Here is a 72,089-nt window from a genome sequence, read left to right as displayed (position 1 = left end):
TGTCACATGAATGACATGTCGTTAAAATTGCCTCAGAATGGCTTTCCTTGACCACTACATTTCAAATTGCTAACCATACCGCCATCAATTAAATTAGTCACTGTACTTATTAAGATAATACTTGCTTATATCATAGATAAACCCCAGAATCTCTGTGATTTAGAACAGTCCTAAACCTCAGAACCATCTAGAGGGCTTGTTAAAACCCAGATAGCTGGGCCCAGCCTACCAGGTTTTAATTTAATGTGTATTGGATGGACCCAAGAATTTGTAACAAATTCTAATGAGATCCCAAGTAACACTGATGATGCTCACTGAAGGACCCCAATTTGAGAACCACCAATCTAACAAAATTAAACTTTATTTTTCACTCAGGTAACCATGAAATGTAGGCATTCCTAGCAGTGTGGCTTTCCTCCATGCTGTGATTCAGGGGACCCATCCCATGGTTCCACTACTTTTAACAAAGGATGCTCAAGGTTGCCCCAGGATGTATCTCCTTCCAAAACAGCCAAAAGAGAAAAGAGCACAGAAGACCACCAGTGGGAAGTTTTTATGGGCCAGGCTTTGAAGTGGAACACATCACTTCTTCCCATATTTCAATAGCCAGAACTCAGTCACATGGTCACAGCTGAACTGCAAGGGAGGCTGGGAAATATAGTCTATCTCCGTGTTCATGGGAAGAATAAATGGGATTGGCGGCCCACCATACCCAGTGGCATCTTATGCAACTATATTTGTCTTTACAGGTTATCTCCACTTGTTATTATATTACATATTTATTTGCTTACCTTTTCATTGTCTACTCACATTGGAGAGTAACCTTCACAAGGATAGGGCCTCTGTCTTGTCAACTGCTGTATCTTTAGCACCCAGTACAATGCTTGGTATATAGAAGGCACCAATAACTATTTCTTGAATTACTAAATGCAGTTTTCATGGGGCACTCTATCTGGTAATTTTCTATTTACCTCTTCTGTCAGATGTTCTAAAAACCATGCTCCTTTTCTTGCTTATATCGCTGGGCCTCTCCCATTATACCAGGCCTATGTTTGTGCCAACAGATAGGATCAGCTTAGCACCAGAGAAGTTGTGTTACCCTCTCAACTGCTATCCTGGGCATGACAGGCATGCCATCTACCACCCCCAACATCCCTTTCTAGTTTACACCAGTGGTTTTCTTTATAAGGAAGAATAGTCCCTAAGGATGTTCATTTCCATCCAGGCTGAGAAGCCATGAGCTGACCTAGCACAAAACACACTCTAAATGGGGTGATGGTAAATAAAACAAACCTGTGGGGTTTGTACTACAGGAATTCGAAAAGTCATCAGAAAGAAATAAAAGAGTAAATATATGGAGAGAAGCTGGCACACCATAACATGAATGGTAAGAGTCAAGAGGGAGAGAAAATTGACTTGGATCCTCACAGCTTTCTGTTTTATTTGCAGGATATTCTTAAAATAAACCCATTTTAAGAGGATCTAAATGAATCACTGTTTCTCATTTGGTTATAAACCTGACTAACCCAAGCCAGCACCTGTTGGCAAAATGGCCACCAGCTCAGTAGGGAGCTCATTGAGTAGCTGTCACATTCATATGCCACTTAAATAACTTGACAAAGTGAACTACCCCACCCAGACATGGCATATCTGGGAATAGAGCTCTACACTAAGCAAGTGCAGACCTCATCACCTCCTACTAAGAATACTGCAGCAGTTCCTCCACTCCCTTTCTCATCTCCTTTGCACCATGCCACCAGATTCGTCTTTCATAAAGCACAACTTTCTTTCGTTCTACCCTCCAAATCCTCCATTGATCCTCAAGGACTGTAAAATTGACCTTTAACTTGCATCCATGTAATAGGAATTCTCTAGGGGTTGCATGTACATTATCTCAATCCTCAGAAAAAGCACACAGTTAGGATGTACCCTCTTTATTTTTCAGTGATGGTGTTGGGTCCTGAAAAGATTAAATTGATAAACTTCCCACAAACCTGAAGCTAGAAACTAGCAGAGTCAAAGTAGAACCCCAGATGTACCTGTTTCTCAAGCCCCTCCTATTTACACTATGCATCTATCCATCCATTCATTCACTCATTTGTTCATTCAAATGGATATCTGTTGAGTGCCCACCATGTGCCAGGAATTGTGCTAGGTACCAGGATACAATGGACAATTTACTAAGAAAACTTTAAGAGTACCATGATACAATGAAGACTGTTCAGTACTGGATAGGGAATGTGAATGCTAAGGAAGTGGACTGTGGGACCTCCAAGCCTAGCCTCACTGGTCAGGAAAGCCCTGTTCAAGTCAGTGTCTGAGGTGAGAGCTGAAGTGTGAATAGAAGGTGACAACCTGTTTTTCTAGTGGGAAAGTTATCCTGGTGGCAAAGGGGCTGCCCAGTGCCTCGTCCTCACTCTGACTTTCCTAGACTGATGGGCTTCTGGGGAACAGGGGAGAGGTAGGGTAGAAGGGATGAAGGGAGAAACCCAAAAACCCAACTTTTAATTGTCAAAGGATATTACCAAACTGTATTCTGTATTTTAATAGCTCCTATTCTTGGGGTTTACAACAGTTCCTATGTAATTTGAAACTAAAACCCATCTCTTACCCAGTAGCATCTCTTTCTTCTTCCACGTACACAGAGATGTCATCTCATTGCTGGTCTGCGGGCAGTGCTGATATGTTCTCCATCACACATTCCTGAATGCACAGAATTAAAGAAGGCAAGGATGGAAGTGACAGAACAAAAATAGTATATGACTTATATGACAGACTGATGAGTTTAGTGGGAAACAGGGTAAAAACATATTATGTATGGAGATTGGCACAAAGGGCACAGTAGAGTTACATGTTTATAAGATAAATAAAACCAAACTGAATAATTTTTGGAGTTTCCTCTACTATAAATGTAATCTGAATACACTTTCTTACTATTTTTCAACCTTTCACAGGCTTCTGATTTACGTTCTAATTTAAGATTTCACTAAATTAATAGGAAATATTTTTATAGACTACTTCAATTCTGCATTTATAATTTGAAGGTTGATTCACAATCATCACTATCTCAGTAGGCCAAAAGCAGAAGGTATAAACACTTTTACTCTATAAGAGTTTTACCAAGTAGGGACAAAAAATGAAAAATAAATTCTGGACAAGGAGCAGATATAGAAAATCTAGGCAAATAAGCCAGACTGTAAACCCAAACTGAATTATCTAAATTTTATAAATGATGAAATGATTGTGAGAATGGGATATTCCCAAATCAGAAAGCCTGACCTGTGGTTTTGGTGACACCTGCCTTAAAAGTGACAGTCTTTTATAACTACAGTTTTATGCATGCACACTGTCGCTGAGTATTCACCAAAGCCCATTTCCTTTTTTTCTGTGGGCCACCTTCCCTCCCTATATTCCAACCTCCCAGGGATCAAGTGTGGCCTTGAGACTGAATTCTGGCCAATGAAATCTGAATGAAATCCTAGGGAAACCTGGGGCCAGGAATAACTGCTTGGAGTACAATCATCTTCTTCCTTCCCACACATTTGTCCTGACCTGATATACACTAAATTGGGGGAAGAAAATGTGTAAAGTGACTGAGCTTTCAGTGTTGTTTGCACAACAGCTGATCAAACCTAAGTAATCCATACTAAAGGCAGAAATAAAACAGGGTCCTCCAGAGCAGACGACCAAGTTGCAGGCCGTGAATAGGGTGCTGCAGATGTCCTAAATGGGGACTCTGACACTGATAGTTAAGAAACTTCATATTTACATACTGTAAATATTTGGATGACTTTACAAAGGCTAGGGCATGTAAGTGGAGCCAGGTTATAAAACAGGAAGAGGACAGAGATGAATAAGGTTAGCCCAACTAGTACTAAGATACTCTTTCCAAGCTTGTGAGCTCCTGAGGGTTGTGATCACATCTCTCTTTTGCTGAAATGCCTCATTTATGTACTAGTGCCTATGGACTCAAGTCCAAAATACCTAAGGTGGGCACTTCACTCTCTATGATCTCATTCCTGTCTACCTATTTAATGTCATCTTCAGCCACTATTGGTCCTCTGCTTGACCCATCTTTCATTAATTACCCGTGAATCCTGAACAAGCCCCACATCTATGCCTTCATGAGTAATTGTCCCTTCCCCCACTTTATCTGTCTTCAAAACTCATAATCATCCTTCCTGGTTAAGATTAAAAACACCTTGTTTATCCATTGTGTTTGCTAATCCCTGTTCTCCCTAGGAAACATGCTTCTTTTGCTGTGTTCCCATAACCCTTTGTATGTGAATAACCATTAACCATATGTCATTGCACTTACCATGAAAGTCATAATCATTGCTCTTCATTCTTGTCATTGGCTGGACTCTTAGGTCCTTTATGACAAGAAGCATGTGTGACTCTGCTCTTTATTCCCTTTGGCCAATTGAATACCTGGTGCATGCGTGCACACACACAAAGCTATCAAACAATAGGTGTATGATTGAGTTGAAAAGTAGGAGCTTCCCGTGGTGCCCAGTACACATGTAACTGGAGAAAATGGAACATTATAAAAGATTTTTCAGAAAACCCAAGAAATAGGCCATCAAAGAAGTCCACTGCAACCCTTAAATAAAACTTGCTTCGTAGATTTTCAGCCATTCGGTCAGTCTTAAAGCTGAATTTATCTATAAGTACAGATGTAAAGGAAAAGCAGGATTGAGAAACAGAAGCTTTAGAAAATGTATACAAATAAAAAGTAAAAATGGCAGTCATAAAAAGGAAAATAAATATGTATTAGAGGACTTTTTGATCCTCAGAATGCCACTCCTTCCTCTCTTTACACCTTAAAAACATCATTTTGCTCCTTGAAACAAAACAGGCCTTTATTCCAGTTAAAATGTAAATATTAGAAATATCCTACATGTCCGACAGTAGGGGGATGGAAAAGTACATCAGGGACTATGCAAGGGAAAAAACTTATAACAACAGCATGGGGAAATGTTCTGCCTTTTGATCCAGCAATGCCACTTCTGGGAATATATCCAAAGGAACCTAAATACTAATTTGAAAGAACATAAGCACCCTTATGGTCATTGCAGCATTATTTACAATCACCAAGATATGGAAGCAGCCCAAGTGTCCGTCAAGTAGATGAGTGGATGAAACAATTATGGGGCATTTACACAATGGAATGCTACTCAGCCATAAAAAAAGAATAAAATTTTACCCTTTGCAACTGTGTGGATGGATCTGGACAACACTATGCTAAGTGAAAGTGAAATAAGCCAGTCAGAGAAATACCTTATGAATTTGCTCATATGTGGAATCTAATGAACTAACAAGGAAAGTGGGGACAGATTCACAGATGGAGAGCAGGATGACAGCTAGTAGCAGGGAGGTGAGGGAGTGGAGGGATTGAACAAAAAGGGATAAGGACCCCTGGAGATGGACACAGTGTGGTGATTGCTGGGGGGAAGCATGCATATGGGGACTAAATAATAATGGAAAAAATACACTAAAGATTAAATTTAAAATGTTTACTGTAATAGAGTAAGTTACTATACCTAAAGTATTGTCTCAACTATATATATATATGTATATATGAAATATATATTTGTTTAAAGTGTATTTATTTATATTTAGATAAACAATGGAATGAAATGCAAAAAAATGTTGTAATTGTGGTTTCATCAGAGTAGGAGAGAGAGTGGATGGTTTTAGTTTTTCTGTATATGTTTTATTATTTTTCAGATGTTTTACAATGAACACAGAATATTTTTATAATTAGAAAATAATCTTAGAATGCTCTCAAGTCAGACTTCCTGGGTTTGAATCCTATCCCCACCTCTTTGTGATTGTGTGACCTTCAGATAAATCCTATTTCTCTGTTGTTTCATCTCACTCATCTGTCAATGGATGTATTTGTTTCTTTTTAGGGTATTTATAACATCATGCATAGAAAGCACTAGAATAGCAGCTAGCATATTGTAAACGTTGATAAAAGTTACTCCATATTGGTGCATATGGGGAAGCCCAGATATGATCTGGAACCTGAGCAACGAGGTAAGATGGGGATAGGCTCAAATAATACACTTTGCCTCTGTACAGTTTTACAGAAGACTGCCCAGGGATTTGAACCTCTTAAGTTACTGGTTTCCTGTAATGTGAAGCTCCATCTCTCCTTTGCTCAGCACAACTGCCAAGAGAGGAATGGCATGGGAAAGAAGGAAGGAAACATTTTCAGCTTTATCCACCATTTTCTTTGTCCATTTTCTCACTGCCGCCTCCCTCTCTTTTGTATTTTGTCTTAATTGCCAATTTTAGGCTTAACTGGTAGAACACAGAGAAGCTGAAGTAAACCAAAGCTCACTAGAATATAAAGAGAAAAAAAAACAAAAGAAAAGGAAGGCATGAATGGCAGCCTTGACTTGAACTATAATCAGAGAATCAGGTTGGTGTGGCAACATAACGTACAGACCTCCTAGTGAAGTAGACTAATGCTTCATTTACTGCTCCAATTTTTTCATGGCAGAGATAATTTACCTGTGTGATGATTACATACTGCCTCCAGGCTCTCAGCAACTCTTGCCCATCATTGTATCTTGAATTTGGGAAATCTGTCTGCATCCAGACAAAGTGCTGCAGATAACTTAGGATGCAAGAAAATCTCATTTCCCTCTAACACAGTTGCAGACTTGGATTCAATCCATTAAAGTCAATTGGTAGGTGTGCTCAAGTAGTCTAATTGAGAGATATTCAGATAGCAGGCAAAGGTTCTGTTTGCTTTAGGTTTGAAAAAAGCAATGTCCACACACAGGGAAAAAACTGAACAGTGATTTTGAAGCCACAGATTTCAGCAGTGCATACACATAAAACCAGTAGAGGGGCTATAGGTGAATGCAAAAATGCCTTTGATGAGGCATTTTTATTAGAGCGGATGGGCAGAACTTGCACCTCCAGGTCACTAGCTCAAAATGCAGCCTAGCCCTGCCCGTATAATGTTTATAACCCACAGACAGTCCATGTGAAAAGAGCTGGCTTTAAGAGTGCATTCTCACCAGAAATCACCATCCTTTTGGCTGAGAGGCCAAAGAACAGTAGGATCCCCCAAATGAACTCACCTACTCAGCTCCTAGAGGTGTATTCCAGCTGGCATAATTGCATAAAGTTCATTTTAAACAGCCTTGACCCAGCTCTGTGGCCAAGAGCCGTGGAAAGGTGAGGCTTCCAGAGGGGAATCCAGTCCAAAGCACTTGCCTTACCTTCTGACTTCAGTCAGAGTCAAAAATAAGGAACAGGAAGCATAAAGGTAAGTTAACATCTTCCTCCAGGCTCCTGGGGCTCAAGCTCCCCTGCAGAACTGAGTCTAGCAATTAAAAACTAGATCTAAAGATGAAAGATTATCTAATAATGTTTAGGCTTTCTTTAAATAGGAAACTAACATTTATGAAACCGTAGCCATGTGACAAGCACTCTGTCACTCTGTGACAAGCTTTCCTAGACTTCATTCATTCCATAACCATTTAATTCAGAGCCGCTAAGCAAAACAACAAAAATAAAAAGTTGGGGTACGTGGATGAAGGGAAGTACTCGGTGATGCAAAGGAATCCGGAGGCATATTTACTCCTTAAGCTGAAGTGAGGCAATTTTTACCTCTCATTCCAAAAAGTATTCTAGGCAACCAAGAGTTAGGTGGTATCACCACCACCACCACCACCAGCACCGTTGCTAGCACCATCAACCTCATCTCCATTTTGTAGAATTGAGAACCGACACCAAAATAATGGATGTAAAATGCCCAAGATCACAGGAGTAGAAAGTGGCAGAGCCCGTTACTCAACAGTCTATCAAGTTGGTGCTTTCTTCTTTACAGCATGTCACCTCCTATCGTAGCTCAGAAATACTTTCTCCCCAAGTTTACCAAAGAGCTAGGTTAGATCAAAATGCAGACAATAGCCTCTTTCTGCTGTTTTGAACACTAGAGGAAAAAAAAGAGCCCTCTCTCCTTCATCATGACAACCTGTAACCGGTCAGTGTCACCTCTGGGAATTCCAAGTCCTCTTGCCCTAAGAGTTAGTTTTCATGTTGGATTAAAACTAGTTAGCAGCATTTCACAATATACAAAGCATTATCAGAACACTGCAGTCTTTACCATGGAAGTGACCAAAGAAGACATGTCCTTTCCTTTTGAGAAAATCCAAGGAAGAGAAGCTGTATGGCAGGTGGAGAGCACATGATGTCTGTATCAAGCAGATCTCAGTCTGAATACTGAATCCCCCCTCCATGGTTATACGACTCAGGGCATGTTGATAGGTATCCACATCCAGGGAAGGGTGATAAATCCCACTCGGCAAGATTGTTGATCACGTGCATGGAAAGCACAGAGAGGCATCCCAAGTTATGGGATGGGGGGTTACTCAACATCTAGACTCTATTATTTTTGTTACTGGCCCTAAGCCTCTGGCAATTGACAGGCAGTGGAAGAGCAGTTTTACAACATGTTCTGTAGACTTCCCCATTCGAACTGCCTGAAAACAGCATACTGCTCACCTCTTCAGGCACACACCGCCCTCTTGCCTCTGAGCAGTCACTTACTGTGCATTTCTAGGGCCATCTATAAAAGCTGCAAATCCTCAGAAGTCACAGAGAAGTTGTTTTTAATAGAGTGCGATTCCCTGACCCAAATCAGTCTTTGCCTTTGAATCAGTTTATGTTACCACTTATTTAGCAGATTGATTGCTGCTATGGCAACTGCACATCCCTCCGCACAGACAGGCATAAGTCCTTGATGCAATCCTAGCTTAGTCTCCCTGGCTGCATCCAGTCCATGCCAAAAATTACGGAATATTGGGAAAATTAATTGCCTTCTGCACTTATAAGCCCTGGGGCTGCATTGTGGTGTAAAGAACAAACCAAGTCTGGTGTGTAAAGTGAGTACTGTGCTATCGCCCAGCGCCCTGGGAGGAGAGGGAACTGAAGAGCCCCCAGCTGAGCTCTGGCCACACTGCTCGCCTTTGGTTTCCAGGGTTTCTGCCAAATATCAATGCAGGATGTACCCGGAGATTGCAAATGCCATTTGGCAGTGACTTGTGGTCTTTCAGGAAAGCTTACACTAGGGTAGAAAAAGAACAAGCTTTTCCTTGTAGAGTTGGATACAGATTTGGAGTATATATACCACTTCCTAGTTGAATGATCTTGGGCAAATACCTTAAACTTTAAAACCTCAGTTTTCCATCTCCAACAGGGAATTAAGAATAGTATCTGCTCCTCCTAGTTGTGAAGATGGTGCGAAACCACAGCCCTGGCACGTAGACGAAGTCTGGTAACTCTCAGTTCCATTCTTCCTTCTTCTCATCCTTCTTAAGTTTTCTTTATTTTTTTTTTTATCCTCTCTACCTCATTAGCAAGAGAGGCGGTTGGGCTCCTCAGAAGCTGCTTCTATGCTGTCTTCCAAATATTTCTGATTTAGGAGCTTGAGACTCAAATTCTGCAAATTGTGTCAAATTTGCTGTATATTACACATCAGTGCTTTTGGCTGATTTCAACTCAAAAGGGTAGGCTGGATCCCACAACTGTGTTTTACTCTGTCCTGTTTTGTCACCTCAGGGTTCTCTTCTTATCCCCTAATCAATCTTCCTGAAAATGAAATTTCATGAATAAGACTGGAAAACTAGAGTATGAATATAAAAATGGCGCCTATCGCGAAAGAGCCCCTCACCTTGCATATGCTGAGCGTGGCTGAGTCTGTGATCTCTCATTGCTGAGGAACCTATGTCATACAATTTCTACACCCGCAGATGCCTGGAGCAATTACGGAACTTCTAAACCATATGCTGTTTTTATGTTTTAACACTCTGTATGTATATATAATTTGTGTAAATACAAAAATAAATAGCTGTCCTATATTTCTCTGAAGATTCTAATTCCAAAGTAAGAGGTAGAACTCTTCCCATATATCACCCTTAATGGCAAATCACTTGGTATACAGCGAAGAGTCAGCAACAGTACAAACTCAAACTGACTCAGGGGTTTAAATAGTTAATAATTTTTGATGCAAATATTCTCATTTTATGTACATTCTACCATCAAGGGTGAGAAATAATGGTGCAATCAGATCTAAGACCAGAGGCACTACCACACCACAAACCAATACCACGCCACAAACCAATACCACACTACAAGCCAACACCACACCACAAACCAATACCACTTTTATCAGCTCACTCTGAAGATCCCAGGGTTCAGGGTCAGTGTGTGACAAAACAATTCATATACAGTAATGCTTTGCTCACCAGGTATGACCAGAGCCAACAGGTGACCTGGGAGAACAACATAGCTCTCAAGTCAGAGAGACCTGGTTTCTGGATTTTGAGCCTTTCCAAGCCTCAGTTTCAGCTTCCTTAACATTGATAGTATTTGTACTTCTTTCACATGTAGGGCTGTAGAATGTGACGGCTGGAGTGCAAACTCTCCTGACCTGATCACTTGCAGCTGAGTGAATGTGAGCAGGTGACTTTGTTTCTCTAAGCCCCAGTTTCCTCGTCTGAGAACCAGAGGTAATCATGGTCCTACCTCATGGGTTGTCATGAAGATGAATTCAGATGATCTATGCAGAGTGCTTAAATGAGGCCTGACACATGTAAGAGCCTGACCCTTAATAGGTTTTTTTTTAAAAAAAGGAAAGTTGAAACAACTGAAAAGTATGTTGTCAAGAAAATTCCGGACACAATTACAAACCTCTTTAGAATCGAAAAGCTGGATGGGCATCTGTTTCGATAAGAGAGGAATCATCTAATAAACGTATCCTGTCATTGAAATTATTTCAGCGCTAGCAGAGCAATGAGGGGATAGTAAGGCCTGCCTTGTGTGCAGTCTCCCTGGTTCTGAAATGATGCCCACTGGAACACACGGGCCAGAAGCTCTCTGGGCTCCATAGCCCTGGGCGGGGGGGTGATTACTAGCTACTGCTAAGGATAATGGGAGAGAAAACACAAAAGTGAAATTTTAAATGAATGGGTATAACAGGGCAATTCCCTCCCCACGCTCCCTGCCCATATACACAATTCAAATAACAGGCTGGCCAACTACCCTCTGAGAGCAATGGGACAATTTACTTTGAACAAAAGAGCCATCTCCGAGGTCAGTAAGGCAGTTCCACAAGAGTTAAAGCAATAAACAAAATAATGATTTTTTACAGACGTCTAACATAGATCAGATTGCTGGTCATAATTTTTGTTTGTTTGTTTTGCTCCTTCAAAGACACACACCTTTGGCAGTGTCATCCTCAGAGGACAAGATGTTACTTCTAAGCTGTAAGACCTCAGGCACTTTCTGTCCTCACCCACACCCAACTGTCTGCCATCTTCAGCACCAAACATGTCCCTGAAGACAAAAATGGCCCTTCCGTTCTTCAGTTGTTCAAACTGAAAAAACTAGTTAAAGTGCCATTCTCAAAATAAAACAGAAACATGGTCACTGGCATGAAATATTTACAGCTGTGAGACAAAAAAAAAAAAAAAAAAAGCCTTACTTGACCTAGCAGGCAGGGGAATGAGGCAGTTACACAAACAATGAAGAAAAATGAAGAAATCCTTGATCCTAAAAATGTTCTCTTTTCTGAGATCACTATATGTACCTGTCAGTCAATTTAAAGACCCAGGAGTGGTCTTCAGCTGCTTCCTTCCCTCACCCCTCTACCTAATCACTGACAGAGTTCCCCCTGTTCCATGACTCATGTGTTTTTGCTCTCCCTGACTGGGAGCTACCCCTCCAACAGTTCAGGTCTTCATACCTCTCACTGACCAACACAGCCACATTGCTGCCTGGTTTGTTTTCCTCCACCCATATCTCTCCTCTTCCAATTACTCCTCACACTACAACAGGGTGGCTTGGAAGGTCCTTCAAAAGCAAGCCCTTTCCTACATTTCCAGTTTTATCCTTTGTCCAGCCCCCGAACCCCCTCCCAGTGGACCATTCCCTATACCTCCTGAAACATGGCATGCATGTGTGCACTTTCACACTGCGGCACATGACTTTCCCCCTGCATGCAGTTCTGTCAGCCCTGACAATCCCTCCCACTCTTCTTGGAACACTTGGCTCAAATATTCTCTCTCCTTTTCTTTATCATCCCAGATCCCCCACCCCCACCCCGGCACAGTTAGACATAGTTGCTGCTTACACTGTGTTCTCTGTCCTTTAATGTACTTTCATCACAGCACATTTCATACTATATGACGATCATCTGTATGTTTGTCTTTCTGTCCACTCATGTTTTATGTCCTTTTGTGTGATGGTCAGCCAGGTGAAGCTGCAAGAAGAAACACAAAAGAGTTTCATGGAAAGAAAGTTTCTTATACTTACAGATTCTAGAAACAGGAAGCACTGCATACCACACAGGGGCAGGAGGGAAGTGCCAGGGTTTGCTCTGGAGGCAGAAGACAGGAGCAGGGGACAGTCTAGGTCAGAGGTGGTATTCTTTCCTGGGGTTTCCTCAGGAAAGACAAGACAGGGCAGGGTAAACATTTTAGGACTGACTGTAAAAATGGTCCTAGCTTCATGGGACTCTAGAGTGATTTTCACAGAGGAATATTGCCTTCTGGGGTATACGGGTCACACGGAAGATGTATGTTTCTGGATCGGCCAGTTTGCTTATCAAAGGTGTGCTTCTGGCTGAGCGCTTTGCTATCCGTAAGAATTGACCAGTCTCCAAAGGGCCAGTCTCTCCACAGTCAGAAAGGTTTTTAAGATGCCACAACATTATAAGAAACAGAAAATGAGAAATACAAATGATACAACTCCCAACCCCCAAACTAAAACCCAGGCTCTTCTGCACCGTATTCAAATCCCCTGGTACGCTGGTATGTACCAGTTTACTGGTTTTCTATAGCCCGTTCTTTCTGATTAGTCAATTCCCTTCCCATACTGATTAGTAAATATTTTGAATATCATCCCAGATGACAACTGCTTTATATTTATTATCACAGCTTTGTGAGGCATGTTTTATTATCCACATTTTAGAGATCTAGAAACTAGGCTCAGAGAAGATAAATAACCTTCCCAAATCATACAGTCAGTAAATAGCAGAACTAAAATGAGAACCTACATTTGCCTACGCCTGAGCCCATGCTCTGTCCTTATCACCACTTTGCTTTTTGCTCTGTTTTTTCTAGACTCGGGCGTACACAACAGCGCACAGCATCCAGGAGGCATTCATTCAATGACTGCATAATGAGTTAAGTCGTTAATAGCAGTGAAATAAACTGACTTTAATCTTTTCCCACAGCTGATCTGCTCTGTGGAACAAAAAGATCAGAGGTCCATGACCATGTTTTTTACCAAAAGACATCTCATAAGAAGAAGTGCTTACATCATCAAAATTCAGTATGTTCTTACCTATAGGTGCTATTCCATTATAATTGCTACTTACTGAGTGCCTTGTATGAAACAGCAGTGTGCTAAGAGGCTAGTGTTCACCACTTATTTAATTCTCTCACCAACCCTGCAAGTTAAAAACAATTGCTTTAGCCCCATTTTTGATGAGGAACCAGAGGTTCAGAAAGGATACGAAATACGTTTAATAGTCCAGAGATGGTAAACACTAGAACAGGGATCAAAACTTGTACTAGACTCTCCAAAATGCCCCTGCTTTTCATTATGCCACTCAATCACTCTTCTATGTCCATGCATCATTTGCAGGATGAGGGTGTATAGGTCAGGAAATGGGACTTCAGACTACCTGGGGGACTCTGAGAACAAAGTGCTACATCACCATTAAGTAGCCTTGCTGGTAATGGATTATTGTGGCCTCTGTCTTCCGGGCCCAATGGGAAGCTTGGTCATGGGCTCAGGACCCAGCTCCTGCTGGAGTCGTATTAGTGCTTCTTCTGCACAAATAAGAACTGGTGTGTTGTGTTAAATTGACTGACACAAACAACCATGCTTTATCCAGAAATAGAAAATGCAATTTTCTTTAGGAAAATAGAACACAGGAAGTGGTGGGGGTTGAAATGTCATGCACAGAACAAAGGTTTGGCAGAGAAAGGTTAAAATCAATCACCCTACAGGGGAAAAAAGGTCTGCAGTATTCTACAGTAATTATCTACCCAAAGCCACACTGCAGAATTGGGAGCTACTGCTACTCTAAAACTCTCTATAAAAGGAAAAAAAAAAACCCCTCCCTACCTCATAATGCTAATGTTTTACTTTCCATGAATACTTTGGAAAGATCACAGATACACTACTGAAAATAAATAAGAGAATGCCTTTTACATATTTTCCCTCTAGTGGTAGAAATGACCTTTGAATATAAGAATGAAGTAGGGAAAAACTGTTCTCTCAATATAAACTATCATTAATATATTACTGCTCTGACTTCTATGTTAGAGGAAATTGCAATTTAAGTCAAAAATGAAGAATTATCTACCATTAATATCTCCTGGTCAATACCTCTTCAACTGGAATGTCCACTTACATTACTACAGTTTTACAATTGTCAAAGCACTGTGTGAATTTTATGGAATTCTTATTTTTATGGGGTTTTTTTTATCCATGGCAAAGTTTTCCTATAACTTTCTATCTACGATCACAAACAATGTTCTCATCCCCATTCTCAGTGGTTTCAGTCCTATGACATCCTCCATTCAGACCAAGGGGAAGTTGTTAGGTGGAACCATAAAACAAAGACAACAAAATATTATCTTTTTGGGTCAAATGCTAAGATACAATAGAAAAAAATAGAAAGATTTGAGCTGTACAATTCATCAAGGAACAGTAAAGGAAAGTAAAAACAAACTAAAGCTCTGGCTCTGAGAAGTAAACCTGCTCTCTGTCCGGGACAAGTTCAGGGGAAGACTAAATGATTCATGGAGACCCTGTTTCTTGTTCAACTGAAGACAAAAGAAAAAGGGATTTATTTCATAACAAAAGAGATGGGGATTACAGATCAGCCTTTAATCTGTTTGTTTCTGTAATACGAGATGGCAAATAGATGTATTAAGTCGGAAGAGTGAAATCACTTAGGAGCAAAAATATGTATGGCATTGTTTAGACTTGATTTGACCTGAAAGCAGGAGGAAATAAACTGGCTTAGGATTCCAAAAACTCAAACTGATCATCACTTTTAATAACTGACATACAGTGTGATTAATAACAGTGATTTCCAACATTAAAGCCACATTCTTGCAGGGTATACTCGGCAAAGTCACCCTTCTATTAAATATAGATTTAGTTTCCAAGTCATTTACAGCTTTTGCTCTCAATTCTTTTTTATCTTGAACGAGCCCTATCATACCTTCTGAGTATTAACTGTCCCCAAGAACCCAATGTCCCTTGCTTAATAACAGTGATGTGAAAAGAGAGATAAGGACTATAAGGTGTCCTGACTTCTTAGAAAAATTAGTCTCTAAATATTTTAAGGGTTTTAGTAAGTATAAAAGAATTTTACCATTTAAGTGGAATGAACCTTAGGGAATTTGAGCTTGTTTTTGGAGGAAGTTGCTGCTAACACGAGGCTGATGACCAAAGAACAACTACATTGCCTTGAGCAAGTAGTGTATTCTCTTGGGCCTCGGCTTGCTCGTGGGTACAATGAAGGGTTTCGGCTATGAGTATCCCTAAGTCTCTTTCTGGTTATAACATTAGTGAATAAAATGAGAGCTAAAATTAGAACTCAGAGTTCAAGATTTTTAGTTGTCTGCTTAGGACATTTTAAAAAGTCTTTTTTCTGTTTAGATTGCGCTGTGTGTGCCCGAAAGACAAATTCAGTATTCAGGAGAGAAAACACTGTCTCCTTACCCCCACAACCACATTCCCCCACTCAGACCGGTTGCTGGAATTACAAAAGTCAAGAGAGGGAAGTTTCAAGACAGACTCTTAGACTGGCCAATCCATTCAATGGGCCCTCAGAATTGTTCTGGTTTCTAAATAGGTGATTCCCTCCTTCAACCCCCACCCTTGTCTCTTTGGTCAACTGTTAAAAAGGATGAAGCAAAACCCTTGCCCAGCAAGAAACTCTGGCAGCTGGCAGAAATGAAAAGCAAAGATCTTCCCTTGCAGGTCAAATCTAACTGCCATGACACAGATAAAGTGAAGCTGTGAGAGAAGAGGTGGACTCAAAAGAGCTGAAACTAGAGAGGAAACTATTCTGAGGTCCTTTCACCAAAACCTGTAACATGTTTGTGCTTTGTTATCAGAGCCTCCTGGAACTCTCTGACTCTTCTTTATTAATATTATTATTATTATTATTATTGAAATATTTTTTTCACTTGCTAACAAGCTATCCCCAGATTAGCTGAAATATTTTCATTCTTTTTGAAATTTAGAATTTGGGGTTCATTAAACTGTCAATATGCTTTAGTAATAATCTGGGAGCCAGGAGACTTGAATTCTGGTCCCAGCACCCCATTCACCTTTGAAGGGGGAGACTGCCTATATTCAGTGTTGGTCCTTTCCCTCTCCTTCCCTCCTCCATGAGCTGGTTCCTGCTCCCCTCTGATAAATTAACTCAAATGAAGATCACCAGTGACTTCTTTGTGTCACAATTGCAGCCAATGGACACTTTCAATCGGAACATGGTCCACTTTCCTCCCTTGTTTCCCATGAACCACGCTTGCCTACATCCCAGCACTGGAACCACTCCCCAGCACTAAAGACTGGTCATGCGGGGCCCATCACTTAATCGGCTTTGTACTTCAAGTAAGAGCGCTGTTGAAAAAATAAGTGAACAAAACCTCTATTTCTTCACCTTTTCAAATTAAAAGATTGGACTTCAAACTCAAAAATATATGATTATGTAATCTTCTTATGGTGGCTTTATGGAGTCAAGAATCAAGTATCTTCATTTAGGGAAAAGAATCACTCAATAGAAGATTCTGGAATCTATCACGTAAAAAAGGATAAATGAGTTTATAGTCTTCACTCCCTTTTTGGGGTCTCAGAAGTGAGGTATCAGCATTTTTAAGTAACTGATACCAAAGCTTTTGATATGTAACATTTTCTGCTTAATAGGTAGGAATTAATGTACAGGTACATAATATGTAGATATACTAAATATAATGGCTTTCATGTCACCACTATCTCACTCTCTTTAGAATACATGATCTAGCTTATTGTGTTGTATATTGTAACAAAATCCAACTTCAATTTGATAAATAGAACTGTTCTTTTTAGCAGTATCTGCTTAATATGCTTAATGATAATTATACAGATCTATTTATATAAACATATTAAAATGGTTCTGCTGTTTCTATGTCAATTCATTTGTCATGACTTGGTACACAATTCCTTACACTCATTCTTTTTAGAGTATATAAATAATTCTTCCTAATTATAATAAAATTAAAATAAGTCAGAAAAGTAGAAAAAAGATGATCACACAAAATTCCAACAAAATTATACATGACTCATAGGTTATATATAATTTTTGCAAAGAATATATGTATTCATATATGATTATAAAGGTATTTGGGAAGAGATTGTCACTTCAAAAACATATTTTACAAAGAACATCCACATGGTTTTTAAATAGAAATGTCTAAATACCTAATTCACAGTTTACAGTGGTAATGTACCTTTTAAATAAATAAAGCTAAATAAAGTACTCAGAAAATTAATGCTATTTAACATTCCCATCAAATTGATGTAAACACTACCCACACCTCTTCTCTTCCAACAGCTAAATCACCGAATGCATATGGTACCAAAATCTTAGCACCACAACCCTCAGAGAAGCACATGATGAGGGCAGAAGTCAGGTACTAAGTTATTCCAGGCCACACTTCCTGACACAGCGGTCCTCCAATCATCCTGGGGGATCCGTTGCACAGTCCTAGCCCCCAGGAAAATGGGTGGAAAGAAACAGAGAATTTACCTTTTTTTCTTAGGCTGCTGCCTAATTTCTTTTAGACCTTAAGACTAAACTGAGATCCCTCCGAGAGAAGGGCCCACACCTCACCTGCTTTTCTGTCCAGCACTTCAAACAGCACATGGCCAAAGCTCTATTAGTATTTGTTGAGTGTTGAATAAAGGTCATGAGAAAATGATCAATTAGGAATACTTCTAATTGCAAGTAGCAGGAAACACAAATGCAGTGATTTAAACGAATAGGTGTTTCTCATTCTTGCATAGCATGAAATCCAGAGGAAGACAGCTGAAATCCAGAGGAAGGCTTATCAAAGTCAGGGTTAATGTCTCCAAAATTCTCTCTTCATTCCTCTTATAATCTCAAGATAGCTGTATTAGTTCCAGTCATGAATCCATGTTCAAGGCAAGAATGGACCTAAAAAAGCCCTAGCTGACTTCGAGTTAAATCTCATTAGCAATATTGTATGACTGCCCCTAGTTGCAAGGGGTCCTGGAAAAATGATTCTCTTTCCTAGAACTGGACATAATATTCTGGATCAGTAGCAAGGATAAGGTAGAAATGGATACTGGATAGGCAACCATCAGCGGCTGCCTCAACAACGTGTCCTGCCCCCATCTTCTTAAAGTCTAAATGACAAGACAAGATTACACTGAAAACAGCATAAGGTAAGAAAAGAATATACATTTCACAGCAAGGTTTTTAGGTATGATCACTCAGTGACAGGTGCTATTGGTGATAGTGATTTGGTGAATTAGAGGTGGTGGGTAGCTCAAGGAACCCTGAAGATGCGCACATCTTGAGTGGGCACCCAATCCCAAATGTATGAGAATCTCCTCTTTGGAAAGGGATCTAATAGAGCAGAGACATGTAAGTAAATTTGATTTGTCAAAGTTAACTGAATTATGTGTGTCTTTCTTGGGTTTTATTGTGGTTCAATATTTTAAAAATAATTTAGAGGATTTATGGAATGGGAATTGAAGAAGACTTTGTTTGGGCTCCTTTTCGCTGTATCATGCTGCCTCTGCTTGAAATTTTCAGAAATAAGGAGGCCTCTTTTCTGTGATGGCCCATTGAACTTCTGAATTCACCTATTTATCAGAAAAGTCTTTCCTAACTGGAACTGAATTTTTACCTCTCAATGTTATAAACCCATTGATTCTAATACTGTTTTCTAGAGTGACCAGAATTAGCTTGTCTCTCCTTACATGTGACAGTGCATTAAATAAATCAACAAAGATAAAGCCCCTATTCTCTTAGTAAAACAGTTCAGGTCTTTGAATTCTTCCCTCTCTCTCACCCCTTCTTCAACCTAGTTGTCCTGCTCTGGGCACTCTGTCTTAGTGAATATCTCTTATTTTAGAGCCTTTGCAAAGAGAAAATACTTTGGACAGGTTCTAGAGACACACTCAGAGACAGCCAGATGGAAGAGTGCACAGGACAGGGTGTTGGGGGAAGGGAAGGGGTTACCGCACAGCTTCCATGCCCTGCCCAGGCATGCCACATTCCTCATACTCGTACATCAGTATGTTCACCAACCCAGAAGCTCTCTGAACCCATGTGTTTAGGAGATTTTATGGAGGTTTTATTTTGTGGACATAATTTATTAAATCATTGGTAACTGAACTCAAATCTCCCGGTCCTCTCTCATCCCAGGAAGTCATGGGGTAGGGATGAAAACTTTAATCACTTGACTACATAGGGCCTTTCCCTCCCTTCCAATGAGTTATCTCATTAGCATAGAAAATACAGTAAATTTCAAGCGTTTTAGGATTTCTGGGTCAGAATGAGTGAACAAAGACCAAAATTTATTAATATTTGTATTATACATAAAATCACATTGGTAGTAATGGTGTAGCCATATTTCAAACTCAGGCCTGCCTATCACTGAATTCCATATCCTTCTCTTATAGCACACTTCTTTCTGATGAATAAATCTTTCAAAAATCTGAATGAAAGTCTATATTAGTACAAGATATTTTGAGATGTGCACCAAGTAGAAATATCCTGTGTCAAAGTCGTATCAATCTGAAAACTGGTAATCAAGAAAATGAGGCTTGAGAAATTTGTTTTTCTTATTCTGAATTATCATGCTCAGCACTTCCATTGACATATTTACCCTTCACAGGCTAAAGCGTGTCAATTAGAAAGGCCTCTGTTCTGCATCAATTGTTTGTTGCTGGCTGTAGGTTAAAGCTCCAGCTAATATTTCAGAGTCACTAGATCCACCCACATATACTCAATATTGAGGATTTAAATATCGTGCTTTCCAAACATTCCTTTAAAAGCAAAAAGAAATAGGTTTATCAGACATAAAAATTTTTAAACCACTTAATGTGTAATGTTGTGGGAAAATAGATGATTGTAGCCTGAGCCACTTGCATACCAAAATGTAGAACATACTCTGTATAGGTCTGTTCCTCTCGGCTGCAACACTGTATGGAAGACATCCTGGGATTGGAATTGGAGCTTTTGTGGTGCTCTATTTTCTAAGAGTTTGATAGAATGACTAACATAGTAGTCATCTTAGTAACAAAAATGGGTTGTAAATAATCATTGGACTTTTTTTTAGCAATGACATAACTCATACCATATATTGAGTTCCTTTGATGCCAGTTATTAATAATTGCAAGCACTTTTCAAATCTCTAATCTTTATAACCAACTCTATAAGACAGATATCATATTCTCATTTTACAAATAAAACTGAGACTCCATGGTTGAGAGGCAAACCATGGGGAACCTGTGTTTGTTCACTGCAGCGTGTTCTACTAAGACCTAAGAAGTCTTTCAGGATCAATTCAAATATGCTTTCTTTAAAAGGCAAGAAAAGGATCGGAATACCAAAAGGGATGGCAAGAAAAGTCAAGGGAAAGGAAAGCAAGAGAAAAGGAAAGAACTGGAAGGGAAGGAAATGGACGGAAGAACAGTGCAGGGCAAAATAAACTACTCTAAACCAGAGCACCAGGAGAAACAATAGCTAAATTTCTGTCTGTTTCACATTAAAAAAAACAAAGGTTGTATTGACATTGTGTCTCCATTCAAAAATATGTTTCCAAATATCTTGTCATTTAGTCTCCAAATTTACTTAGCTCCTCTGTGTACTCAGAATGTTATAATAGGTGCTGTGGGGAAATATATATGAGTATATTTTCCCAAGATAAATTGCCACCCTTGTAGAACTGCAGTCTAGTTTGGTCAAGAGTATAAATGCATGGAATAGTGGAGACTTTCACAGAAATCCCTTAAGATATCTGCACATCCAGCTGTGGAACCAGAAAGTAGAAATAGATGATTCGGGCAGACTTCTCAATAAGCCAAAGTCGTCTTCGCTCATCAATCCACATTTGTAAAGAGAACAAAAAGACAGAACATGACTCTGCCAACAGCAGGGTTAACACTGAACGCTCTTTCTTTTACACGTTGCACGTCTATGCACACACTGTGTATACTCTACTTCAAGAACATTATGGAAAATAAGAAGTTCTTCCTGTAGCCTTTTAGTCCTAAACACTTCACGCTAACAAATCACTTCAAACCCCGAAGCCATCCGTGGTAACGAAACATTCTAAGCCCGACCCTCTGAAAATAGACATACGTCAAGATTGTGTGCCGAATGGTAGACTAGTGTCTGCTCCTGTTTCCACAGCACAGTAGCAGGCAACTGGAAAAAACAATAATGAGAATAAAGTCGCACTCCATCATCATAAATGGTTTCTTAATAATCTATTCCCTGAGACTTCCATGTCTATTTCTAAAACAAGGTGACAGACAGGATACAGATACTCAAATGACAAATCACTGAACTGAAACCGCCACATAAGTCTCTCTTCAGAATCAGGCAAAGTTTATGTTGATACTTAAAACCTCAATCCCAGAACAGTTGTATAAAGCCATAAAAGGACATTTTTTGTTCAGGTTCCTTTCTGACTGACATGAATGATTTCAGTCATTTTGAGACCTTGCCTTGAAAAATACATCTGCTATGGTGTCAATGTTTGTGTCTCCCCAAAATTTATGGGTGGAATTCCTAATTCCCAAAGTGATGGTATTAGGAGGTGGGGCTTTTGGGAAGTGATTAGGTCATAAAAGAGGCCCCAGAGAGATCCCTTGCCTCTTCTGCCACACGAGGATATAAGGAGAGGTCGGCGGTCTGTAACCCAGCAGCAGGCTCTCACCCGGACTCAACCATGCTGACACTCGGATCTTGGGCTTCCAGCCTCCAGAACTGTGAGCAAGAATTTTCTGTTGTTTATAGGCCATCTGGTCTATGGTACTTGGTTATAGCAGCCTGAATGGACTAAGACAACATTCTAGCACATCTCTCATACTTCCTGGAATCTCCCACGGGCCTGGCATGCAGTGCTTACTGATGGGTGCTATATACCAACATTCCCTTAGAGAAGGCATCAGATAATGAATGACACAATGTGAACCTGGCATTCACACATTTCTGTAAAAGCCCACTAAAAACTCAGTGATCTTTTCTGTATGAGCATCTGTAGGTCCATATATTAATAGTTCCATAAACGTCAAAGAGAGATTTCTGTTTCCTAATATTCTGTGCTAAATTCTGGATGGCCCCATCTGTCCTTAAATAATCTGGAATTCATTTTCAAAAGATTTAGCTGGCTGGCTTTCTAAGTCATTAGTTTTCATCCACCAAACATTTACTGAGCAGCTATCATATTATAGGCCTTGAGCCCAATGTTGAAACACAGAGATGAGGAGGGCCCAGTTCTTACCTCACCTTCAGGTCATTTACAATCCAAACAGACTGTCAAACAGGCTATTACAATGTGGTGTGGAAAAGGCTGAAGACCAAGGTGAGATGGACCATGTGGTAGGGAGTGGAGGGCGTTGTCCTCACACTAACTTTAAGGGGTAAAAGAAGCCTTTCCTGAGGTATCCAGAAGTGAGCTCAGTCATGGACTAGGGCATCTTTTTGGGCAGTGTGTGCTTAATCAAAACGACTGACTGATTCTACTTCTAAGAAGTTATAATTGAGTAAAATATACTTTCTTATATTTTTACCTGATAGAAATTATCTATGCTATGACTCTAAAGGAACCTTGAAGTTGTTGCTGGATACCTTGGCAACTTGAAAACTCTGAACTACAATGTTCTAATCTATGCAATAGGGGTAGTTCACAGGGTTGTTTGGAGGGTCAATTTAGAATGATGCAAAAGAACATTTAGCACAGGGCCTGAAATGCACTGAATGCTCATTAAATGGTCAAAGTTTTAAATCATGAATGCCATTCACAAATCCTGCTTCCGGTCTTCATTTCTAGCATGAGGCGGTTGCCTGTATGAGGATGCAGCTAATATCTGGACCAAACTTCTACTTTGCTCAACGAAGGAAAGAACATTCAAGGATCTTTTGTGTATGTGCTTCTGGTTCATACTTTTTCATAAGATTCATGGAGGAATTTATCTTTCCTAATACTCTGGTTCTATTCTTATTGCCTCCCCACCCAAAAGAAAGTCTTTTTCTGAGATGCCCAAACTAGCACAGATATAGAAAGCCAATGACCTATATCACCTGCCAGGAGCCATCAGGATGTGGAAACGGATACTTCCCCTTTTATGTCAAGGGCAGACGAATGAATTAGGCACTGAAAGAGACCAAATGAAATCTGATATCTCAGGTTTGTGCAGTCAGCTACTATAAAACTAAGTGGTTGGAGAAAGCAGGGCAAGGCAGTAATCATGCCTAAAAGGAACCTGAAGAATAAGTGAACAAGTGTCTGCTAAAATAGAGTCTGTGCTTTTTTTCAAAGGCCTAAGTCTCCATTTGCTGGTGATTTATACAAAACCTACTTGAGTGGATATACAAGGTCAGCCTGGTAGTCAACTCAAAAAGCCTGCGATCAATATTTTTAATTCAGAAATGGTAGACAAAGGTGTTGTACATGCAATAAATTTAATGTGCTATTTTATTAAGCATAGAAAAATAATTTTTCTAGAAAGGTCTGAGTTTCAGCTCATATTTAATAATGACTGTGGCTCTACTGCAGAAAGAAGGGAAGAGTTAATCCCCAATTGTGCCCACATGTGCAGTGGCAGCAGAAACTGGCAGAAAGAGCCCTGAACTAGCCTTGAGTACTATTCTTGTCTCCACGCTCTCTAACTGTAGGCTCCCTGCCAGCAACTGCTTTTGTGAAGCCACTAGGAGCTGCTGACTGGTTTCATTTCCTTGTTCATCCAAAAGCTATATTTAGAGTTACAACCCCTGGAGATTTGGGAGACCCTGAGACAGGTCAAGGGATATCATTCTGCTCTAACCAACAATCACCTTGCAGGAATCCTCTCTTGACCTAGGCCAAGAGAGTAAGCTCAGTGTTAAGGTAAAATGGTAGGACCATGGGAAAACAGAAGAGAAAGAGGAAACTGAGGCGAAGAATACTGTGCTGGTACTAGAGCTGTGTGCTCTCTTCCTTTCATGACCTCATTTAATCTTAACTAGCATGTAAAAACAGTTAGTATCCATTTTCACGTTCTAAAATGATAGGTAAATTGGTTAAAGTGAAAAATTAAGCAGAAATACAAACCTAAGTTTCCAAAGTCTATTTCCCTGTCTTTTCCTTACGTGGTTCACTGTCTCTGCTTAGAGCGCCCTCTGGTGGGCAGGGGATTTTTCTAGCCTGAAAGCTTTCTCTAGACCCTATATACCCTAGTCCCTGAAAAGACCTGTCTCACCTTCTGGGTTAAATGGGGCAGGAGTCTGCCTGGGTTTGACAGGGACACTGTGACAGTGGCATTTTCTGGGCCTGCCTCAGTGATTCTAAGTACTTTAGTGTGCATGACCAAAGTTTCAGGGCAAACAGACTTCCTTCTTTGGGGGTACGAATTCTTTCAAGAGAGAGGATATCTATTTTGATAAATATGTCTCAATTTTTCCCTTTCTCATAGTTGTCCTCTCTGTAAAACAGCGTTAGTAACACCCATCTTACAGTACTACAGGCTGGTGCAAACTGCTTCAGAAGAAGAATATAACTATTAACTCTTTGAAAACAAAGAGATACATGGAAAGTTTGCAGTTTGCAAAGGTTTTGTATAGATATTAACTCATTGGTTCTCAGAGAATCTGAGAAACAAATATTATGTCCATTTTACAGAGGCTCAAGAGGTTTAGTGACTTGCTTAAGATAAAGTGGTCAATAGCAGCCATGCTTTCACTCAGTATTCTGACCTCAAACGGCGTGGTTTTGTCACTAAAATACCCACTCTCTAATTATATTAAGTAACAAACTTCTACCAGCAATAAGAGAAGGGGGAAGATGATATGAAATTAAGCCACTGTCTTATTCCTGCACAAGATTTCAGGAGTTTAAGGTACAATGTTGTATATGCCATGGAGGAAATAGAAACAATTCATGTTACCCAGGTGGAGGGAAAGTGGGGTGGCAGGGCTGGAAATGGTATTACACAGGAAAGGCTTTATGATAAGCAGTTGGACGGAATTTTGAGTGAAAGATGTCAAAAGTTCAAATCAGGAATCAGGTAGAGGAGTGAAGATAGTCAGGTTGGGAAAAACTGATAAATCTATTATTGCTCAACTGCAGGTTGCATGGGAAGAAATAGTGGAAGACAGCGCTGCAAGGTAGATGAGGATGACTTCGAATGGCCAAGCCGGATGAAAGCACTAGGCCTGTCTTCTGCCAATGATGTGAAGCAACCGAAGGTTCTGAACAAAGGAAAATCTGATCCCCCTCCCCACCCCACCTTACTCTGGTATTGTTGGGAAGGACTGATTGAAATGGGAGAGATTAGAAGGTATCTAGGAGAAATCTGCCTAAATACAGATAAAACAAAGAGAGCCTGGATCAGGGCTGCAACACTGGGAATGTAGATGTAGGGTGAAATGCTAGGACTTGACCTGGGCAGAAAATCAAAGAACCCAGTGACTGATGGGATATGATGTCTAGTCAGGGGCTGGAATCAAGAGCTGTCCTGAGAGTGTGAATGATCTGATTTAAAGGATAATGACAGAACTGGGAAGACAAAACAGGGAGAAGGGCTGGTGTAGAAGGAAACGTGGTAAGTTTGGCAGAGCTGAATGAAAGTTGTGGTTGATCGCTCAGATTGAGATGTGACGTAGATCTGGAACATGGCAGGAGGTCCAAGCTGGGGACTCAGGAGTCAGGGCACAGGGTAGCTAGAGGTGAATGGAATGGCCGATGCAGAGAGACAAGTCAGGTGCAGAAATTAGGCAGACCCTCAAAGAAAACCCACCAAAAGAGACAACACAGGAATATTAAGAGGAACAGGGGAAGAACGTGAAAAATTCAATGTCACAGGTGAAAGTGATGAGAAATATCAAGAAGCAGATGATGGCCAATCGTATGTTATCCATAAAGACATAAAGGAGGATGTGGATTAGGATGCAACTATTAGATAAGTTTCTGGTGGTCTTTGTGCTCAATTTTAATAGAGCTGTGTGGGTTTACACCAGATTGAAAGAGGGTGTAGAGAGAGAGAGAGCGGGATGAGGAGGAAGGAAAAGTGTAGGCTACAACTTTTGGGAAGCAGACAGCCTGAGGCTCATAGCCAACCATCTGGTTCTAAACCACCTTTCCAACTTTACCCACCATTTTGCTCCAAGAAATAATTAACTTCGTATACCTTGTCACTTGTCTATCACTTGACTGCGTCAGACTCAGTTTGCATATTCTGTTTTCTTATCCCTCTTCATTTTTGGCCCCTCTCTGCCCATTGGAGTCTTCTGCACTTCTCAAGGCTCAGCTCATGTCCTGAAGCCTCCTTGAATTGTTCTCCTTCTAGTTTTTCTTTACTGGTGCCTCAGGTCTCGAGAGTGGTGAAGTAACCAGAATAACCTGGACTTTATACTGGTATTTAAATAATTTTCATATAAAGCATGGGAGACTTAAGTCTCCTTACAGAATAAAAAGTAACACTTATCAGCCTTTACACTGTAAAAGATCAGGCTCCGACAGTGGAGTTGGGCAGGGGATGAAGGAGGCTTGCAGGAAAGAATGAAAGAAAGAAGAAAATTCTATCCACTGTCAATTGAATAGATAAATGCAGATTTAATTAGTTATAAATGTAATTAGTAGAAAAAATAAGCACAATAGTACAATGATAAATTTAGATAGGAGAAAGGGGAAGTGAGCTAAATCCTCTTGCCATGGGGAACAAAAGATAGTACAAAATGTACACAATAAAGTATTTTATGTGCATATTTTAGTGCTGTGACCTAACCAGCAGAAGATGGAAGAGCAGAAGCAGTCAGAAGACTGCTGGCAGTAGGCTGAGAGTGGGGAGTGGCAGGTCAGGGCATGGTATTTTCAAATTATTGTCTGCTCTGTTATTTTGATTTTTGTCGTGCTTTTACCATGCACATGTATACTTTGATAATAAAATATGAAAAATAAAAATAATTTTGTGTATTTGTAATGCCTTAATGAACCCTGCCTTTCCCCTAGGTTGTAAGCACTTTCAGGGAAGGGATTTTGTGTTTCCTGTTCTTCACAATGCTGGTGTGATAATGGGCAGAGGAAACCGAAGGTCGACTCCATAATCGTTCCCATGTGTCTGTTATTGCCCCCAGTGTGCCCTTGCCTGCAATGGTCAGGCTGGACCAACTAGTCCAAATGGCCATCTATCATAAAACACAGAGGAGTATCTGCAGTTCATGATAGTGAGTTAGCTTAAACACAGCTAATGTATAGCAAACTTCAACTTTCATACATAAACTTCTGGTGGCAACGTCTAACTCCTTCTTAGTTGTGGAACCCTGCCCTTAAGAATGACATCTGCCTGGTGAAGTCTGGATGCCTGATGCCCTCTGTACTCCCTCTCCCTTCTCCTCCCACCACAGGGCACACTAGGCTGTTGTTTCATTGTATCGGAATTGGGGTTTCTTATTACAAAACTACTTCTCTGTGATGGCAAGTGATCACAGTTCAGGTTTTAAACCAACACAAGTCAATTCTACGACTAAGGATACTGCCTTCCATCAATACCATTTGCAAAGTACCTTTCTGTCTCATCCTCTTCTCTAGGCATTCTCTACCCAGCTACCCTGTGCACTTTGGACCACAGAGGTTGCTTGAGAAAAGGCCTTCACTAACTAGCTCTTTGGTAGGAAGCAGAGCTTCCTGGTTGTATCAGAACTAGTAGTTGGCCCCCTACCTGGCTCAAGTGTAGGATCATGATGTTCCCTTTTTAACACTCTACTGCCATCCCACCTGCAGCTTCCAAGACCTTTACTGTGTGGCTAATTTACACCCAGTTTCATGCACAACACAGACAGTTAGATATTTGTTCCATTTATATTAACTTGACATAATAAAGTACCATGATATAGAGGACCACCGGCATCTCCGCCCACCCCTCCCACTATTAAGTTATTATAACCTGATTTGGATTATCGTTCCTGAAAACAAAGCAGACTTTACAAGACTGAAAATGGATGATTAAAGAAAAGAAGAAGAAAGAAAGGAAAAGAAAAAAAAAGGAAAGGAAAGGAAAGGAAAGAAACTCTATATTACCTTGAGGAAAAGGAATTTCAGGACGTGTTTAATTTAAAATACCATATATGCCATTTGTTACAGAGTGAAAGGTCACTTGTTCCTTGCTCGTGTCGTGCAGTAGTAGTACCCTGTTTTGTTTTGCTAATTTTGGGTCTGCAATTTCAGCTCTTAAAAACAGTGGCAAAGGCTAGCAAGCACCCAGCAAAGGTAAGGCTTTCATATCTGCTTGGCGGGGAGAGAGGCAGGAGGAAACCAGCAAAACAAGTCAATGTAATTCTGCTATTTGCACAGACAGCGGTGGAAGGAAAGCGAAGCTGCGGATGTGGATGGCTGACCTTTAATCCAGAAAGAGTCGCACTAAGGATGGAAAATAGATCACTTCAGTCCAGTAGGAAGATTTCAGACAGGTGAGCTGATGGAAGAAGAAAGTCTGGCATTAAATTGTATACGAAGCTGCTGACCACAAAAACAGGGCCTCTAAGAAAAGGGAGTGAAACAATCATGCCTCCAAATGACATTTCGACTACAGGACTGGGAAATGGGATTGCAGATGTCAGCAGAGGACTACAATGACAACAATTGAAGAGCTGGTTACAGTCACAGGGCTCGTGTGGCTTCGTAAAGGGCACAGATCTACTAACATTATAGTGACATATCTCTCAACTTAGTACAGTTTACTTTTTCTGCCCCCAGATGGATTAAATCACCAAATAAAATAATGGTTTTAATATAAAAAATAATTGATGGACCAGAAATTAGTGAATACCAGGCCTTTGGCCTCGTGCAAGGAATTTACCTTCATTATTTCTTAATCCTCAGAACAACATTAAAAATAAATTAATATCATCCCCAGTTCACAAATATAGAAACAAAGTTTTAAGCAACTTAAGTTCCTGCCCTGCATATCCCCACTCCCCAAAAGTAAGAACTCAAACCCAAACCCTTGGGATTACAAAGTCAATGCTCTTTTAATGAAGAGAAAGTAAACTATAGAATACAAAATTTGAATTCGCCTCTCGGCTCTATTGCTTACTAACTGGCCTTGGGCATGTGCATTTCTGTAGTCTCACTGCTCCATTCAATAAAATGGGACCACTAGCCTCTCTCATGGGGAAATTCAATGAGATTACATTAAGACAATTTATCCTAAACACTTTGCAAATTAACTGGCTCATAGTTAGTACTCAATAAAACACTAGACAAATATGTCTTTTCCTAAGTAACCACAAAAGGTATAAATTGTATTTTAGCATTTTAACATGATTTTCAGTTATTCAGTGGAAATATTTGTTTGTGCACCAACATATACTAGGTGTATGAAACTAGAATAACGTATCAAAACAGAAGGGGAGTAGATTCTAGCGAGCTTAGCCTAGAACACAGAGAGAGGAGCCTAATCAGGGAGATAGATAGATGCCTTTGAAAAGAAAAAGGCAAAGCCACACGGAGTTGGTCAAGCGGAAAATAAGGAACAAAGGAACAAGTGCTTGGCATGTTTTCGAAGAAAATTAGGAATTCAAATCCATCTGCTCAATTTCTAACAAAGTTAAAGAAAATTCAACAGAAGGCCAGGTCTGCTCTAATAGCTGGATAAGAATGAAATACAAACTGGGAGTACCATTTGGCATCATAATGCAGGCTGGGCAACACCAAGAGCGCCAAGGTGTAACCTGGGGCAAGCCCCAGGGAGATTCTTGAGTAGGGGACAGAATCAAAGGTATGGGAATGGGACTTGCCATTTCCTTTTGGATCTTGGACCCTGCGAATGTTGAGTGATGACTGGACTCAACCACATTCTGCCCTTTGATTTCCATATGCCTACTCACATGTCTGTTGCTTTTAACTGCCAAGAACAGAAGCCATCAATTGCCAGGGAGAAAAGTCCAAGAAGCATCTTTTTTCTCCTGTATCTTCCAGCTTGGAGTATGAAGAAAGGAACCGATTGCTACAATTTACTTTTATTTTTTATCTGACAGAGGAGAACAATGGTTCTTTTCTCATTTCCTCCCGGTTCTAACTAGTAAAGAAAGAGAGGTGTATCAGTTCTCTTTAACAGTTTAATAAATAAAATGGTTCCCCTAATCAAGGGAATACTCATCCCTATATGTCTTGGTGATTTATAGTTTTTAAAAAATAAATGATAACCCTGGCAGGTGTGGCTCAGTCGGTAGGGTGTTGTCCTGTAAACCAAAAGGTCACTGGTTCAGTTCCCTTCAGGGCATGTACAGAAGGCAACCAATTGATGTTTCTCACCCTCTCTTTCTCCCTCCCTTCCCCTTTCTCTAAAAAATCAAAAATCAAAATTAAATTAGAAATAAATGATAGACTATTTTTAAGAGCAGTTTTAGGTTTAAGAAAAAAATTGAGTGGAAGTACAGAGTTCTTACCTCCTCAGCCCTGTCCCCCCGAGTTCTCCCTAATAGTAATATGTTGCTGTAGTGCAATAACATTTACAGCGAACAAAAACTAGGCACTTCACTAAACGGAGTCCAGAGTTTACACCAGAGTTCACCTCCTGAGTTGTTGTCCAGTTCTCTGGGTTTTAGCAAATGTGTAGTATCGTGACTCCACCACTGCAGTAACATACAGAGTAATCCCACTGCCCTGGAAATCCTCTGTTCCACATATTTAACCCTCTTCCTTCCCCCAGCCACATATTTTTATTTTGCTACCGCTATAGATTTGCCTTCTCCATAATGTCATATGATTGGAATTTATACAGTATAATTAGACTGATTCCTTCCACTTAGCAATAGGCATTTAAGTTTCCTCTGTGTCTTTTCTTGGTTAATTGTTTTTGAGCACTCTTCCTCTGTATAATAGAGTTGGCTAAGTCATATACATCTTAGTGTTAAAAAGTGAGCAAAATGACCTCTGACTCTTAGGCTAGAATAAGTCTAAGCCACAGAGACCTTTCAAGATACAGCATTTTCCCTCGGTTTCTATTTCATAGGGCAATAATTTCCCACCAGGAAAAAAAAAACTTCTTCATATCTGCCTTAAATTACTGGAATCCATTTGGATTTCAATGAGAACATAAAAGAAATAGAATTGTTCTTTTTCTCACTCAACAAGCACTTCCTGAGCACTGACTATGTGCCCATTTCTGTGCTAGTAGGCACTGGGGTTTATAAATGAGTAAGACCAAGTCCTTACCCTTAAAGATCTAAATGTCTTTGCTCCTCCCAATGTTTTTTTGCATTCTCCCAATGTAAACGTTTTTTGTCTTGTTAATCACCTTCCAGAAAAACTTCAATCATTTTTAGTTTCCAAATGTATCGAGCGCAAATCTGGTGCCAGGAGTTCAAGGTTCTACCATTTTAATTTACCTAACCATCTTTCATTGTTTCCCAAACAATGATCACAATTGTCACACGTTCATGTGATGAAGAACTCTTTTTTAAAGGGAGGTTTAATGAACTAGTAGCATGCTATGGCCATCCATCCGCTAAGACATGCTGCCCACCTTCATCTTCCTTGTTCCATCCATGAAGCTTCTCCAGCTGTGAGCTCTTGGGCCCTGTTTGTATCACAGTGGGCCACACAGGCACACGCTCACACTGCAGACCGAGAAGGGATGGGGATGCTCTGAAGCTGCCCTCGTCTGCGTGGGCAATCCCTGCAGCCATTCTAACCTACTATGCCAAGCCATACTGCCCACAACAGCTTCACAATAAGATTTCCTATCTCCTGGGCCTGCGTTCTGATTTCCCGAGAAATTTCCAAGTTCCTGAAAAGCAGGATGCTTGGAAAGCAAAATCCCCAAGACTTCTTGGAGGCATATTTGTACCTCAAGTTTCAAAATCCAATTATGAAACCCCAAATCTGAACATTGCTTATTCTCATAGTTCTGCATAAAGGGTGCAGAAAATCTGCTCTTAGGAGAGGGAACATGAGCCCTTCACTCCCGACTGAAAAGGAACATGGAAAACTTAGCAAAATACTATTCCACTATACAAGTAAAAAATTCTAGGTTTGTCTCTTCTTCTGTTAACTAAGAAGAGCCCTGCCCAACTTGGCCAGTTTGGGTATCTCCAGTCACCCTTTCAGGGTGTTATACAGTTTCTCCTGGAACTACAGGTCTTCACTACTTGGTTGGGGACAAGTGGATGGGCATGTTTAGAACCATTCAGTAATTAAAATCACTTTCTGCCTACCTTCTGTAAACAGAGCTTAATGATGGAGTTCCCTTCAATTCTATTAAAGCACGGTTTTAATGAAGTCTGTTATCTCAGCTTCTTTCTAGGAGATATGCTCCCAGTAATTATATTTTAAGGAGGCTCTCTTTTCCTTCTAGTGCTTACTGAATCACACACACACAGTGCGCTGTGATCTCTTCACAAAGAAATGAAAGAACAGTAAAAGGAAGGGAGTAGAGGTGGGCAGGGAGGAGCACCCAAGGAGAGCTGCTAGCTCTTTTCAAGTCCTTAGGAAGACAGAGCAGAAACAAATACACATTTTTAGCACAGTAATCTTTAGATAACCTTTAAAAGCTCACAATTCACTTTCAAGAACAACTGCTATATTCTGCTTTGTGGCCAGAGCCCTATCTTCTTCCTGACTCCGCCTTCTAAGGAGCACTGAGGTCACACCTCTAGGCTTTGTTTTGGTGTAATCTCAGCTTAATAGGAAAGACTGATTTATTCAAAATTGCTTACTTTCTGAAAAACACAAGGCAGGAAACAGAGAAACGGACCATTAACAGGCCAATACTCTGCATCATTTGCATTTCTTCATATGCAAGTCAACCACCTTCTTGTTGGCTAAGGGATGCTGTCCTGAAGACTAGTCAGGCCCTACTGGAACTTCCCTGAGATAGCAGGAGGAGCCCAAGGTGATGTGGAGATCAGAGTTAAAGGACCCCAATGACATCTTACTGGCAGCAATAACAGCTTATGGGTTCTATCAGTGGATACAAATCAGTTAATGCATTTGTACTGGTTCCAGCTTCCCTTCGGACTTTGAGATCTGCTAAAGGTTTATGAGAAAAATAAATTGTGGGTTGCCTTTCTTCCCATATAGCTTGGCTTAGAAATTCCCAGGAGATGCTACTTGATAGTAGCGGTGCGGTTGGTGGTAGTGGTGGTGAGAGCAGTAGTAACAGTAATAAAAAGACCAACCGTAACTGACATTTACTGTTTTATAAAATGAGCACGTGAGATTCTTACATCAACTCTGAGATATAGCTATTTATTATGTTCTTCTACAAATAAAGAAGCTAATGCTCAAAAGGAGGGTAAGTGACTTATCTGAAATCACCCATAATCAGTAAAGGGTACAGGCAGAATTCAAGTCTGGATGCTGGGACTCATATCCAAGATTTTCCCTCGATTCTGTCCTACAATATGGAACATCATCAGATGAAAAACCATTATCTCTGTCTCTGAATATACACTCTATTAAAAAAAGAAGTGCGACTGTTGCTTTATTAATATTCTGCTTATAATAACACCACTCAATAAATGAGATCATGGTATCCGACATTCTCTTCGCAGTATTAGAAAACTCTACCACAGAAGATATCATTAGTCCCACAAAACCATTTCTGGGTTTTCTGGGAGTGCATTACCATTTTCCACTCATATTCAGCTACATTCAGATTTAAAAAACACTTATTGAACACTGCCGTGGGTTAAGCCTACTATTAAATTCTACCACATATATATTCGTATTTCACGCTGTCAGCAGAGGAGGGAGGTTGCATTATTCCCATTTTCCAGAAGAGTACAGAAGAATAGATGAAGAAAAAAGAAGATACTCATCCATTCTTTCAGTCATCCAATAATTTATTTACTCAGCCAATATTTACTGAGTATCTATTATGTACCTGGCATGATGCTAGGCACTGGGGATGTAGAAATTAAATAACAGACAAAGGTTATTCTCAACCAAGGTTTAAGTTGAGGAAGATACACAATAAAAATAAACAAAGAGAGGTGAGATCATAAGTGCTATGATGAAAAATTAAATACAGGGATAAATATTGAGGTGGAGGTGAGGGCGATACCATTTTACAGTAAAGGCCTCTCTGATGATGCAGTTTCATTGGGAACATGAAGGTGGTGAAGGAGTGCATCTTCAGAGGAAGAGCATTCCAGTCACATTTATTGAAAATGACTTTGTGGCAGTACTGAGCTAGGTGTCATAGGTGGGAGGATTAATATGGCATGGTCTCGACCCACCTGGAGATGTAGCTCTGTTTGTGGAGATATATATAAATAAATTATGTTATAAATTATGAGAGTATGATAGATACATGTTCATGGTATTATGAGCAGGGCCAGGAATAGGGTGAGGCAAGTGAGGAATTTCATTTTGAATGAAGACAGTATCATTGTAATTCATTTTCCCTCTTGCCTCAGGTTCCATACTGCTCTGCATGGCACCGATTATGAACACAAAAATATTTTTTTACCTAGCGAGCTTTTCTTTTTATTGATGAGAGAGAGAGAGACAGAGGGGGAGAAAGAGTGGGGGGGATTTGTTGTTCCATTTATTCATGCACTTGTTGTTTGATTGTTGGATGGCCCTGACTGGGGGATCAAATCTGCAACCACGGTGTAGTGGGACAATGCCCCAACCAACTGAGCTACCTGGCCAGGGCTGTTTCTTACCCAACTTTATGGGGACTGGAGACAGCCACATTCAGAGCTTTGCCAGAGTCACAGAGCCAAGAAGTGTAGAACAAGGATTCAAATACACATTTCTATGATCAGGACCGTGGCTATGGCTATCTACCTGATCAGAATTCCCTCAGGTGTGCTCATTGTGTTTGAAGAGCAGTAAATCCACAGGATATTGATAGGTATAACAGAAAACAATAGCTTTAGTAAACAAATAAGGTTTTTTTAAGATTTTTTTTTTTTTTTTTTTTTTTTAGCGAGAGGGGAAGGGAGGGAGAAAGAGAGGGAGAGAAACATCAATGTGTGGTTGCCTCTCACATGGCCCCCACTGGGGACCTGACCTACAACCCAGGCATGTGCCCTGACTGGGAATTGAACTAGCAACCCTTTGGTTCACAGCCCATGCTCAATCCACTGAGCTATACCAGCTAGGCAGTAAACAAATAAGTTTTGACAATATTCAGCATTTAAGAATTTTAACTGGTTTCTTTATTGCAGGACATTTTAGAGCCTCCATGACGCTCCCAAATAGAAGTATGGTATACAGAATTTCCAAAAATGATTTTTAACCATAGACTTAGCCCTATAATTAACCTTGGACCCATAATTAAAGCAAGCATTACCCAGCGCTGAGACTAGTATTTCTTCCTTCACAAACCACAAGAGCAAAGTTTGTAATCAACAATAACACAACTGCCACTTATTGTGCATGTACTGTATGCCAGCACTGTATACATACGTATACATAGTATATATTATGTATATACTATAGATTATAGTATATACTATATACTATACTATAGTACATATTATATATTATAGTCTATATTATAGTACATACTATATATATTATACTATAGATACCCATAAATGTACACATGCATATGTATATGATTACATCCATGTAACACCCCTGGAAAATACTTATTATGTGTCCTTGGTAGTTGAGGAAAGCTGAAGAGCTTAAAGAATTTGAATAAATAGCCAGGCAGCATGTAAATGGCAGATCCCAGATTCCACCCTGACTCTGACTCCAGAGCTGAGGTCCTCCGCCACCCCACCGTGCTGCCATCACACAGTCCATGCAGCAAAGCTGGCTAAGAGCATTTCTGCTGGACTTGGGGATTTGAATAAGAAATTAGAACAGTATTAATGCCAAGCAATTTGGGAAATAAGCTTATAGAACAAAATGAGCTATGAATATGCTTAACTCTGCAAAGTTGATTTTGGTTTGGTTTGGTTGTTTGTTTTCTGACCCTAGTGTGTATCCAACTATCTTGCAGATTTTTGGTGATTATGAAAAAACATATCATTTCCTAGGGTTTTTTTTTTCCCATAGGCACTACTATTTTACTTATTTTTTTCACTCAACAGAGAGTTTGTGCAGCAATGTGGTATGCATTCTGAATCCAAGAGGGCCATGCTGTAGGGCTGCATCAGCCTTGCCTTCTGATCATGCAGACAGTCGGGCAGCCTGTCCACAGCGGGGCAGCAGTCCGTACCTCAGCCATGAGTACTTGACCCAGTCAAATGTCTTCCATGCTCACAGGGCTGACCTATTAGCTTGAACTCCATGAACAAAATGTATAAAAATACAAATGAATATGGAAGGGAGACCCAGGTGGCAGATTCCATGTGTTATTTTTAGTCAGATCTCCAAAATCTTTTCACCTCATAAAGAGACTCTATCTGGACTCAGCCTTATTCCTTCTGAGAAGCTGATTAAATAAGAAAGGAGTTTTGCCACTAATAGGCAATGCCCAACGAAAATGAGGCTCTTGTGGCTCATCTCAAAAGGAAAACTACCAGAAAGCAGTGAATTTGCAAAGAAGTGAACCTCATAAATTGTGCACAAAAAGGTTTTGAAAATTCAGATAAAAAGCTCAGTTCCAGCATGACCATCTGTTATTTCCCCCTAAAAGAAGATAGCTAGTAGTTTATAAAAGCAATAAAGCAGTTTCTGAGCTCAAAGGCAATTGCAAGGACTTCCAGTTACAAAGCAGGGAACGGACACACTGACGTCTGGCTGAACATGCTTTCCTGCCCCCTCACCACCTCCCCAGACAGAGGCAAGGATTCTTTTAGTAATTGGTGTCGGATCCACTGTTTTGCTCCCTCAAAATGATGATGACTGGGTGTCAAAATTGCCTTCCCCGTTTTTCTTCTGTCAATGTTCACAACTTTTTAAACTTTTTTATCGGGAAATCTTTTCTGTACACACATAACATCTTTAGCCTCTTCTGTATCACCCTGCCCCAGCCCCTTCCAATTCTCATCTAGTTGTCTTAAAGAACTCTCTCCTCCCCCGTTTAAGTGATGCACTTAGAATGGAATCGAAACCTGATTGGCCAATTTGAAAAGTTGATGATATACCTAGATCAAAAACAACGAAATTTAATCACAAACCAGTGAAATCAACTCTTGAGGCCGCAAAGCAAGTCTCCCGCAGTTTCTCCCCCAGAGCCTACATTCTGCTCCTTCAGTAGCAATGTGGTTAAGAGCTTGGCAAAGACTTGTGCTACTTGTACTATAATCTTGGCTCTATGCTTCCCAGAAGCCTGGCCTTGGGTGAATCATTTGACCTCTAGATCCCTCGATTTTCTCAAAGGTAAATTGTGTATAATGAGGTACCTTTCGTGTGGAGTAGTTAGGGTTACATGAAATAACTCATTTAAAGTGAAGAACAAAATGCCTGACACATTTTTAAGTCCCCAAATAATTTTATTTGTTGTTGTTATTAGTAGTAGTATTGGCAGCAGCCACTATATTGTTCTGTGATTAAATTGTTCTTATTAGAACTTACCAGCCTTTTGTAGTAACTACTAAGATGGCAACTATATTTTTCCTATTGTTTTATTATAAAGGCACACTGCCAGTGCTTAAATAACAATAGGAGCCTAAGCTTGGCCAATGACAATGTCAAAGGACATAAAGCAAGGGGGAAGACCCAGGCCACCTGGTGAGTCCCTGCTTCAAAAACTGACCATCAGCCTCATGGGCCCTTTGAGAGGTCTGATTTTGTCAGCTCGCCAAGAGTGGATCTGGATCTGAGGAGTCTACTTGAATTAACCAAATGTTACAGAAACAACCCCCCTCCCCACCAGGTCATTTTTCTTTTCTTTTTAGTATGGTTCTTCTTTGCCCACCCACCCCCATGTTAGGAACTGTGGCTCTCAATGCCAGAATTTGGTAAAAAAAGGAAAGGAACTATTTATTCAAAAGTTATACAGGTTTAGGGTAATGATGGAATGTCATAGTTAAATCCCAAAGTCCCTTTAAAACACCCACAAATACACACACAGTCCTGCCTCCCCTTGCCAAACCAGGCCAGTCAGGGGTACCGTGTGTTAGGAAAAGAAAGAAGTCCGTAGCTTGGCCAGACTCCTGTTCTTAATCCAAAACCTCATCTTTGTTATGGGCCCGAGGGAGTCCCTCTGCATTCTTTCGGACCACTAAGAGAGAGCTCCACATGGCTGCTCCATATTGCTTTTCTGCTTCCTAAGCACCCCCTCTCCCCTTCCCAAAACCGTGTGGTTAAGCCCCTGCATGGCTGCTGTGCCTGGGTTTAAATTGCACCTGGGTTTAAATCATGGCTGGGATCTTCCTCTGTAACCCCATTTCCAACTCCTCCCACAATTGGCTACACCTGCCAACATTCTTGTATTCTCTGCCTTTCTTGGCTGCCATAGTTAGTCTGGGCAGGTGTGGCCCTGTGGCCTGGAATGAACCATCTCCAAACTCTCAAGCAGGCTGTCTAATGAGGAGCTGCCTCCCAGCTACATCAGGTCAAAGTCATGCATATCTCCCTGGCTCTGAGCAGGCTGTGAAGTTCGCCTGCTATTACTGATATGCAAAATAACTCTCAATCCCCTGCTGCTGCTTTTCCCAGCTCCCAAGCTGGGTCTGTGGGAGGCCCTGGGACCTCTCAGCCTATACCACATTAAGTCTACACCCCATTACACAAACTCTGGAAACGTTCATAGAACTGCAACAACTATCTTTCAATTTACAATGATAAAAACTATAACTGTGATGGGGCTATACTACTTATGGCAGCATGATCAGAAAAATCTCTTCCTACAGGTAGGCCAACTTCACACATCAAATTTTAAGTGGAAGTCGTTGGGTGAATATGCAAGCAAAATGAGAGAGTTCGCTGATGTCAACTACATCACCTAAAATAACATGCATCTATCTCCCAAAGAGGCCAGTCCCTTCAGAGGTCACTAGCTAAGCTCCCTCCACGGCACACAGTCCCACCTCAGAGCCCGTCAATGGATGTCTGGGGCACCCCTTTCTCATTTCTTCCAGGGCTAAAACCTTTCTGACTTACGTTTTCCTTTTTCAGGTGTTATCTTATAGGCCTGGACTACATATTGCTTTTTGATTATAACTTTGCATATCTCTGCTCCAATCAATTATTCCCTGGGGGGCATTTCCTTTCCCTTATACACAAGCTCTTGAGATAAACCTCAATGTACTGGCAACATTTAGCAATTCCATTATATTATTTAAAAAAATAGGTACATGGGCATGGGGTGCTGTTGAAGGTTCAATGAAGTATCACATTATTATTTTTTAAACTATCTTCAAGTTCTAAATAAATAACTTTACAAACTTATTGGACATTGTCCCCATCCCTTGCCTCCATTTATAAGATAAAATCATGCTAATTTCACTTTTAAGCAAAAGGATTTCTATTTCCAATAATGTTTCTTTTCAATGACAAAGGAGATCATTGGAAATATTTTGGAGTAAATGTGGCCTCCAAAGGGTGATACTTGTGGCATGCGCGTTTGCATTTAGGAGTTCTTAGTAACATGAAACAATCTTTAAAGGGTTAAGTGAAAAAATAAAGATTAAAAATGGTATATTCAGAATATATACAGTATAGCACAAGATTAAGCTGTCCTCTTAAATTTATTGTCTAACACATTTGCATTTCTCTGCCACACCCTAAACAGACATACAAGTGACATATCTTGCCTCAGTTTCTTTATCTGTGCTATGGGAAGACTGCTATCTCATAGATGACAATGAAGGTTAAATGAGTAGTAACGTGTTTAGAATGTGATCTGGCCCATAATGATCAGTCAATAACTCTAAGCTCACTTTCACTTCTATCATAAAAATATGAATAAAAATCAGAGAGAATATTTCCAAATATTATTACTATCTGCCTCCAGTAAGAAAGATCTATGTGCTTTCTTTCCTTTGATGTCCTGTGCTTTCTCCAGATTTTGTGTCATGACCATAGAGTACTTAGATTATCAGAAATGGGATAGGCTTTCAAAAATATATATATTGTCTCAGTTGGTGACTCTTAGCCTGAAATAATGTTTTTCAAAAACCCCTTTGAAGATGCAGTTTGAGGTGTAAAACTATTACTTTTCTGCTGCTGCCATAACAAATTACCACAAAGTTAATGGCTCAAAACAAAAGCAACTTATTACCTTAGAGCACCACACTTCTAAAGTCTGACATGGGACTCCAGGTGTGGGAAGCTGTGAGGGAGCTTTGTCAGTAGAGCCCCCTGTCTACCATGGAGGAAAATAAGTCTATCAAGACGTGATCTACTTGGAGAGGAAAGGTGGCCAATCTCTCAAAGGAGAAGGGCCAGGAGCCTGTTCCTCAATGGGCTTTTATTGGGTTTATTTGCATAGGAATACAGGGCATATAGGTAAAGCTCATCGATCATTGTCAGGCAGTAATGATCAAACAATAGATAACATTCAAAGAACTCTGAGGGCTTATTTTGAGTCAGTGTCAGATAGTTAAAGGGCCATAAATCTTTGGGGAACAAACTCGTTTCATGCATGGACCCTTATTTTAATTGAAGGTATTAGCAAAGTAGGTTTCATAGGATTTTATGCATTCTTTCTTAGGCCTGAGCGTCCTAGGGAACCCACCCTTTCCAGCAGAGAGCTGCACCCACCTGCAGCATTGTTTCAGGCTTAAGGCAGGGAGGGTAAGTAAGGCAGCCAAGAGATTAGGAGACCTCTTGCAGACAGAATGAGGACTCAGGCTATGTCAAAGCTGAGGGGCAAGGGCCCATCACCCCCTTTTTCTATAGCTCCCCAAGTCCTTCCCTGAGGGCCCCTTTGCAACCGTGCTTGTCTTAAGTTGTCCCTCCTTTGAGAAAAGTTACTGGTCATTGGGTAACTGATCATGCACCGGGGGCCAGGCAGGGTGAAGTAAAGTGGGCAGAGATGGTGTTCCTGCCAGGAAGATAAGCTTTGTCTCCTAAGTGGCTTAGGTCCCGTGGTCCCTCATTCAGCCTTAGCCATGGGGGGGGTTACAGCTTCTGAAATCAGACAGGGCAGTTCCCAACAGGCAGGCTTGCATTCCTTTGAAGGAGTAGGAGACCACTGATCTAAAGTTGCACTGTCCCATAAGGGAGGCATAAATATATGGCTATTTAAATGTAAACTAATTAAAATTAAATTCTATTACAAATCCAGTTTCTCTCTCACTCTAGACACATTTCACATGTTCAATCGCCACATGTGGCTATTTTTAAACAACAACAATGTGAGACATGTCTTTATGGTCAGTTTTTGACAAAGAGGGCAGGAGTATAAAAGGGAGTAAAAATATCCTCATCAATAAACGGTGATGGGAGGACTAGACAGGTACATGCAAAAAAATGAAACTAAGCTGCCAACTTATACCATATACCAGAATAAACTCAAGATGGATTAAAGACTTAAATATGTGACACCACAAAAGTACTAGAAGAAAACATAGGCAGCAAAATTTCAGATATCCCATGAAGCAATATCTTTGCCAATATATCTCCTAGGGCAAGGGAAATAATGGAAAAAAAAAAAAAATGGGACTATATCAAACTAAAAAGCTTCCGCACGGCTAAAGAAACCATCATCAAAATGCAAAGGAAACCTACTGTATGGGAGAACCTACTTGCCAAAGACACCTTGGACAAGGGTTTGATCTCCAAAATACACAAAGAACTCATACAATTCAACATCAGGAAGACAAACAATCCAATTAAAAAATGGGAAAAGGTCCTGAATAAACACTTCTCCAAGGAGGACATATAGATCACCCATGGACATATGAAAGGGTGCTCAACATCCTGAGCCATTGGAGAGATGCAAATTAAATCATAATGAGATATCACACTTCATACCAGTCAGAATGGTCATCAATAATAAATCAACAAATGACAAATGCTAGGAAGGATGTGGAGAAAAGGGAACCCTAGGGCACTGTTGGTGGGAATGCAGACTGGTGCAGCCACTGTGGAAAACAGTATGGAATTTCCTCAAAAAAACTAAAAATGGAACTGCCTTTTGGTCCAGTGGTTCCACTGCTGGGATTATACCCTAAGAATCCTGAAACAACAATTCAAAAGAACCTATGCACCCCAATGTTCATAGCAGCACAATTGACAATAGCCAAGTACTGGAAAGAGCCTAAGTGCCCATCAGCAAATGAGTGGATCAAAAAACAGTGGTACATTTACACAATGGAATACTATGCAACAGAAAGAAAGAAGAACTCCTTCCTTTTATAACAGCATGGATGGAACAGGAGTATATTATGCTCAAATACCATATGATCTTACTTATAAGTGGAACCTAATGAACAAAACAAACAAACAAAATAGAAGGAGAGGCATGGAAATGAGAAACAGACTGACAGTGACCAGAGGGGAGAGGGGAGGGGGCTAAGGGTGGGAAGAAGGGGAATGGGCTAGTCAAGGAACATGTATGAATGACCCATGTACTTGGACAACAGTATGGGGATCTATTGCGAGGTGTGGGCTGGGTGGAGGAGGGCAAAGGGGGAAATATTGGGACAGCTGTAATAGAACAATAATAAACTATTTAATAAAAATAAAGAACAGTTATGTTTTTGGTTGTCTGAACTTGGGGTCCAACAGAATAGAAACTGTGAAGAGAACTTTAGCCTAAATATGAAAATCATTCCCTATAAAAACAGAGGCAAAGTGTAGCATTTGATAATGGCTATATTTTGGACCAAATCACATAAGAATCCACAGAAAACTGTCACTCACTGTATAACCCTAGGGATGTTCCTTAATCTTCCAGGGCACAGTCTCTTGATTGGCAAAATGGGCATCATAAAAATACTTGGTTCTTGAAGAATAAATTACACAAGTAAAGTATTTAGAGTGCTACTAAGCATTTAGCAGTGACTAAATACACCATAATGATTATCATTACTATTGTTGTTGGGAAACAGGTCTGACCCAGAAGACAGTCCTGATTTACTAAAGTAGTCTCCTTAGTGAGACAACGTAGCTACTGAGCAGATAGTAGTTACGCAACCTAATCCTCTGCTTCTGTATAAAAGGAAAGTGAGTCAGAAAGATAAGAGCCCTGCTTCATACGTAAGAGCTTTATGGAAGAATGAGCAGTGGACTGGCTTGTTTTTCTCTGACCATAATGAGTTGGTGGGCAGCAGGCAGACAGGTGCACAAACTCTCTGAGTCCCCAAACGGATTGGAATTGCTGCAGCTGGCTTCGCCTTGATCAGCCCTGCTCCAGCTGTGTCCAGGAGGACACACCTCACCCCAGCGCAGAACTCCCATCTGACATTGTGTCTGACATAACCACATCTGTCTCAGGAATTACTTCTTGACTCATAAGAACTTTCCATTCTGGGGCTAGGAATGAGAAAGTACAAATGGCTGAGTGACAAATGAATTTCTATTTTTTCCTTGGAGAACAGGGAACCAACAAATGCTCTCATATACTGGTTTTACATGTATGGTATTAAAGACGGTTTTCTATTTTTCCCTAAAATTTTCAAAAAAGAAATTTCCATACTTCATTCATGTTCACCATTCTAAACCAGCACCCAGCCATGAAACTCCTCTTCCATTTGCCACCCTGTCTCCCCAACTTTCTACTCACTGTTCTGAAATCACATTGCACTCATTCCTGACTCTTAGATTTAGCCTGCAATGTGTTCCATTCCCCACCTGGAATACTTTTCCTCCTCTTTACATATTCACAACTGACCCAACCTTCACATTTTGTCCAAAGTCCCATCGTATGTTCCAATGTCAAGACTTCCCCAGTTTCTGTCACCTCTAGTCACGTTGCTCACCCTGGTATATGTTCCAAAAATATCGACTGTGTTCCATGTGCCTGCAGTGTGCTAAGCACTGGAGATATAAGAGTGAACAAAACAGACAAATGGTGAAGAAGGCAGAGCAAGAAGCATATAAACATAAAAAGATATTTCTATAACAAAAGCTGCTATTGCTAGATCACAGTCTAAGAAGGACTATCACAATAAAAAGTGATTTCACCAGGTTTCCTGGGATCTGAGGTGACACAGAATTACATCAGACTTCACTGGGAATTGTTTTTGAAAAGATGCAAAATTTGAGACTAGTAGTCACTGCTACTCAATGAAGTACGGATAAAAATAAACCAGGAATTCACACACATGTGCACACGCTTTGGATGGGTATGTTTGGAACTCACGCAAGCCTGTCTTGTCCTCTTAAGAGGCAGCCTGTTATATCATTAATAATGTATATGCTTTGCCTTGCCTTTCTTATAAAATGAAAATTCTTTGAAAGTTCTGGTAGCTATGGCTCTTTCAGTATGGCATATCAATGCTGTCTGTCTTTGAGTAGAATAAAGTGAATTTGAAGTGTTTTATTCTGATAATGTCCCTTGAAAGATATCCATTTGTTAAGTGTCTCTCATGTAATTTGCAGCCTAAAGTCCATCATTTGGAGACAGAAGTGAGGACAGCACAGTTGGAAAGAGGTCTAAAGCTGTTATTTTAAACAAACAGCTAGTTGCAAGTGCTGGTACGGGAGAGCTTTACCATTTGTCTTTTCACACAGACCGTGGTTTGTCGCCACAGCATTCTTGTCCCTAATCTGATTAGCTAGAGGGGTGTCCAGAAATCCCTTAGCTACAATGGCCACTTGCAAAATCCAAATACATCAAAACAATGATTAATAAAATATATCTATAAGCGTGTTTACAGTCACAGGGGGTTAAGAGGAAAATGAAACAGCAGCGATTGCCAGCTCCTTTCCCCCAGAATTCATAATTTATTTACCTTCTCTGTCCTGCTCCCCGTGTGGCTGCAATCAATTGTATTCAATGGCAACTCCTAGAACAACAGTCTACTGTGCCTGCATTTCTTGCTCTGTGAGCTAAAAGGTCTACAAATGCTTGTATGGAAACATCAGTATACACCCTTCCGTTATCCAGGTGAAATTGAATTGTACCTAGAAAATAATCTGAGTGTCTCTACCCGTCCCCCTAGGAGTATCTTTAAAGGGACATGCAGATGTTAGGGCGGGATGACTGTTTTAAGAACCACCCAAAACTCAATGACTTATCATAATAAATATGTATATATTTAAATACATAAATACATAATAAATATGTATTTCTCATTTATGCCAAGTTCATTGGGGATATCTCTGGTCTGGCAGCTCTCCGGGGTGGCTCTCTTCTAAGTACAAGCTCAGGAATTTAGGTTCCTTCCAACTTTTTTGCTGGCATCTGCAACATGACCCTCTGCAGTTTCCAGGGAAGGATAAGACAGTGTGGTCCTATCAGAAACTTAACTGCCGTTCAAAGACACATCATATGGGCCCACATTCCATTAGCCAGAAATAGCCGTATGGCCTCAGCTAGATACAAGAGCTTTGGGAAATGTAAACCCAGCTGACTAGTACTTCAGAAGACTACCTCATGGAAGGGAGCACAAGCCTGGTAAACAGCTAGCTGTCTCTGGCCTGAGGACCACAAGTCCACAAACAACAACAACAACAACAACAACAAAAAACAGAGGATCTCCTACCAAATTTCAACTCCTGCCCGTCCTTCAGCAGATATCATGCATGGCTCCTAAGAGCTCAGTGAGACAGCGGGAGGTACCAGTCTAAAGACATGCACTTAGGAGGCCCACAACCTAGATGAAAATCCTGACCCATCACTTAGCTGTAGTGTGACCTTGTGCAGATAAAGTATCCCTTCTATGCTTCCCCAGAACAATGGAGACAATAGTAATATTTTATTTATAGGTTGTTGTGAGCATGAAATGATGGAATGTATATAAATAAACATCACCTGAATAAGAACAAAGAGAGGCTTGTTATAGTAAGGAGTCAGACATCATCACTATTGCTTACATTTGCCAGAGACTCAAAGGCAGGCAGGGAGTGAGAAAGCTTTATCGTGGAAAAGGGAAGGCTTTAGGCATGCACTGATTGAAGGTTGTTGGTATGGGGTGTGGAGGTGGGCTAGCTAGAAGCACAACATGTAAATTGACAAGTCTTATAACAGGGTGCAGCCAAGAGGCGGGGCCCAAATAGAGATTTGTAATGGGGACCAGAACTCAAGGTGTACAGGAAATATTAGAAAAAAATATATACATAGGATGTCCTCACCTCTACAAGTCTGAGCTAGGGGATGGGACACATGGAACAGGGCCATTCAGAGCTGTTTTGTATAGCAACATCTTTGTAGCTAACCTCTGGCATGGTCGTTTAACATATCTATAACCTTTAACTGGTTTCATAGATATGTTTAATGGCTGTGGCCATGCTTTGAGCCAGGGGGATGGAAGTGACTTGCACCCAAGATGTAACTGGAAGGCAATTCCCCCTGGTTACAGTGCCTGCATGAGAGCTTGGAGATGATTGGCTCCATGCCATGGGGCCACACCTGCCCAGACTTACTATGGCAGCCCAGTGAAGCTAGAAGAATATGGGAATGCTGGCAGGTGTAACTGATTGTGGGAGGAGTTGGAAATGGGATTGCAGAGGAAGATCGGCTCTGGGATTTAAACCCAGGAGTGGCAGCCATGCCTAGTTGGGACCACCTAGCTTTGGTGAGAGTCAGGACCACACAGCTTTGGGGTGCTCCCTTTTGTCACGTGGCTTAGGAAGCAGGAGAGACTTTGCCCAGAAGAAAATGGGTGAAAGAACTCTTGCTGGTGGGCCACGAGAAGGTGCCACATGGTTTTGGATTAACCAGAGATCGTGGCGGTGACACAGCTGATGGTGCCGGGAGCCACAGACTTCTACTTTTTTTCCTGAGATACGGTACCCCAGACTGCGCAGAGGGAGAAGGAAGGACCATGTGCGTCTCTGGGTATTCTAAAGGACTTTAGTATTTTAAAATAAGTAATTCCTTTCCTTTTCACCAATCTCTGGCATTGAGAAATGTCTCTTCATGGCAGCGGGCAAGGTGAACCTAGTAGGTGGTTGTGGGGGAACCCTGGTTCAGAAAAAGGGGGAGTCCTTTTGGTAATAGCATATCTGATTCTTTCTCTGGGTGATATTGAATGGGTAGTTGGGGCAAAAAAACAGGGGAGCTGGCAGTCGTTGACCAAGTCCTGGCCTTAGTAGGCCAATTGCTATAGAGGCTGTGGGTCAGGATTTTTACACATTATATGGTCTGGCCATTGTCTCTCTGTAGCTAGTATTATTCCAAAGTGCAGGGGGGCGCTATTCTCCTTTCATAGCGACAGAGATTTTCTGCTGCCCAGGTCTATATGTTAAAGAACATATGGAGGTGGTGGGGAGGGTGGTGTATGATATACTATTACCGAAAGGAACCCCTCTTTCTCTTTGGGGGTCCTTGCCCCCACCTACTAGGTTCACCTTGCCCGCCTCCAGAGGAAAGACGTCTCTCATGCCAGAGATTGGTGAAAAGGAAAGGAATTATTTATTTAAAAGTTATACAGACTTAGAGTAATGACTCAATGTCTTCATTAAAATACTCAAGTCCTTTAGAATACCCACAGACACACACAGTCCTTCTCCCTCTGCCCAGTCTGGGGTACCATATCTCAGGAAAAGAAGTAGAAGTCCGTGGTTCAGGTTCCTGGCACCATCAGCTGTGTCGATGCCACGGGGTCCCCACTCTGCCAAAGCCACGTGGTTCCCTCTTGCTTGGCTGCCGTGCCTGGGTTTAAATGCCAGTGCCAGTCTTCCTCTTCAGCTCCATTTCCGACTCCTCCCACAATCAGTTACACCTGCCAGCATTCCCATATTCGTCTAGCTTTACTGGGCTGCCATAGTAAGTCTGGGCAGGTGTGGCCCCATGGCATGGAGCCAATCATCTCCAAGCTCTCACGCAGGCACTGTAACCAGGGGGAGTCGCCTCCCAGTTACATCTTGAGTGGAAGTCACTTCCATCCCCTTGACTCAAAGCATAGACACAGCTATTTAACATATCTATGAAACCAGATATTTAACATATCTATAACTAAAGGTTATAGATATGTTAAATGACCATGCTAGAGGTTAGCTGCATAGCTGTTGCTATATAAAACAGGTCTGAATGGCCCTGTTCCATGTGTCCCATCCCCCAAACTCAGAATTGTGGGGGTGAGGACATCCTATATATGTATTTCTAATATTTCCTGTACACCTTGAGTTCTGGACCCCATTACAAATCCATATTTGGGCCCCCCTCTTGGCTGCACCCTGTTACATATATTCTTCTGGAAAAACTGGAATGTGAATTTTTATGTTCTTAACCCTGGGAACTAAGGGACAGGAGGTGGGGGTGGGGAGAAACAGCTATAAATGCTGTGCTGTCTGACAAAGCCAGGTGTACCACTATCCTACAGTGCACAGAGCAGACCTCTGGGCAGACAGGTGAAACCAATATTAACGTGTTCTGCAGTGCTGTGAGTGAATGGGCTTTCCAGAATGCTGGAGAAGTGAGGGCCAAGGGAGAGGCCAGAAAGGCCTACAGACTGGCTGCCTTTTTGCCCAGGTGAGGATGGAACGTTCAGATGTGGCTTTAATTCAACAACCAGCAGAGCTGAAAGTTTGCTAATATACCTTAAATGGAAGAATTAACTACAGAGATTGTATTGAGTACGTGAATTTTTTTTGAATGGTGATGAAAGACACAACATAAAGTGACTGTGGCGCAGCATGAAATTTAGCTTCTCACATCCTGGAAGACCTTACTTTAATAAGTGTTACTGGTAGCTGTGCGCCCTCTCCCCACCCAGGGGGCCAACTGCGGCCAAGTGAAGCTGCAAGAACATATTTTGCATCTGCATTTGCTGTAACTTAAAGCAAGAATGTGAGAGTGTGAATCTTACCCTCCCGGGGTTGGGTGTTTTTTAATTACTAAAACTTAGGCCACCTGAAATTATACAAACCTTAAAAAAGAAAGCAGGAAGGGCAGAAGAGAGATTTAATAGATATCATAAGGGAATTAGTAGTTGAATGCAGGAAAGAAGGAAATGCTATCTGAAATTTGGAGAAGCCAAGTTCATGCTAACACCACAGGTGGGGAACTGAAGGGGTCTTTTCAGTGTTGGGCAGAGGAAAAGGATTTACTACTCAGTCCCTGGAATTATGAAAACAAATGTAATGATACTGTTTTGAAATGTTAATTGACTTCCTCTGCCTACCTCCAAGAGATTTCTTTTTCCTCTTAACCTTTATTTCTCTGCTTTCTTAGCCATGTTGCCCATGCTCATTGCCTCAGGGAAAATGAACAGAAAACAGAGAAAAATTGAAACCTTTCATTTGCATTTCATTTGCATTCCAAAAGCCTAGAACTTTCAGGGATTGAGAAAAAATTTTTAAAAATCACCCATACCAGAAAACAAAACAGCGGCTCTGAGGCACACTTTGGGGACAGATATAAACATTTGTGGAAGCAGAGTTTGCACAGTTCAAGATGACAGTCCTTACCTGAAGAGACCCTGCAGTCAAGAACCAAGTCCACCTTTGCAGATGATCCAAGTTCCCCTGGATCAAGGTGCTCATACTGCCCGTGCCTCAGAGAGCTGCCTGCTGCCTGCTTCAGTGACTTGGTTAGCACCAGAAGTGCAAGCACGCTGACACCAGGTAGGAAGGTGCCTGCACATGTCCAAAGACCTCACTTGGTCCCTAGCGGACACAGCCCATGAGAAAACTCACTCCCACTACTACTTTATGATGTCCCATACAGTTTAACTTACAGAGTTTAAAAGGTAGAGGGTAGAACCCTAAATACCTAGCAAGGCAGTTGGTACTCCCCCCACCACCCCTCCCCGCAAAAAGAAAAACAAAAACAAGGTCTAACCATCATGCTTTGGTACAGTTAAATGGGCTCAACCAGGAGAGTGGGCTCACAGAATAAATGATCATTTGGCATGGAGTTGATAGGAAGCATTTGGAAATGAATGGAGGGAGGAGGGAGGAAGAGAGCCTCCACCCTAGTTGACCCAAGGCAAACAGCTGAAATAGTTTCGGTTAACTGCCCTTGTTGCAAAATAGTTTCAGTTAGCAAAATTTCCATTGCAGTTTTACTCTGGGGTGGGGGGCTGTCAAGGAGAATTATGGGAAAGGGCATGCGTGAAAGAGTCTAAAATGAGGTAAGCAAAGTATCTGTCAGTCAATATAGAAACTCCCCTATGTAAACGCAATAATTACTCATGTACTTAAGGCAGCAGAATGAGGAGACTCCTGCCCTTCTTGCCTCTCTCAGCAGGCCAGTTCTTTCCCTTGAGGACATACTAATGCAACTATTAGTCATCCACTTTCCTTTTGCTGATCTGTAATTCTTTACTGTGTTGAACCAAGCTCCAGTCCAATAACAGATTTATAAAAAGGGAATCGTATTGGGAGTCTCTATAATTCAGGGTTTCCCAGAGAAACAGAATATATAAAGCAAGAGCAGGGCTGACTTTCTGAACACTCTTGACAATTCAGTATGGAGTCTGTCAGCCATGACAGTCATGTCAAGTGCTATGTCAAGACTGAGGTAATGGGTTATCACGGAAATGCCCTTAGGAGGGCGCTGGAATGCCCCAAATCACAAGTCTGGACACTTGGATAACAACTCCACCTGGACACCAGTATGAGTGGGACCTCTGCCACTTGTGAGCTATAAGAACTTAGAACTCTGGCCACCCAGTACTTGAGCTTGACTGTTCTGTTCCAGGGATCATGCTCAAAGCCCTGGCAGACTTCCACTCCACTGGATGCCTGTCGCCCCTGCAGCCGCCTGACTTGAGACTGATGCCCACTTCTCCACCTGTGGGTACCGCCAGTGACTGGGACTTTGAGCAGGATGCTCACTCTGCTCACTTCTATTGCATAAGCTCCCCCTCTCTGTGTGTAACCTTCGTGTGACTCTTTTGACTTACTGGAGAGCTCTCCCCTAACAAACTGGGCATTGTTGAAAGACACAAACATGTGTGAGTGACTCCTTTCAGGAATGCTCCCTTGCTCACAACACAGAATCAATAGATTAGGGATTTATCATAAGAAAACAGTTCATGCTAGTATGGAAGCTGACATGTCCCAGTATCTGCACGGTAAGCTAGCAATCAAGAGGCTCAGGAAAGCCAATGTGAATACAAAGGCAGGAAAAAACTGTTGTTCCAGTTCAAAGGTAGTCAAGCAGGAAGAGTTCTCTTTTACTAAAGGAAGGGTCAGCTCTTTTGCTCTATTCAGATCTTTAGCTGGTCAGTTGAGGCCCGTGTACATTGGGGAGAACAACCTGCTTTACTCAGTCTACTTATTTAAATGTCACTCTCACCCAGAAATACCCTCACAGACACACCCAGAATAAATTTTGACAACTGTCTGGACACCCCAGCACCAAGTCAAGTTGATAGATGAAATTAACCAGCACAGGGTCTCCATAAGATGACATGATATCTAAAACCCTTTCCAAAACCTAGATTCTAGGGGTGTTTCATCAGGAGGGCATATAGACATGCAGAGCTTGAGAAAGAAAGCAAGGTAGTGGGGAAACTTGTTAAGGCTTATGTTTGCTTAATCTTGCTACAGTTTATGTTCCTTTCTAGGAATATTCTGGTGTAGCCAGTCTGTTTATCCTCAGTGGAGCATTCAGTTACGGCATAAATATTTAGCACATTCTTGTATTAAATTCTCATCATTCATCCAGAATAAAACAAGCTTTATAGAGACATGACTGGCAAAAATATCCAGGGCTATAAAAGTTGTTCTTCATGTTTTCTGATAAGCCAATAAACTTTTGGTCCCAGTCAAATACAATACAATATAATGATTAAAAATACAGGCCCAGATTCACATGCAAGCTCTACTAAGACCTATTTAAGGACCTCCAGCACGTTATCTAAATTCTTTGGACCTGTTTCCACATTTACAAAAGTGGGGATAATGACAGTGCTTGTGCTCATTAAATCAGAGGACGCCAGTAAATACCAGCACCATACTGGCTGCACACCAGATGCTTACTGTGTGTTAAAAGTGATCATTATAATTCAGAGTTCTTTAGAATATGCTGCCTGCATAGCCCTGAAGTCTTCTTAAGCCCCCTTACTTTACTCTTCCTTGTTCATTCTACTTTATTAGCCACAACAGAACTACTGGTGATTTTTGAGGTTAGCAGCTAGATTTCTGGGTGGAACACTGGGTGATAATTTCCTCAGAAACCCAAGAACCCCATTCAAGGGTAGGTCTTTGACTTGAATGCCATAAAGTTGGAAACCAAAAAACAAAGATAAACACGTAAAGTTTCGTGTGCATGCATATGCACCAGAAAATACCAACTTAATCAGAAACATTCAATTAAGATTAGAAAAATGAAATACAGCATCAGAACTGAGGCAAGCATAGTAATTAAGTGATTTTTCTAAAAAAAAAAAATCCAACCTCATGACAATGCTCAATAATGATGATATGTGGATATAAGCAATTCCAGAAAGAAAGATAAGAAAGAAAGATAATTGCACCATTTGACAGTAATTCAAATTTCTCTCCCTTACTCTGTCATTTTATGTCTGGCTGTGAGTCCAGCGAGAAGAAACTTGAGGAAGATTTTGCCTTGACTACTTCTAATGATAGACTTCCTAATAAATTTCTATATGCAATGTTTGAGTCATGTAATAAAAAAGTAGGGCCAGCTACAGTTTGCTAAAATTACATTAATTTAAACTACATTGGTTTCCAGCAGTGGCTTCAAGAGTCAAAAAACTTTTGAGGGTTCTTTGCAACTAGTTTCTTTAGAGAAAGTTTCATGTATATAGTAAGTCAAAAGAGATGCTGTATGACTGAATTGTCATTATTTGATAGCAATACACCTTTTGTGCACAAGGAGTTTCAAAAGAGTGTAGACTATACATATAGACAGAGAAATTTTACCTGATAGAAAACCCTCATCTCTAGGTAAGAAATAATGTCAAAAAGAGACTGTGTCATTATTATCAGAAAAATGTAAACTAAAACCTCACTGTGATTCCACTATGCACACATTATAATGGATAAAGTTAAAAAATCACCATACCATTGGCCAAGAAGTTAGAGGAACCAGATTCTATGCACTGATAGTAGTGGGTATGCAGAGCACTACAACCCCTTTGGAAAACCATTTAGCAGTTTCTTACAAAGTTAAACAAATACCTGCCACGTGACCCACGCATTCCGCTCCTACATATTTACTGAAGAGACACCAAAACACAGACATGGGCACGAATGTCATGGCAGCTTTATTCGTAACAGCCCCAAACTGGGAACAGACCAAATACCCGTCAGCAAGTGCATGGATAAACAGATTACAGTATATCCATACAATTGGAATTCTACTCAGCCGCAAAAACGGAACAAAATCATTCAACTATGTGACATGGGTGAATTTCACAATCATTGTACTGTGTGAAAGAAGTTAGAGAAAAAAGATTAGGCAGAGCTGAGGGTGGGAGAAGAACTGAGCATCTGAGCAGCATTCCCTCTTCTTCTCTCTGCAGCTGGCTCTCACGGGCTGCCCGCCCTGCCGCCTGCTTGCCCCGCAGAACATCTTCCACCAAGGCCACCTCAGCAAGTTCCCACTTGAGCAAAGCCATTCAGCAGGTGTACATGTCCCTGCCTCAGGGGGATAAAGTCCAACTACGTGTGTCTAGACTGACGGTACTGGAGAAGGACTGCGCAACAAGACCCGGACCCCGGACAGTGAGCCCGACTGCATGGAAGAGTTGCCCCAGTGGATTTTGATGGCTCTAGTACTTTAGAGTCTGGAGGGTCCAGCAGTGACATGAATCTTGTTCCTGCTGCCATGTTTCGGGACCCTTTCCGCCAGGACCCCAACAAGCTGGTGTTCTGTGAAGTCTCAAAGTACAACCGAAAGCCTGCAGAGACTGATTTAAGGCACATCTGTAAATGGATAATGGACAGTTGAGCAATCAGCGCCCCTGGTTTGAAACGGAGCAGGAGTAAACTCTCATGGTCGCAGATGGACACCCTTTTGGTTGGCCTTCCAGTGGCTTCCCTGGGCCCCAAGGTCCGTACTACTGTGGCGTGGGAGCAGACAAAGCTTACAGCAGGGACACTGGAGGCTCACTACTGGGACTGTTTGTACGCTGGCACTAAGATTGTGGGTGCAAATGCCGTGGTCATGCCTGCCCAGTGGGAATTCCAGATAGGACCCTGTGAAGGAATGGACATGGGAGATCAATTCTGGGTGGCCCGGTTCATCTTGTACTGAGTGTGTGAAGACTTTGGAGTGATAGCAACCTTTGATCCCAAGCCAGTTCCTGGGAATTGGAAAGCTGCGGGCTGCCACAACAACTTCAACACCAGGGCCATGCGACAGCGGAATGGTCTGAAGTACACTGAGGAGTGACAGACTGAGCAAGTGGCACCAGTAGCACATTCGAGCCTACATCCCAAGGGGCGCCTGACTGGATTCAACGAAACCTCCAGCATGAACAACTTTTCTGCCTGTGTGGCAACTACAGCGCTAGCATCCGCATTACCTGGGCTGTTGGCCAGGAGAAGAAGGGTTACTATGAAGAACTGGTGCCCCTCTGCCAACGGTGACCCCTACAGGGTGACAGAAGCCCTCATCTGCATGTGTCTTCCAACAAAACTGTCGACGAGCTCTTCCAGCACAAAAACGAAGTGGACTAGACTTGCAGCCATTGAGCCTCTTCTAATTAATTCTTCATCCACTCCCCTCTCGCCCCCTATTAGTTGTCACAATAGCCATGACGCAAAGGGCAGAACATCTAGGTTGGTTTTTTATTCCTTGTGCCCAGTTAAAAAAAAGAAAAAAAAAGTACATACTACATGTTCCTATTTACATGAAATTTAAGCAAAAGCAAGTCAGTAACCTATAGTGACAGAAAGCAGATCAGAATGCCGCCCGGGGAAGGGGCTAAGGGAGGGCAATGAGCCTTATTACAGGTGGGCACTAGGAAACTTTTGGGGGTGATGGAAATGTTTGTTCTCTGGGTGTGCTAATGGTTTCCCAGGTGTATGCATATGTCAAATCTAAACTGTACACTTTAAATATGTACAGCCTATTGTTCTTCAATCATACATTAAGTATAAAGACCAATGAGGAGAACAGGAATGTGAAATGTCACAGTGCCTAGCAAATAGTAAGTGGTCCAAAAATGTTGGTTATATGTATTCTCATGGGGATGTCTGCCTACCTATATTGGAGCTGTTTTTTGTTCTCTAAGTGTTATATGTGTTCTAATGTGTATACGTAGTTATGTTCTGTATGTGCTATAACATTGTCTTCATAATATAGTTTCTCTTTGATTTCTGTGTTCACTGTGTCATCATCTCTTTTGTGACTGTCTCTTTGTCCTGTATTTCTCTTCCTTACACATGTATCGTGAACTTATGCTAACAGCATCTTCATTCCCCTCTGGGAAATTCCTACCCATCAGCTCCGACATGGTGAGGCGAGGAAGGGCACATGATTCACTCTTAGCTAGAGATCATCCTCCTAACCAGAATGAGTGGTTGATAAAGGTACAGCCCATCTTGGCCATTGAGAATATGTCTTAGGAGGCCTGGGCTAACCTTTTCCTTCAGACTGTGGAGAAAGAACTGCTTTTCCTTTTCTGCTTGACTTAGAGAGAGCAGTGAGAATGTAAGCATGAGCTGCAGACAGATACCTGGCCCCACCAGGGGAGAGCCTGCCTAAAATGAAGCCAATGCAGAGGAGAGGTGGAGTGAACTCTTGTGGGTCCCTGAGTCTAGATGTGTCTGCATTTGAACATATCACTCTACCTTCAATTTTGTGACCAATTTCACTTTGCACTAGGACAATTCCATCTGCGTGTTTTGTCACTTGTTATCTTCCTGTCCACATTATTTGGTGATGTATCAGTGAAAGGTGCATAGGAATTTTTAAAAGTATTTGAAACCACTAGCTGACTTCTATAATTATTAATGTTGATGTATAAATAGACAATTTGACAAGCCAAAGGATGCTTATAGGTGTGGTCCTCTCTACTAAGTGTGTCTAAAATTAATTTCAGGTATGATGAACAGAAGAAGCAAAATAACTGTAGCTGTGTGACTTTTGCCAAGTTTCTCCACGTAAGTCTCAGTTTCCTCATTAATAGTATCTGTTTCTTGGGTTTTAAGACAGTTACATTAAACTATACACTTTTGTCCTTAGTGCAATGCATGCTACTTAGTTGTTGTATTATTGTTACTAAGTAAGGTGCTGTTAATCTTCATCTATACTACAAAGCCAAAATGCCTCTCACTTCTCTTCCTTAAGGCAAATCCTGGGCATTATTCAATTCTCCCCACCTCCTTCAGGAAAATATTCCTTGATTAGTTTAATACATAATATAGTGACTATTTTCTTATTTGATTTTCCAAAATATTATTCTTATATGTGTCTGATGCCCCTTCACATTGTGCCATAATTTTAATTTCCAGGAGTGGGTTAGAGCCAGCTTGTATCAGCTTGTGAGAGCCAATTGTTAAATTTTTAGGAATTTTGAGAGATGGTTGTTAAATACAGACATTACTAAAAATTAAACTGCATACAATTATAATTAAATAAATTATATTAAAAGCAAAGATAGTAAACACTCAAAACATAACACTTCCTCGTTATTTGCATTGGATTTTATTGTCCTTTATGCTCCTGAGGTTATTTATGTGTGTTATAGTTTAGGGAGGAAATACTATTGAATGGAGGGTTACTGCACATTGCTTTCCAACTCTACATGCAGTGACGTCATGTTGGTAGCTTGCAATCAGTCATGGTGAAATATTTACACCACAGAAATCAGCAAATGCAGTCAGGGTTCTCCCTCCACTCCCAAGCCACAGAGCCAGGTGTTCAGACATTCACTGGTATGCCAGTCAATTTCTTACTGTTCATGTTTGTAAACAGCTTTAATGAGATGTTGCACATTTCTCTTTGTCCTCTGTGTAGTTCAACATATTTTACACACCCAGTAGGTGTTGGAAATTTTTCCATTCGCTAGAAGCCTAGAAAGAGGCAGTCATTTCACCAAGATGCTTTTGCTGTGGCTACATTGATGTGATCTGATGCATTTAAAAATATTCCCTCACACAAAAACCTTGCAGGTCTACCACTGCTTGAGTTGTAAACAATGGGGTAATTTCCAAACATAAAGGTAGAGTAAAAATACTATAGTGTGACAGTCAAAGTGAATGCATACTGACACATGCCTCTCCTGAAACAAAGAGCTGAGATCACTCAAATTCATGTAATAAGGAATGGTAAAAAAAATCAGTAATGTTTCATCTTCAGAAAGGGGAAAAAGTGTAGGTGCACAGAGGGCAATAACAAAGGTCTCCAAATAGTTGAAAGGCTATCAAAAAAGAAAAAGATGGGATATGTTCTGTATTGCACTAGACAATAACACCAGAATCAGTGTCTAGATGTTACAGAGAGGCACGTTTTGATGTAATGAGGACGAACTGTCTTTCAGTGATGACTCAAGACGGATGGAATGAGAAGTAGTGAATTGCTGCTCCAGTGTTATTCAAACACGTAGATTGGTCTTGGGGCTTGGCATCTAGGACTGACGCAAAGCTGTTACAAGAATAAATAAGTTAATGAACCAATAAAGGTTCTCAACTGGAGTCACTATTGCCCTCTAAGGAATGTTTGGAAATTCATTCCAAACATTCATTGTTTCATTGAATGTCTCATTGACATTCATTTCTGTTTCATTTCTGTCTCATTGAGGTTCTTAGTGGGGGACAGATGCAAGGCAAGGGATGTCTTCAAACACAGAAAACTCAACCATTCCAAATGCACATTGTACTCTTATGGAGATATAGTCATTAAGATAATATTTAATCATGCAGCAAATGTTTGTTGACCGACTAAGTTTCAAGCTCCTTGCTAATTCTGGGGTTAGCTGCACAAGATGAATTTTCTTCCTGCAATAAGCTCAAGACTAATGGAGGGAGATAAGGAAGTAAGTAATCAGTTTCAAGGGTGACTGGCACATGCCTAATCTAAAAATCTGAACGGGTGCTGAAATAGTGGAGGGTCCCTCCATTATTGAAGTATGGGGCCATTCAAAGGGCAGAGAAGGCCTCTCAGAGGTGATAGTACCTCTGAGTACTCTCGGTTGGGTTGGATTCCAAGTGGAGAAAACCGTACATACAAAGGAACAGAAGTGTGAGAGAACATGGCACTAGAAATCTAAAAAAGCAATCTATTAAAATATTTTTTGCAATTGTTTTGTTTGGGTATCTTGTATATTTTTAAAACACTTCTCCATCAAGGGCCCTATAAGAACACAAGCACAGCTTGAGTGAAGGTTGAGTATGGGCAATGTCAAGAAAAGAGACTGGGGAGTTTGGGAAGTGTCCCTTCCAACCATGTGGTGAGCAGAGACCTAAACCCTCACCTTATGGTACTCTGCTTCTTCCCCTCATTGACTCTGCTCCAGCAACCTGAGCTTTCATTCTGCTGCTTGATCCCTCGGCTCAGGGCATTTGCACCTGATATTCCCTCTGCTGCAATATTCCTTCCCAGCTAGTCACACAGTTGACTCCTCCTCAACCTGGAGACCTTATCTCAGTATCACCTCCCTGTCCATTCACTCTCAAACAGCGCTATCTCGAACTTTCTTACCCCTCTGTTTGATTTGTCTGTCTTCCCCATTGGAATGTACGTTCCATGAGTGCAGGACCTCTTCTGTCTTGTTACTTGCATATTGCAATGCCAGTGCCCAGAAGGCTATTTATTCACACCCGGGCATCCCATCCTAGAATGGATAAAGGGAAAATTGATCAGAGGAGAGCACTTGGGATGGTTAGGAAACTCCAAGCCGCATTAGATGAAGAACGAACTGTTGTGTGTCCTTTCAGAAACCTGGCATGAGGCTAGAACTAACTTGGAAACCATGTCTTTTGAGACAAAATTGTAGGACCTATGATATTTAGCCTTGTGAAAAGTACTCTGCAAATAGTGGGCACTCTTTTCAAATATCTGGGGTGCATCCTATAGGAGAAAGACTGGAATTACTTTGAATTGATCCCCAAGAGGCAAAACCATAGAGTAGAAACCACATGAGAGAGAGTGAGGTTTCAGATCTACGTGAGGAAGGGCAATAACTGGCAAAGCAACAGTCAAAGTTCAAAAGTGTCCTTTAGAATGTTCAGAATTCCACCAGTGAAGTTGTTTAGGCAGAAGCTGGCCAACAGAGATAAAAAATTGAAGTCTCAGGCAGGAGACCAGAACAAATAACTAACATTCGTATGTTCCTCACTGCATGCCACAAGCACCATTCAAGGTATGTGGCAAATACTAACTCACTTAACTCATACAATGACCTGAGGAGACAGGTGCACTTATCATAATTTCAAAGTACAACAAACTGAGACACGTATGTCAGAAACCTTGACTAAGTTCCCCTGCTAGTAAGTGCCGGAACCAGCTTTTGGTTTTTTTTAAATGATCTTTAATTCCTCTTTTAAAATTGCCCAGTAATTCTTTTTATGCCTCAACTAGAAATGAGTTGACATCCTATTTTGATCATCCTCAGGGGAAAACATTACGGAATGTTCAAGTCCGACTGCCTGACACCACGAAGGTTGAAACCCGAAGTGGTCCCTACCAGCACTTACAGAGAACAGACATCCGGACACCTGTGCTGGGTGAGCGACCCAGTCCCTGTTGTAGCCCATATCTCTTTATTTTTAATGTCTATACTCTAGACCCATAAAGCAAAGGATTTGTTTTGTTGACTGCCATATACTCGGGTGATCAATTTATAAGTGTTAAAAATAGGAAAGAAAGAAAAGAAGGGAAGGAGGAACACAGTGTGTCCCTGGGCCTTCCGCCATGGGCTCGGCACACTAAGTTCGCTGCGGTCCTGTTCACGTGAACCAGCCAGGCAAAACCCAGCAGGAGCCCGTGTCTAAGATGAACTAAACATGTAGACCTTGTAGTTTTCAAAAGGATCTGTCACAAACTGTTTGGTTTCTGCATTAAAAGCAAAACAAAACAAGCATCTTTCAAGCAAGGTAGCTGAAGCAAGGATAAAAGTTTAGAGTGTATCTCTGGGTTGCTGTCAAAATCCCACTCTGATTAAATGTAATAAAACAGAGTCAATACTAAAACATTGATAAAATACTGTTTTCCCCCCCAGTCACTGCAATCTAATAAAGGTGTTTTGATCATATTTATGAAATAAATTATATTACTTAGTGCCCAAGGGAGCTATTTTGGCTGTGGGAAGTAATCATATCCTAATTTAATGACATAGGGGTAAGAATCATGCATGACTAAAACAACTATATCCAGCTTCAAGAAGACTACATTTTGTAAGGGGCTACGGACATGCTAGTGCTTGTTAAAGTATTAAAATTAGCATGTTTAATTTTTTTCATTACCATATATTCACTTTGCCTTCCTCCAGATCCCACAAGCCCACACTATCTCTCTGATGACTATTTAACTTTCTTTCCCCTGGGGAGTCAACTCTGCAGCCTGCTCCTCCAGAAGAACTACAAACAAGGCTGAAAGAAAAAGTGACCCGGGTATGAGTCAAGAGCAAGTGTAAAGGACAGATGGCTAAGAAAAGCCCAGCATCTCAGAGTCACCCCCCAAGGAAGGGAGAGAAACAATTAGAACCCAGAAGTGAGCAGTTCATTGTGGAGGCATTTAAAGCTCTAATACTGTATCCAAGTGGAGAAATGGGTTCTATTTTGAGGCAAAGGGAAGGCTTATGAATACTTTATAATCTTTGCATTAGAGAGCCTGTGTCAGCATGAATAGATTGCATCCTTTGGGTGAGTAAGCCACTCCTTGGTCTGTGATTAGAAATTGTAAATTTCTTCTCTGGAGCAAACTTCCTGAGACAACAGAGTTACCCATAAGGTGATTTAGAGGCAGACAGAAATCCTTTAGGGGAGGAATAATGAACTACTTCCTAAGCATCCATTAGGCCCCAAACTGTACTTGGCATCTAATAGAGTGGAGGGGAAAGCCATTATTATGGGGGGGGCCCCCAAACCCTGGAATTATCTTCTGGAAGGTAGATCCCTTGTAGTTCAGGCTTCCCCTGCTAGGTATTTTAGGAACCCATCTTTATCAGTGTACCAGTAGGTGCTGTTGTGAGAGGCTGCATTCAGCTTCAGTTAATTTTTTTAAAAGGCTCTTTCAAAGCATTTGCTCATTTCATGATGGGTGATTTATGAGCTCCCCTGCTTACACTGTGCTGAGTGTTCAGCAATATGACCAAAAACGGCATGACTCCCGATGCCCCGCCCTCCCCATTCACAGGATCTCACCTCGAGCAACTTTTTTTTTTCCTCCAGATGAAAAAAAGTACTCAGAGGGAAATGTTTTACTGATGTGGAAGAGGTGAAACAAAAAAATGGCAGAAACACTAAAAAACATCAAAACAGACAGTTCAAAAACTGTTTGAGCAATGGAAAAAAGTCTCAGTAAGTGTATTGCATCAAATGGAGAGTACTTCGAAGTTGACTGAAGTTTAAACATGTAAGAATAAGCACACAATTTTTAATAAATACATTCCATATTTGGGTCCCCCTGGTATAGCCAGATGTTGAAGCTTCCTGAGGGCAACCGTGGAGGGGCCCAAGCAGTAAGCCCTCTGCTCACCCACAAACCATCACAATCTTCTTATCTGTTGGGAACCGCCCTGCCTGGTTTCAGAGGCTGTTACCCCCCATGGTTAAGGCTGAGTCAGAGTTGGGACCATAAGCCACTAAGGAGAAAAAGCTTATCTCCCTGGCAGGTGTGCCACCTCTGCCCACTTCACCCTGCTTGGCCCTGAGCTTGGCCAGTTAGCCAATGACAGGTAAGAATCCTCAAGGGAGGATCAACCTAAGGCAGGCTCTGGTCACCAGGAATAAACTCGCAGGGAAGGACTCGGGAGGCTGTGGAAAAAGCGGGTGATGGACCCTCGCCCCTCGGCTTTGAAATAGCCTGAATCCTCATTCTGTCTGCAAGAAGTCTCCTAATCTCTTGGCTGCCTTACTTTCGACTACCTTAAGCCTGAAACAATGCCCTAGGAGGGTGTGGCCCTGTACTGGAAAGGGCAGATTCCCCCAGGGTGATCAGGCTAATAAAGAATGCATAAAATCCTGTGAAACCTGCTTTGCTAATACCCTCAATTTAAATGATAAGGGTCCAAGCCTGAAATGAGCTTGTTTCCCCAAAGTTTTACGGCCTTTTAGCTCACTGATCTTGACTCTAAGTAAGTCCTCAGAGTTCTTTGAATGTTATCTACTGTTTGATTATTACTGCCTAACAATGATTGATGAGCTTTATGTATATGCCCTGTATTCCTATGCAAATTAAACCCAATAAAAGCCCATTGAGGAAAAGGCTTCTGGCCCTTCTCCTTTGAGAGAATCGGCCACCTCTCCTCCCCAAGCAGATCAAGTCTTGGTAGTCTTATTCTTCATCCATGGTGGACCGGGGGACTGCATTAAAGCCCCCCAACACTTATCCAGAGAGTCTTAGTATTTACTAGGTCTATGTTTACAAAGGAAAGGCAATAACAAGCATTCCCTCCCCTTTCCAAAGAAATTTGCCAATAAAGGGGATTTGATAATTGTGTCCCTAAGTGTTAATTTCATGTCTGACCGGCCACATAAAGTTGTCAAGAACAGAAGTTTGGGGTTCAAATACACTTAGATTAAAATCCATGCTCTTTCAGTAATACTCTACATGACCTAAGATTTGTTTACCTGTGTCAACTTGCTACGTGAAGTTATTGTAATGATTAAATAACATGACACAGCCTTGGCTGGGTGGCTCAGCTGGTTGGAGTGTCGTCTCCTACACCAAAAGTCTGAGGGTTTGATCCCTGGTCAGCATAAGGGAGGTAATCTATCAGTATTTCTCTCTCACATCAACGTCTCTCTCTCTCTCTCTCTCTCTCTCTCTCTCTCTCTCTCAAATCAGTAAACATATCCTTGGGTGAGGATTTAAAAAATAAATGGTATAATGGTATAATCATGAGCATGCAATACAAGTCAGCTTTAACCGATAATAAATATTCACATATAAATTTACAAGTCAAAGAAAAATTCACTTAGATGACAGGTCCTGATTTGGCACTGAAAACGAGACCGCCATATCAAAAACTGCAGGAAAACCCTTTCACCTCTCTGCATTTCAATTCTACCCTGATAAAAAACTGGAAAAACAGGCCATGGATTCATTTAGCTACTAAATTAATCACTTGCAGTCCTCTTTCCCTGCTCCCTTCCTTAGGCCCAACTGCCACCATATTGTACTTTCCATGTAGAATAGTCTCTAGTATTAAAATTTACATGTAACTGATAAAGAAAAAAAATTCTTTTGTAGTCTACCCTTTGAGAAGATACAATGAATCCCTGGTGGTTTGTGCTACTGAATACATTTTATGAGTTTTTCTCAGGAACTGAATTCAAGGTACATGTAGAATGTATCTATAAAAAAAGAGCAACTTTATTGGGGATTTTTCTGCTTATATCAAGAAGATGCTATTTGGGATCTTGGATGAATCATTGTCATTGTTGAATGGCAAGATAATGGTCTTATGTTAGTAAAGAGAGAGACATAAATGATGTGTTGCAAAGTAATAATAGAAGATTGCTTAACAGGTATGCGAAAATGGCACTAATGCTCACAGATACAAATGCAATGTGACAGCAACCTGCAAGGATGCGGTGCTACTTGTGGAATGCACATATGCTCATTCCATGGATATATTTTAATCCTCTTGTGAATATTGTGTGTCTATGTGTTTATGTGTGATTTATAAACACGGTATAATAATAGCTTCTGAATAACCTAGTTTAGGATTAACATGTGTTTAATATGCATTGTTTAATTTATTCCATAGAAAAACTTGGCAAGCTATGTATACATGCAAAACAAAAAACTAAAAAAAAAACCAAAACAAAACTGAATCTGAGAGGTGAAGGGCAATGTGCAAGGTCACATAGGTAAATAACAATAGATGGATTTGCCTTATCCAACTCTGTGTAGTTTTTCTACTATAAAACAATCTGTTTCTACCATATAACAATGTGTTCTTTGTACAAACACATTTGGAATACATAAACTTATAAGTGCAGAGTCATGTTTTCTTAGGAATTAATACACAGCATTTTCCTTCTTTTAATTCCCAGAAAGATTTTTGATTTGATTTTTCCTGATGACCAGATTGCTTTGGTCTTCTGCAAAGTTATTATAGGAACGCAGGACACAGTGATTTTCTATACTACATTTTTAGATTTATAACATAATACAACTCAGATGATGCATGCTTAATGGCAGATAAATGAACACTTTTTGGTGGTGTACAGGAAAGATGAAACCATTGTAGGGCTATATTAAGACAGAATGGTTACTTTGCATTTGGCAGAAAGAAACCCACAAATTGATTTTTTCATTTGTTTTCAAGATATTTATTTTCTCTTTCAATTTGTTTTTCTTATATGTAAGTAAACATGTATTAGCATCTGTTATATGCAAGATATTGGGCAATGCTTTGGGAAATTTATATGGAGGACTAAGATCAACAGTTTTACAGTCTACTATATATGATATGATGCATAAACTATAAAATAGGAAGCCAAATGTAACAAGATTATTTATATTGTTCTATTGCAGCCTCTACAAAATTAAAACCACTGTATCACTTTACCACAATTTATGGAAGACTTATGATGCAATTAGTCAATTTTGTTCCACAGATGAAATTTTATGCTATATTTGGACACATTAAGACAACACAAGTTCAAGGTTAGTGAAAAGAAGAAAGTTTACTTAATACTAAAGCCATGTTTAGTATGTCATTTCTGTTCTGTTTCTAGTCAAATGAAATGTGTCAATATTTTTCAAAACTTTGGTTATTTTGGGGGTGTTAGAAATGTAGTAAAATATTTACTTCCTTACTTTTTGCATACATTATCTATCTTGCTATTTATCTTTCTACCATCTCTATATTATTTTGAATGTTACCTTGAGAACATACTGTAAGTATGGTTTAGTCTCTCTGGTTTGGTTTTGATGGTTATAATAATGTAAAAATAAATGAAATTTTTGCAAAACTTTTATGATTACATTTGAGCAAAGAAAATTAGAGTATGTACAAATGGGCACCACTAAGATCCGTAGTTAATTTCTCCATGCTGTTTGCATTCTGTCATGTAGTCTTGTCTCCATTCAGCAAACATTTAAGTTTCAGGCAGTAAAGAGACAAAACTGAGCACAAGCAAGTTTCAGTCCTCAAGGAATTTCCTGGCTGTCACTGAAGGCAGACAAATGAGTAAGTGCACAGTGGTATGATGACAGGTGTAATGGAGCTATTGCACCAAGAGTCGGGTATTGTGCAGAAAAAGGGCCAACTGCCCTGGCGCAATAAGGAAGGGTGTTTTGTGGAAGTGCTGACACTTCACAGGAAAAGAAGAAAAGGTAAACTTAACTGAATCTTAAAGGTGATTTCAATGGCAGAAATATGGAGAAGAGTATTTTAAGCACAAAAACAAGCACATACAGTGATATGGATATTGTGACATGTAAGAAAAACTGAAAATTACATTTGATTTCTTTCAGTCAACTTTCTACATATTTGTGGATAGATCAAATTTTTATTCCATTAGATTAAAAAATTGTCTGATTTCATTTGCAATCTCTAAAAGCATGGTCATAAAAATGTAATTCAATAGAATTCTTATGATCCATAGTGCTGAGAAGAATTCCTATCTGGCCATTTTATCAGAAATGGGGATAGGTGGGGAACAGGGAGAACCATGTTACAAAGACAATCGTGGCAACGCATCACTTCTAAAACTTCCCTATTTCTTAATGGTCTGCCTTAAAAAAAGTCTGCATATTCAGTCAAGTAGTAAAAATATTATTTAAGCAATCAAATGGCCATGTCTAAAGCCATAGTATTTTAAGGTGTATTTTTATTGGCTATGATGCACCTCTTTTTGACAAACAATTTAAATCTAGACTTTGCTATGCTCTGTTAGACTCAAGTTGTTAATGTTTTCAAGTGCATTTACTCATATAAATGCTCTTTGAAGGAATTATGTGTATCTAGAGACTTGTTTTCAGAACAAAATGAGAGTTTCTTTGTGATACATTACACAGCTGGTACTTAATAAATATAAATATATCAGTTATTTCTTTTGAGGAATGATTATTATATAAAAGTCATTTCTGTATATTTATTTAAATAGATATATGAGTAAAAGGAAATAGGCTCTAGAATGTTATGTATCCATCAAGTTTCGCCTAGTGAGCCTTACAAATACCTGTATCACAATTTAGAGTGGGAGGCAAATAGTGACTAATCAATGGTTGTTTTCTTCAAAAATTGCAGGAGTTTATTTTTTCCCATTAGTATTTTCTGTGCATCTGAAACATTTCAGTAGAGTCACTGCACAACTTATTTCTTGTATGAATAACTATTAGAGATTTGGTTTTTAAAAAAATAACAGAGTCTGACAACTCATGTGACTGTATTCAACGATCACATGATTCCAGTTACAAAAATTTATAAGTGTCATTCACATTAAAGACTGCATAAAATACTCTACCAGATGTGAGGAGGCTTCTGGGTCATCATTTCTACCTGTTATTTGGGTGATCTGGGGGGGGGTTTGGCAGTCCTGAAAACGTTCTGGTCCAATTGACAGCTATGAGGATGGTCATTGATTAACATTCACAACTCCTACCCCTCTGGACTCCTGACTGTGTAGACTTTGAGGCCATGCTTTCTGTGGGCTGCTCTCCCCCAAAGACTGAGCACAGTAGGGTTGTGAAAGCAGGCCCATTCTGGCAAGACAATGGGCTTTGTCTTCCAATAAGAGTCCTTTGGCTGAAACTTTCTTGCAACTGTGCTGTAGCCCAAGAGTCTTTATACCCAATTCTTTTTCCTTCATTCTCTCCACAAGTGTCAGACCTATATTGCAGCCCAAGGGCTCTCCTTATTTTTCCTGGCCCCTGTGGTAATAAATTTCTGGAAGTTCTAATGCTATCTTGGGGTTTGCTTCTTGGAGGACCACTTAATCTCTTGCAGCTTCAATTCCTTTATCTGTACTTTGAACAATAATAGTACTTCTGCTTACCTGATCAGGCTTTGTCAAGACCAAATATTGGAATGTGTAATAAAATCACTTGAAGTTATAAATTGCTCTAAGTTATTTTAAACTACTGTCACAATTCCTTTTCTCTAGAAGAGACTTTGCTCCCCCAATCAGTTCCTTCCTTGCTTTCTCATAGGTTGGGGATTTCTTTTTTTGGTCCTAGTTATCATATGAAAGTTCAGTCTCAATTCATTTGTTTCCATATTTTGAAATAGGTATGTAATAGACCCAAGCTTGCTATATTCTTGGATTCTTTTCATGACAGAGAAAAATTTATAGTAAAGCAGGTATTTCTTGGAATCCACCCAAAAGGATTAGCTACTGTAATTTTGAAATGACCTCTTTAAACATAAACCTTTCTGGAACTTGTCCTCACAGTAGAAAACACAGCAATAAAATAATTTTAAACATTATAATAATTTATGGGGATTACATAATATATATTTATTTTAGAAAGTGTAAGAAGTGGGAAAAGAGGAAACAGCCCCTTCAGACTCTAAATAATTTTGTTCTATGGTATAAATTTCACAAATTAATCCATTTTAGAAATGAATCTGTTTTCCAGATTTCTTTCAGGACCAAATGGAGGCAAGGAGCAGAGAGGTTAATGGTGATTTTGAGAGGATAAGGTTAATTTAGTTCTCATGGTTTTGTGTCTCACTGTACAACCCAAGTTAAATGGTTCTATTATATACATATATGGCAATACAGAAAACAGGACTGCAGGCAAAACGCCTGTGTTTACTCCCAGTCTTGCCCTTAATTTTATGTACAACTTTGGGTGAATCACTTAATTGCTCTCCTTTTAAGATTTCTCTTTGAGTATACAGCTGAGTATAGAGCTTATCTCCTCAATAAGTGTTAGTTATTTTCCATCATTTAAAAAATGGATAGAGCAAAAGAAAAAAGCAAACAAAATATAACCAGAGACATTGAAATTAAGAACAATCTAACAATAGCCAGAGGGGAGGGGGAAGGGGACAATGGGGGGTAGGGTTTTCAGAAACTACTATAAAGGACACATGGACAAAACCAAGGAGGAGGGTGGAAGCAAGAGAAGGAGGTGGGTTTGGCTGGGGTGGAGTGGAGTGGAGGGGGGAAATTCAGACAACCGTAATTGAACAACAATAAAATAATTTAAAAAATAAAAATAAAATAAAAGTAGAAATAAATAAATAAATAAATGGTACTGAGTAAGGAGTCTTTCTCCTCTTGAGTCTCCTTTACTACTTACACAGAATACTTTGCTTCTGACACTTCTGGTCACCAAACGTGGGGGTTTTCCCTCTATATCTGGCAATTCTGCAACACCAACTGGTTGTCCTTAATTATGATACTATCTACCAAGAGATAGCATCAGCTCTCACAAGTAAAAGCCTGAGTCCCACAAATTTCTCCTACTCCACTTCAGTGGCCAATCACAAGTCCAGGTTGCCACCTGTGCTTCTGACTGATCAGAAATTTTCTGACTGTATATCTGAGGTTCTTGTGATCTTTTCCTCTTGTTGGATTAATTTGCTAGAGTGTTTGACAGAACTCAGGGAATCATGCTTGCCAGTTTACTGAAGGGTGTGATAAAGGATACAGATGGACAGCCAGATGCAAAGAAACATAGGGTGATGGCTGGGATGGTCCTGAGCACAATTTCTGCTGTGGAGCTGAGGTATGTCACCCTCCCTGTATGTGGATGTGTCATGAAACCTCTCTGAACCCTGTACTATTGGAATTTAATGGAGGCTTCCTCATAGAGGCATGATCAATAATTAACTTCACTTTTAGCCCCTCTCCCCTCTCTGGAGGATAGAAGTGGATAGGCTGAAAATTCCAAACTTCTAATCATAGCTTGGTCTTCCTGGTGACTGGAGCCCATCTAGGAGCCATTCAAGAGCCCACTGGAGTCCCCTCAAGAGAACGAAGGGTGATCCTAGTGCTCTTATCACTTAGGAAGTTATAAGAGTTTTAGCAGCTCTGTGTCAGGGATGGAGGGGGGCAGTCAGAAGCCAAATATTAAAACAAGAGATGCTCCTATACTTAGGAAATGACAAAGGTTTTAGGAGTTCTGTGCCAGGAACCAGGGGACAGGCACACACACACACACACACACACACTTATTATCTCACAAGTGCTATCTAATTACAAATTCATGACAGCAGTGGGAGAAAGCATTTTAATCTTCACAGTAAGCCTCCTTCCGTGTTTAGATTTTTCCAATAGAAGACTAAAAACACCCACTGCTGTTTCAGTGGTGCAGCAGATCATCACAACTGAGCGAATGTGGTCTTGGAGTCAGACATGGTAAGTCCAGGCTTTCATATTTTCTAAGAATTGGGCTGGTGACTTGATTCATTTTAGACTTCAGACAATATTATCTCTCTTGTTTCATGTGAAGACTAAGTAAGATGCTTCTGCAAAGACACTTAGCACTGCACAAATTTTCATCCCTCCTCATTTTAGTAAACCTCAGTGAAGTCCTTTTTGGATGCCTGCTCATTTTATTTTGAGCTTAGTTCTTTAGATGTTGCAAGACACTCAAAGAGCCCTTGATAGTATCTGTAGACTTGGAATTACATATCTCTAAGAAGTGCCATAACCTGGAAACATTTCCACTCCTGGGGATGCTGTACAGCTGGTATAACATTGTCTTTAAGACACTGGCTGTGTCACCTGCAGCTACTTGCTTAATGTCTCTGTTTTTTAATTTCTCATTAACAAAACATAGACCACAGTAACATCTATTTTATAAAATGTTTGGAGAATGAACTGACATAAAACATAGGAAATGCTTAATGAAACACAAGACACAAAGTCACAATGATTACTTTTGGTAAATATATAGTCTGGGAGAAGAAGGTACAGTTTCTCATTAAGTTTAGAAATTAAATATAGTCAGGTAGAGACTTGTCAAGTTGTTAGAAAATTGGAATAAAACTTGATGAAATGAACCAGCTGTTCTGAATGAAAGATAAAGAAGTATGATGTGGGGAGATTAGTCGAAATGGAAATGAAAGTCTCCTCATTACAAAATAAATTATATGGGTTAATTAATTCTAAGAGAAATTTGAGTGAACAGGTGACTCCAAAATTCATATTTCCTAAATATCTCTTCTCAACTCTGGGATCGATCTATTTGACAAATCAAATAGAAACTTAACAGGCATTTCAAACAGTATTTCCCAACTCAGACCCCTGATTTTGTTTCCTCAATCTGTATTTGCCATGGCTTTCTCTTCTCATCAAAAAAAGCTATAATCCATACCTTTTATTTTAGTTGCATAGTTTGTTGATCATCTGTCTCCCCTCACTAGATTGGTTCTACATTTCAAGAGGACAGAATTGTCTCGTTTTTTTGTTTTTTTTTAACCTCTGTAAAATCTGTCTCTAGAGCTAGTCCACCTCATAGGAGCTTTCAATGATTGTTTGTTGAATAAATAGATGAAAGCAGATTGTAGTTTATTTGCTTAGGAAAATTCATTTTTTCCTAATTCTTGCCACAGCAATGCAAGGGCACAAAGCACTGAAGTTGACTGAAATATTAATATGAGGAACTAGGAGAAAAAGGAAAGAGTAATGGTATTTGACCTAAGGTCTGAGAAATAGCCTGCTTAGCAGAGGCTAATTAGCACGTGTTCAAACACTGTGGTGAAAAAATGTGAAGAAATAGTTTAAAATAATAAGATGCGGGCTCCCTTTTAGACATATAGATAGACAACATGGGGAGTCTAAACATTGAAATCACTGAAAATTTCTACCCTTCGGCTCTAGAAGAGTTACACTGGCAGTTAGTTCTCTTGATGGGTTTTTGGCAAGGTGCTGCCTGGAGGCGGGTTTTTTACTTGAATGCCACAGGAGCTCTCAAGCCTACAGCTCCTTGCCCTGTGAGTCTGTGAATTAACACATCTCTTTGAACAAACTTGTTTGATAGTTTGTGAAATAAAACAGGCTTAAAAGGTAGTTTGGTAAAACCTGAAAGCATGGGAAAGATGTGTTTTAACTGAAAACTCAGCAAAATCTCTTGAGTAGAAGAAAAGTTACATCCACAGACAAATTGTCTCCCAGACCTGATCTAAGAAGTGACCTGCTTTTTCCCATCTCCCAGTTTAACTACTTGGGCATCTAAATCTAAGCATGTGCAAGCCACTTAAAGGAGCAATGACTGGAAGTAAACATGGCTTGCAAAGGAAATGGGTATTTTTGTCATAATTGTGACATTTATGTTGACACAGATTTAGGCATACACTTAACCTAGGCTGAATGTGAGTGTTGCCAAGATGTGATGAGCGAAGCTCTCAGACAGAACTGCAAGCTAGAAAAGTTCAAAGGGCAGGATTGTTCCCTAACTTTAGAAAGCATTATACTTCCTTTTAGGTTGCCTTTACTGCTTAGCCTCCTTGCCCAATATGGGTTCTGTCTCTGTGTTCAGGGAAGATCCTCCACCCAGATGACAGACCGGAGGGTATTGTAATAGCTTTCTCCACTATGTTCTGGCTTAAAGACAATTTTTAAGAGCACCTGAATGAATCTTGTTCATGGGAATTCATGCCCCCAAGGGCCACATTGCATCTCTAAACTGAAATGTCTCTGAGTGATCAGACCTAAGAATATTCTGAAAAAGGTCTCCCATCTAAATTGTAATTTAGTGTGCTGCTGTAGACACCAGCTTTGGGTAAGCCAGCTCAGCATGTGTCCCTACTATTTAATGTCAGCCCATGACTATTCTTAGCCTTGACACCTCCATACAGTTTACCAGAATGAACAGATTTCTCCAACCCATCACATTTTCTCTCCATTGAG

The 72,089-nt window shown here is 40.5% G+C and overlaps 1 pseudogene; it reads left to right on the top strand.

The window, feature by feature from the left end:
• Window positions 1–12,599: 12,599 nt before the first annotated feature.
• LOC112302791 (glutamine synthetase pseudogene) lies at window positions 12,600–54,839 on the top strand (annotated as a pseudogene).
• Window positions 54,840–72,089: the final 17,250 nt, after the last annotated feature.

This window comes from Desmodus rotundus, chromosome 1 (assembly GCF_022682495.2).
Source record: "Desmodus rotundus isolate HL8 chromosome 1, HLdesRot8A.1, whole genome shotgun sequence".
Lineage (NCBI taxonomy): Eukaryota > Metazoa > Chordata > Mammalia > Chiroptera > Phyllostomidae > Desmodus > Desmodus rotundus.
The sequence above is the reverse complement of the archived record's forward strand: the minus strand, read 5'-3'. Positions and strand labels throughout refer to the sequence as shown.